The sequence below is a fragment of the Macrotis lagotis genome, chromosome X (assembly GCF_037893015.1).
Source record: "Macrotis lagotis isolate mMagLag1 chromosome X, bilby.v1.9.chrom.fasta, whole genome shotgun sequence".
Taxonomy (NCBI): domain Eukaryota; kingdom Metazoa; phylum Chordata; class Mammalia; order Peramelemorphia; family Peramelidae; genus Macrotis; species Macrotis lagotis.
Window position 1 is genome coordinate 446,732,683 of NC_133666.1, and position 72,089 is coordinate 446,804,771.

The window sequence follows — 72,089 nt, forward strand, 5'->3', positions numbered from 1 at the left end:
TCTAAGAGCTCCTGCACACCAATGCCAAAATAGCATTCCTAATACAGAAGTTCAATCTTATCCCCTCTTGTTCACTGTTCTCTCTGACTTCAAGGATTTTCTTAGACTGGCTAATGCTGATTAAGAAAATTGGCATGGTCCAAGAACTTTACTTTTTCTAGAAGTCCTAAGTGGTTTAAGAATGACTATATGAGACTCTACCCACTCCAAGTTTAGGTCCTACAACTACCCTGTAAACCATTGCTTCCTATGTCTCTTACAGATTCTGCCTTAGCTCAGAAAACTTCAGGCATTAGTTTAACAGGCTCCATAGCTGCTATCACCATTCACTATTTTCCAGAGAACTTCTCCCTACCTCCCTCCTTATTCCTGTTTTTTTTCTTTCCCAGGTTTCCTGCTTGATGCTGTTATTTCTCATTATTCCACAGTATTCTGGAAAATTTAATTACTTCCTATAATAACAATGTTTACTATGATGATAATAATGACAATATTTCTATAGCATTTTAATGTTTAAGATTTTGCCATCAGTCTAGTTACCCTATGTCCAATTTACTATTGTCTAATTGTTGACATTTTAAAAAAATTAAGAAGTTGTGAACCTCTGAATCAGCAATACCAGTAAAAGTCAGGAGGTCAATAGGAGTTGTGAAGCCAGGTTTTCCTGACAACAATTTAAGATCAACTCCATCCAGGGCTAAGTCCTGACATTACCAACAATTTTTACTGTTCTAATCACTACACTTGTAATAGGAAACACCAAGCATCACCTGCAGTTCACAATATAGTAAAACATCAATTAACTAAATCCCTCAATTAAATGCATTTCTTTTCTGAACTCTACTTTTAGTAAAAGGAGGCGAAGCAAAATCCAACAAGCCAATACCAGGGATTAAAGAGCCCCAAATAACATCCAGGCTCTGTCTTGGAGTAAATTCAATTTAATCTCCTCTGCCTTCAATGCCTGTGGTGTTGCACAATGAGAATTCATGCTGACCTAGAGGCCCTGCAAAGTCATCAATCATCAAAGGAAAACGAAATTATTTTCAATATACTGTAGTTAGTAAGACCCTGAAGTAGACTAATACATTTTACAAAGATTTTTCAACAACACAGTTTAGGAAAAAAACTAGTTGCCTGCTTAACCTCTCTGTTATCCTGAAAATTAAATTAACTGAAAGGTAACCAATGTTCTGCTGGGATAGATACAACTATCAAAATGATTCTTGATGGAATTTTAAATCAGTCAACCAGCATTCTGTATGGCATTTTAGTAAATACTGAGACATTCTCAAAGATGAACCAACATATTGAGATGCTGATGATAATAATGATGAGAAGTGTGCTGCTCTAGTGCAAAGAATAGCATATTTGGTGTCAGGGGAACTTGGGGTCAAAGCCCAGCTCTGTCATGGGTAAGGTATTGAAACTTTCTTTTTCTTCATAAAATAAAATGAATGACTTTTGAGATCTCTTCCACTTATGTTTATGAGCTTCTGCTAATGATTTACATTTACATAGCACTTCATGGTTTCAAAGAATTTTTTCTTTAACCTTCCATTTTTATTCTGTGATCCTCAGTATTACCCTAGAAGGTAGAGAGTGTAGGTCCACCATTACTCTCCATACTTCACAGGTAAGGAAATAGTAGTTCAAGCAAAATGAACTGACTTAGTCATACAGCTTATACAGTTATCCTTTCCACATGTCTGTTTTGATATATAGCATAAGAAATTAAATGGAAATTTGGGGGGGGGTTTGCAGAAGTTGCAGATGACATGCAAAGGCCAGCAAACAACACACAAAAAAGTTTAGAAACTCAGAAATGCATAAATTATATGCATAGCAATGTATAATATCAATTATATATCTGTATATATATATGTATATTTTAATATCATGCTAATTCAGACTTTTCTGATATGAAGGGAAGAGCTTATTTGGGGGATTTTCCAGATGGCAAGCTAGTATGTGGTAGGACTGGATAACTGTGGAAGTGATAACTGCACATGGTAATATTGAAGGATCTTGATTCTAAAGTCTAGGCTCTTCAAACTGTTCAATTTATCTTCACTGACAATTTAGCACCAGAGTACCAAACCACTATTGTAAGGTCCAGAAGTGGCTAAAGCAGAGAGAGGGAATAAAATTATATAGAAAGGATAATTTTGATCCTCAATAGATCCATGCTAGAAGAACATAATTAATCACTACCTAATGTCCCACCCTTGTATTTATATGCCCTGATTTAGAAACACTTGCCCTCATTTGGATCCATTTTGATCAGGAGCACAAAAAGGTCATAACTAAATTGGTTATTTACAATTTATCCTGAATATAGTTTGCTTGTATATAGATGTTTGCATGTTGTCTCCATTAGATTATGGACTTGTTGAGAGGAGACACTGTCTTTTACCTTTCTTTATATCTTTGCCAGTGCTTATCACAGAGCCTAGACCATAGTGGAAACTTAATAAAAGCTTATTGAATCAAGGAGATAACATAAACATATAATACCTTATACAAAGAATAAAAAAGTAGAATTCTATGATGAATTGCACAAGATCCTCATTCTTTCTACCATCTCTGTGTCTTCATAAAATTTGGAGACATTTTTAATCACAAATATTCAAATAGACTATTTGTACCCAATTCATGGTAGATTCTTCTGAAGACAAGTTAGACTGATTAGTCTGTTGTCAGATGCACTGTACCTTGATCCCAACATCATGATATCGTTGGTACTCTTCTAGTATGAAGGATGAACAACCACTCCTACATAATTAGTACTCCTACTCTCCTTTTTGTCTTTAAAATATCTTGTTTCCTTCAAGTCTCAGTTCAAATACTACCTAAATGAAATTTTTAAGTAGTGATTGAGTTGAGTCTTGAAGGAAACAAGCTTGATTCTCTCAGTTTTTAATGACCCTCCTCCCAAAATGATCATTATTTTTTTAGATTTTTTTCAAGGCAATGGGGTTAAGTGGCTTGCCCAAGGTCACACAGCTAGGTAATTATTAAGTGTCTAAGGTCGGATTTGAACCCAGGTACTCATGACTCCAAGGCCAGTGCTCTATTCACTGTGCCACCTAGCCGCCCCCAAAATGATAATTTTTAACATTCACATGTACATATTTAATGTAGATAAGCACATGTATCAATGAACACACATCTATATACATTTAGGTCAGCTAGATGGCATAGTGGAAAGAGCACTGGCCTTGGAGTCAAGAGGATGGGAGTTTGAATCCAGCCTCAGACTCTTGACTCTTACTACTGTGTGACCTTGGGTAAGTCACTTAGCCCTAATTGTCTTGCATCCAGGGCCATCTCCAGTCATCTTGATTCATATCTGGTTACTGGACCTAGATGACTCTGGAGGAGAAAGTAAGGTTGGTGACTAAGTATAGTATCCTGCTCACTCAAATTCAATTCATGTGCTTGTCATGGCATCACCTTCCTGATGTTATTGTTATCTTCAAAAATAAAGTACAGACATTATCATCATTATTATTATACACGTTTATGTACATGTTATGTCTCCTAACAAAATGTGAGCCCGTGGAGGACAGGGATTACTTCAGTTTTTGTCTTTGTATTCCCAGGGTCTACTGTTGTGCCTACATTACCACTTAATAAATTTTTATCAATTGATTGCTTTCCAATCTATAAAAGCATATGCCTTTTTGTTTACCTGGGTTTTTGAGAAATCCATCTGTTTGGTTTTAGCATCTACTAACTTAATTGAATACTTGGATTAATATGAAATAAGTCATAGGAAAACTAAATTATGTATTTGAAAAAATGTGATGAGAAAGATAAAGCACATTTTAAAATATGCCAAATACTTAATTTTGAATTATTTTTAAGTGCTACAAAAATAAACAACTTTTGCCTTCCCACACCAAAGGAATTATATATGTGAACAATTTTCTCCAGAAACTGGTTATCTCCTAGGAGGTGTATTTCTTTTTTTTACCAAAAAAAAATTACAAATTTACTGCAACTATTTTTGTAAAAAGAGGTGGCTGTCAATTGCATCTTACCTTACAGATTTTTTTTTAAAGCTAACATGGGGCAATTAGGTGGCACAATAGACAGAACACTGACCCTGGCATCAGGACCGAGTTCAAATTTAGACTCAGACACTTGACAGCTGTGTGATCCTGAACAAGTCACATAACCCCAATTACCTTGCAAAAAAAAACACAAAATTTTTTTTTCAAAAGGTCACACAATTTGCCTCCTCAAAAATAAAGGATATATTTTTCTTAAATATTGATATCTTTTGTTTTTTATCACCCTAATTGCCCTACATAGCACATCTGATCTCCATCAAGACATATTTGTTTTAAGAAATGGGGAAAAAAATCAAAAAGTTCAATTTTTTTGGATATGACATATCTAACACAGGAATCAAATCTATTTATGTAGCATTTCACATCCATAGTCTCCCATCACTTTAGAGAGGGGAAGGAGACATATTCACATACCTGTTCTCAATGCCAGGCTTGATCATTATATAACATTCAGCTTTTAATTTGGTAGTGACTTCTTTACATTTACATTGTTGTAGCCACTGTGTGTTCCACTTCCCTGGTTCTCCTTAGTACACTCTGCATCAGTCTATATGTCTTCCATTCTTCGTCACCATTTCTTACAATCTGGTAATATGGTATAAAACTTATATATTATCATATATTTAGCTATTGCTTGATATATAGATTTCTAAATTTTCCAGGATTTTGCTCTTACAAAAATGCTGTTATAAATATTTTGCTAAATATTTGGACTTTCTGTTCTCTCTTCTACTTCAGTATATTTGCTGAGGCATGGGATCTCTGGGTCAAAGGATATGAACATTTTAATTATATTCTTAATTGTGAATTGTTCAAAAATGGTTGTATTTAAGTATAATTGCATCAATAATATATTAGTACACCTGACTTTTGACAAACCTATTCAATATCAATTAATCCTATCTTTCATCATCTCTCCCAATTTACTGGGTATGGAATGAAACCTCACAATTATTATGATAGTATTAGTCATTTGGTTCATTCTTTCATTTGATTGTTAATAGTTTATAATTCTTATGCTGAAAATTGTTTTTGCATATCCTCTGTCTTCTTATCACAATAAATTCCTTATCACAAATAGGTATATATTTGTTTATGTAATATATACAAGTTGTATAGCATCTTTTCCTGATATGTATTTATACATATATGTGTGTGTATGTGTATATGTTCTAGTTTCCAAGGTTCCTTAGAGCCTTTATCAGAGGTACATAGGAAATTATAGACACAAACAGAGGAAAAATGAATGAAAATTAATTAAACGGCATTTATTATATATATGTGTGTGTGTGTGTGTGTGTGTATATATATATATATATATATATATATATATATGTACTGTGTGTAGTTGTTTAGTTGTCATGTCTAAGTCTTTTTGACCCTTTTCTTAAAAAGGAAAACCCTAAAAAGAGAACCCTAGTTCTCTTGTCAAAGATACTAGAGTGGCGTGCCATTTCCTTCTCTAGCTTATTTTACAGATGAGGAAACTGAGTCAGAGTTCATCTATCCACTACACCACCTAACTGCTCTACTATATCTCACTTTGAATCAAGTTTTATACTGAGTCAAGAAGAAGAAAAGAGAAAAATTTAGTCCTGCTTTCAAGGAGCTACCATTCTGATTAAAGAGAGAACTCTGAGACTTATACAAGCTTACTTGTAAAGCATATTGAAAGATGCTCAGATTCAGATGTTTTATTAGCAAATCAACTGGTAGTACCAAAGCTTCAGGAGGATATAATGGTAAAGAATATGAAAATGTCCAGAGGACTAAGAGCAAAACAGAAGGTGAAGCCCAGTTCTCTTTCACAAATTGTAGTTGGTAATTCCCAGATCACCCAATAAATGTGATCTCCCCTACTGATCATTCATCCCATTCCTCTGCCCCATAAAGTCTTAGGGTGAAGAAAGGAATGGACTAAAAAAAGCAATCAATTGGGATGGAGCACTGAACCTGGAATCAGAAATCTCTGAGTTCAAAGAAAGCCTCTGCTCCTTCTCCTATCACCCTGGACAAGTCACTTACTCTTTGCCTCAGTTTCCTCAACTGTAGAATGGAAATTGTAATGATTACCAACCTCACAGGGCTATTGTGAGAATCAAATGAATAATTTTTTGTAAAGTGCCTATTATAAAGTAGGAGTTTAACAAATACTGATTTCATACCTTCATTGTTGTCAAGTTTTTCCTACTCAGTAACCTTAGACAAGGATATAAGACAGACAATGAATGGGAAAATAACTACTTTTTGAGAAAAATTTGTACTATGAGAAAGTATTTTACAAACAGATGTTTGGAAGTGTTTCCCATCATTATGTGATTTTGCTACTGAAAATGATCTAAGTTATATCATCCATAAAAACTCTCACATCTATGCAAATTAAAAACTTTGAAATAAAATTTTCTAAACAGTTCTTAAATTTTTCCAAATAAAAATTTTCAGTGGGTTTTGAATATCTTTTAAAAAATACAGAAATCAACACTTTTAGATTCATTTGCAAGAGTAACTTAAGGACAAGAGAAAAGATTAATATTCACAAATGAATAATAACACATTTATTAAATATTTACCATGTTCCAGGCATAAGTTTTAGATATACAAATACAAGTAAACAGGACATGTCCTTCCCTCAAAGAGACTATATTTTAATGAATGAAGATAACACAAAAAGGTAATAGAGAAGTAAGGATTGGGGGTTTAGAAATGATTTTAAAATGACCAGGAAGTGACTCTGAAGCATGGTTCTCAACAAAGTAAAGTAATCCAAGGGGAAAGAGCAAGCAGTACTAATGGGAAAAGATTAATAAGAACACCTCAAATGACAGCTTCACAATCTGAAAGCAGAAAATTTTCTAGGAAAATTTCAGTGAAAACTATTACCTAATTGTTCAGTGGTATTGAAAATTGACTATCATGAATAGACAAATACAGTCAATCAAACACTTCCTCTGTTGGAGCTACATATTGTTATGAGGTATCTTGATTATTATGGCAACCACTGAAACCATGATAAACTGCACTTAGAATGCCTGCCTGAATATAATTTGTAATTAAGTATATTTAACTATATAGATATATATTTAGATGCTCAATTCTAATTTATTAAAAATATTTTTATTGAAAGGGTTAAAGATATTTAGGGGTGACCACTTTAAGTAATAGAAACTCACTGAAGATTTTTGAACATAGATATAACAGAAGATAAGTGGTATCCTCAGAATAATGACTTGGTTCTTATGTAAATAAGAACCAATAGGGAAGTCTCAAAGTGGAAGAACTCATATGCAGGTTATTAAAATAGTCCAAGTGAGAATTAATGAACTAGGAAAAATAACTAGAAGGGAACATACATGAGAAGTGTTGTGTAAGTAAAATCAATGATTTGGAAATTGCCTGGAGTGAGAGGGAAAAAAATCAAGGATAACTCCAAAGATAAACTCCAAGTTTTCAAACCTAGGTATCTGAGAGGATGGTGGTATCCTCATCAGAAATCAAGTTTGGAGAAATGGGTAATTTGTAAGTAAACTCAATGAGCAATGGTTTGACTATATTGAGGTCAAGAGACTAATGAGACATCCAACTAGAGTTAGTCAATTGTGTATATAGGACCTGATTTCAGGAAACAGCTTAATAATGGAAATATAGATTTGGAAGTCATGTAATATAAAAATGATCACTGAAGTCATTAGAGTTCATAAGCTCACAAACGAGAGTAGAAAGAAGAGAAGGGGACACAGGATGAAGGGAAGAAAGTTACCCATGTTTTCCTTCAATTGGGGAAAGCTCCTAAAGTTTCTCTCCTGCAAATAACAGTAATTTTGGTTTTAGATATTTACTTTGCATCATATTTTAAAAAAGTAGCCCTTCAAAGTTATTCTTTTGAGGAGGTTTTTTTTTTTTTAGCATAAATGAGTTTATTACTTCATCTAAGATTTTTTTTTTGGTTTAAGCAATTCTTATTAAAATATGATCATGCCCTAATGGATGACTCTATAAAATTATTATTCATGTTTTTTTTTCAAAGACCAATGGCATCATGAGGTGATGTCTTGACTTGGTCCTGAATTAAATTTAAGTGAGGCAGAGTTGTGTAAAGTCATCAACCTTATTCTCTCTTTCAGAGTCATCAAAGTCTAGTGGTAGGACAAAAGGGAAGACAACTGCCAATGGCCTGGGATGCGAAGGGTATCCTTGGCATCCCTGATATCTGACAAAGCTCTAAGCATCCCACAGCATCTGCTTCAATTGCCTTCTTATATGTTAAAACAAACTGTTTTCACCCACCCACTCTCCTGGGGAAAGTCTTCACATGTTTGGGGACACATTTTCTGAAATCATTGAAGAGTTTGAGGTTCATTAGTTACCCTCAACTTAGTTTAGTCCATTTGCCAAAACTGTTTACAGGTTAGCATACTGTGAAGGCTACAGTTTCTTGGACCCACAAGTGAGATTGGGTGAAAATAGACATCAAAGGTGAATTTTCAAATTTAAGCAAGCTCTAACATCAGATGTGTTAATTCTCCCTGAAAAATTCCATACACCCCTATAGAAAATAGAATTATCATGAAGATGATATATGTACACATAAATGATACTATGAGAATACAAAAGTTTTTGAGGACAATTTTATAGCTTATCACATATTTACAGTCATTCAATTGAGTAAAAGTAGAATATAAGATCCTGTTGAATTTGTTTATTGCTAACAAAAAAGGCATAGATGAAAAAGTAGCTTTAATGTCTTTCTTCTATAGTAATGAAAGAGAATGTCTAGCACAAAAACTATAAAATACAAATAATAGAAGGATTCCCAATAGATGACTAGTTCTCTAGAAATTTTTATTTGCAGATGACCTTCTTTTGATTACAATTCCCAAAATTCAGTGTCTCCTAAATGAGAATTACAGCCACTCACAAGATTTTATCTAACAATCCACTCACACAATAAACATATTTTAAAAAGAAATCAAATTAATAAATATGTTTATTACCATGACTACAATATGTAGTTAAGCAGTTCATCAAGTTAGTTCATCAGTACATACATTTTGGACAAGATTTGTAGATGGAAAATGAATAGGTACCAGAATTAAATAGGAGAAAGATAGTGGGCTATATTGTAGTTGGAAAATGTATGGCACATTTAATGATCCCAAGCCTTTCCTTCACACACACACACACACACACACACACACACACACACACATATAAAACCATCTAAATGCCACTATTCTGATAATGTTATCTGGATGTAAACTAGAACACCACAATCTCAGAAGAATCAAATCACAGGTGATCCAAAGTACAATGGAGAAATGTTTTGTGAAAGTAAGTTACCTGCAGCTTACTATGAATGATGATTTATATTTATGCACAAGAGTAATATTAAGGATGGAAGTTTGGGATTGCCCCTCAGATTTCCTTGATGAAGGGAATTCCCAGGTAAGGAAATGCAATACAATGCAAACTAACACTTTCTCTTCCACCTAGAAAAGTTGGAGGTTAAGTGACTCATCCATAGTCACTTATCAAAAATGAATCTTGAATTCAGGTTTTCTTGACTGGTTCTCTATCTGTTATGCCACGCTGCTTCTTGACAATAAGAATATTGTCCAAGGGAATATATAATTAGATATTAGAAATCAAATGATCATGTTAAGAAGAGCAAAAGATAACTGATGGACAGATAGAAAGTCCCTGAAGAAAGCCTCCAGTATCTCAGACTTTCTAAAGAGGCTATATAGAAAGACATAGATAACAGTTGAACAGAATTAGAAGGCATGGATAAGTCGTGATTTGAACTGATGGAGGAAGGAATCACATTTATGAAATCATGGCTTTACCAAAGGATTAATGTGTGATATTCTATATTGAGTTTAGTAAAACTGCCTGAAATACCATGTCTAGAATTTCCCAAAGGAATAAGCTCAGTATCCTATTTAACAAAGTGGATATTTCTCTGCTTGATTAAATATTTAACTCTCTCTGTAGTCCCACTTTTTAAAAAAAATAGTACTCTTTGGAAAAATCAGATTCCGGTTGAGTTTAAAGAGCATGACAGCGATGGCCATTTCTTAAATCATCAAAATACAGTGCATTGATATGTAAAATGCATAGAAGATGATAAGAATAAATTTAAAACAGTTTTTAACACAAAGAAACAGCTTAACTTTGACAAGATATTTTAATTTATTTCTCTATATAACTATTATGGTCTTTTATGTCAAAGACCATGACCTCTGAAACTGGTGCATGCTAATTGTTCTCATTTACATAGTACTTTAAGTTTTACAAAGTATATCCTAAGTATTATTTAAAGGAAAGGGGTAAGGTATGTTAGAAAACTTCAAACAAGAAACTGACAGCTGAGTCCAAGAGTATTTGTGTCATCATTATCTAACTATCCTGATCTATGCTATTTCAATCCCTCCCCTGCTTGTCCCTGTAAGCCTCATTATACAATGTAAGTATTACCCCTATGAGCATTACCCAGGAGACTTATATACAATACCAGAATTATTCCCTAGATGTCCTCTTAAGCTATAGAATGCTACTGAAAGTCAGGAAGAATATGCACAAAAGGAAGAGAATACAGACTTCCAAAGACCACTATAACCTTACCAGTTCAGTTTTGTCAGAAACCCATTCTACCTGCCAGTCACACTTACATTGATTTTTATCTGCTGCCCCATTATGATCAAAACCATAAGCTTCCCCAAAACCAGACTATCTTTAAAAAGGCCATAATTAATTAAAACATTAGCAAAGTGGCTAACCCATTGAAACTTTTCAGAATCACAGCTTATATAAATCTAACCATTAGGCACAGCCAAAATTTTTGCCACCACTTTTTACCTCTTGAAAAATACTCAATATTATCCCTTTTTTTTGTTTAAATGTCCCATAAATTGAAATAAGACTGTGATTAGATGTGGCTAAATTTGATTAGCTTATTTCAGAGTCATGTAGACAAAGAGCACCTTAGACTTTATGATTTTAGGAAAATGAAACAAAAGACTTTAATTATACATAAACTATTTTGGTTACTTCTTTGTATTCTGCTCCAAATCTTAATGATCATTTAATGGCAGTACTAAATGCTAGTTTCCTGTTTTCTGTTCTTTACTGTCTTAACATTATGTTCTGTATTTCCAAAGAGAAAGTTATGAGAAAATTATATAATCCTGTTTTTTTAAGAAACAATTTTAAATAGCATTAAGTCATTTTTTTAGCTAATGTTCATTTTTTTGTATGGACCTGTCATTACATTTTTACTAGGTGCCAGTTAAAATTAGTCTATTTCTGGAGTCTGAACTTGGGTTCAAAGAACTGAAATAATAATATGAATAATAACTCACCTCAGTATTCATAGGTCATTAAAGCTGAAACAAGACATCAAAGCTCATCATTTCAAATCCCCTTATTTTAAAAATGAGCCAAAAGCAGGGGCAGAGAAATAAACTGACTTATAGTCATGCAGTTAATAATAATTATAATAATACTACTTTATGAACTCTAGTCCCAAAGTCCATTGGTATGAAATTTCCTCTTTATTGGTGGAAAATGATGTCCTGTCCTGCAGGAGGAGCAGAGTGGAGTTATTGAGATTTGGGGAGAGGAGAGTTTTTCACTTTTTGTCAGATTTTCCAGGTGCTTAGGACTCAGCAATTGTTTCAGTTGCTTCTGACTTCCACCTTTGAGAGAGAAGATAGAAGAGGCCAACTCCACTTCAGGGTGCTGAAGGAAAAAAAACTGAAAAGATGTTAGAGATAAAGGCAGTCTTCATCATGTCCCTATCCCCAGCTTGCTATCCTAGAGACTTTCCCTTGGGTGAAATCTAGAACTGTCTTGAGTTTAATTACTCCCCCCCACCATGGGTACTTCTCTCCTAAAAGAAGTACAGATTCACCTACATATACTGTCTCTGACTTCTATTTTGCTACTGAGTTGGAGAAATGGGTTATCTTATCTAAGTGCTCCATATGTTCACTTTGAAATCGGTATTGAGAGAGAAACTAATGCAAGCTTTGGAGTCTTCAATATTGAAAAGCTATCAGAAGTTAGATTGAACCTGAAACTCACATTCCCTAGACTAATAATGTTTAAGTAGACAGATAGATTGAATTCTAGTCTCACTGAGCGTAGTCTCCAGTCCCAAATTCCTGCTTCCCCTTCTGGAAGGAATTAAAGTCCCCTTTGAAGAAAGGTGGGGGATAGAAAAGGCTAGAAATATCTGTTTTTCCTCCTTTGAACACACCACCCCCATGAGACTCCCAAAAGATGACGAGGCTAGAGAAAAAAACCTGGAGACTGTGCAATAAAAAATGTAAATTTTTATTGAGCTCAGGGTTTTGTGTCCCAGGTAAGCTTGGGACACAAATAATAGTCTGTTCTATTTTCCAAGCTAAGTATGCAGTGCAGTATGGTAGAGAAAGAGTTAGTCTTCCAGTCAGAAAGAACTGGGTTCCAGTCCTGTATTTTAGAACTAATGACGGTGTGATCTTGGGCAAATCACTTAACTAACCTCTCTCTCAGTGACCAGACAACTTTCTAAATCCATAAGATTCAAGAAATGTGCTGGCTTGCATTGGTAAACCATAGAAAGTTCTTCTTCAGGTCTCTCTGCAGAAGAAATCAAAGCTCCAACCCTATGCCAGTAGCCAAACTCTCAGATAGATGCTTTCACTTCTGATACTATGTTTTTTTGTTAAATAGTAAAGTTTACAAAGTTAAAATTAATGTTTAAAACTATAGTTAAATGGGGGTAAATGAATTACTTACCTTTAGGTGATGTGGTAGAGTGGAATGTGGTATTGGATCTGAAGTCCTTGGGATCTGTGTTCAAAGTCCTATTCGGTCACTCTCTACTCACTACCAACTCTATGAGTTTCAGCAAATCCTAGATTCTCCCTTTATATGTAAAATGAAACCAGAATTCATACTTGCACTATTAACCTCACAAGGTGGCTGTGCAGGAAATAAGATATAAAGAGTTTTGTGAATGTGCTAGATAATGTGAACTATGGTTATTTACATGTATCTCAACTGTACTTTCTAGACTTAAATTCCCACAGAAAGATTAGAAATACATTCGAATTGATTGGGTGTCAAATGACTTTGTGTTCAAAGCAGAAGAATCACTGGATAAGAGGAAATAATGATCAAAGACTATAAACCCAAGGCCACTGCTACTAAAGAAAAACATTTCCCCTTGTTATTCTAGGTGATGACAATGGAAAGTGAGCCCACACAGGCATCCTAACCAGGGAGTCCTTTTATTTTGAGGTTGCCCTTGAGATACCCTACTTTGTCACAGTCGGATGTGAGCTATTTCATCTTCAGGAGAGATTCCTGTGACTTCCCCCCACCCTTACAACTTACTTGGAAACCCCATGGGTTTCATCTTCATCAGAGATCCATTTTCATCCCTTCCATTAAGTCAAAAAAAAAAAAAAAAGAAGAGAAGGACTGAGGCATACAGCAGCTTGATGTTGTTGAGAACATAAAAACCCCATCTAATTTTTCCAGTCAGGAGGAGGTAACTTTCTACTCACTTCTTGCAAAAGAGAGAAACCTTCATCCTCCCAGCAGGTATCTCCAGCAGAAGCTGCTAGCTAGATTTTACTTGAATTTAAATACAATGCTTCCCTTTGGCAACTCCCAGCAGCCATCCACCTATATAAATTGCCTCTGACACAAATATCTTTAGCAAGAGTTCCTCAGAACTGATTTCTGAAAGAGTCTTTATCCCCTCCAACAGAGCATTCTTCAACAACCATTTAATAAGAAAACTTAATGAAGTCTCATCTGATTTTATGGCACTAACCAGAATGTTTCTTCACAGAATTGAAAGTTCAGATAAATAATCCTTACCTTGAATTTTATCCATGTTTTAAAATTTAATCCTCATAGCAGTTTTCTTCAGAATAGACTGAATATAGATAACATAAAAAGCTAAGAGTTTAAAGGAACCTTAGGTATTCTCACTAATTTCAAAGTTGGCCCTACATTGATAGAATTTTTTTAATGAGTAAAGTTATAAGAAACTAACCTATGTATGTAGCCATGAGGACTGCTTGAGCATAAATTTAAACAACAATATAGACTGTTTTATTAAACATAGCCTCCTGATCATCAGGAATTCTCAGACATTAAACCCAATTTCTACCAAAGGCCATTCCCAGGAATTAACATCTAAACCATTTGTAAAGAATTTTAATTTCTGCTACTAAACTAATTTACTGCAGCTGGCAAATATATTTTCTAAAATTGATATTTAAGCATTAAAAATCAACTTGAGAATTTATTCAGGCATTTCTAATTTATGCTTTCTTATTTTCAAAATATATCCTAGAGCTATAACTTTTTGAAAACTGATAATTGTAAGAATTAAAGTCTCATCTACTCTATATCACCATAGCATATAGGCCGTGCCCAATCAACAACAACAACAAAAATACAACCATTTTTCTTAATGCCAAGAAAGGACTTGGAGAAAGGGACTGGACCTGGATTATAGATTTCATTTACTTAGAGAATTTGAAGATGAAGAAACTCTTTATCAAAGCATTTTGGCACGTTCTCTACAATTTAGAGTTTATAGAATTGCCTAGAACACTAAGGGATGAAATAATATACTCAGGGTCACTCAATCAGTTTGTGGAAAAGGTGAGTTTTGAAACTAGGTCTTCCTGGCTCTGTTGCCAGTTATCTTTCCATCAAGCCACAATGATGCCAAGAAACAATATCTACTCTTTGGTGAGGTCTACAAGTCTACACACACACACACACACACACACACACACACACACACACACACACACACACACACACACACACTTATCTAATCTCTCATGATTGATTCTACCCCCTGCCAAGAGTACAGCATTTCTATAGTTTTTCATATTCTATATTCAATATTCCAGTGACTTTTCTCAGTCACTATAGTCTTATAATGATTCACTTCTCTAATTTGCCTTTTTTTCTGAATTGACCTGGGTTCAAATACTACCTCTAATACTCAATATAAATTTTACCTTGAACAAATTACATAATTTTTCTGGGCTTCAATTTCCTTATCTGTGAAATAAAGAGGTTGGGTCTAGATAGCCTCTAAGGTGCTTTCTAGTTCTAGATCAGTGATCTTAAACAGAAACATTTTGAAAACATCACCTTTGCTCTATTTTATTGTTGTTTTTTGATTAAGACTCCATCACTCCTTGCTATCCATCTCAAAGACAGAGCTGATGGTATCTGAATACAGACTGAAGCATTTTTTTTCCTTTATTTTTCTTGAGATTTCTCTTTGAAGGGGTTATGTTTACTTTTACAGTATGACCCTTGTAGTAATGTTTTTCATGGCTACTCATTTTTAACCTACACCAAATAACTTGCTTTCTCAATGATGGGGAGCGGAGTGGGAGGAAGGGAAAGAATTTGGAACTCAAGGTTTTGGAAGTAAATGTTGAAACCTGCTTTTGCATGTAGTTTGTAGGAAAAATATTTTAAATAAAATAAATAAATATAAAAGGTACAGAGAAAAATAATAAAATAAAAGGAACTGCTGACCAATATTAAAAATAAAAGCCTCCATCATTTTTTTTTTTGTTTTTGCAAGGCAATGGGGTTAAGTAGCTTGCCCAAGGCCACACAGCTAGGTAATTATTAAGTGCCTGAGGCTGGATTTGAACTCAGGTACTGCTGACTCCCAAGGCCAGTGTACGATCCACTGCACCACCTAGCCGCACCACTGTGCCACCTAGCCACTCAGCCTCCATCATTCTTAACAGTGTTTTCTAAGTTATGTCTGGTGGTACTACTTATCAACCTATGAATCACCAAAAGTGAGTGGTAGTGCTTTTTAGGTTTAAGAAGTTAAGACTTCTTTTGGATCATTTGGGCTGACATAAGGTATTCTTCAATGCCAGTCTGATATAGAGTGGCACCAATGCATATCTCATATTTCAGTTCCTATGCATCAGTAACATGATCATTACATTTGTATTGAAGTACATATAATTGCTGTCCATGCCAGGGACCTCCCAGATGATATCTAGTTCTACTAGATATCTTAAATGATGGAATGTAACAAAAAATTTCTGATTTGTGACAATTCTATGTTCTCATCATTAAATATGATATGAAATTCTAGCATTTTGTCCTCTGTATTATGTTTATCTAAATTTGGAGTTGAATAAAGGTTTTTTTTTAGTGGTGCTATGGTTTTTAGTGTAGTAGAATGGGAATTTAGTATTTCTATATTATACATTTTTGATGAATTAGAAACATAAAATAAATTTGCAGTTGAACTAAGGTAAAAAGGAGTCTTTCTAAGTTCCCTCTTAAGTAGCAAATACAAAGAAATGGAAAGAAATTGTGAATGTCAGAATTGAAGATATCTGGGCATCCTCTCAGCAGGGAGATACTAACTACTGCTATTTACTTCTTTACCATACCTTTATTTTAGAGATTCTCTCACCCATTAATAGTGTGGGTTCATATCATTATTATTTTATTCCCTTCTCTATAGGAAATGCTTTATACCTGTAACTTAGCTCCAGATATTCAATCTTTTCCCACCATGTGTTTTGTCTTGGACACTCCAATTTCCTAACATTGGTCAGGTCTCTTTTCTACCATTCCATATTATTTTTCTTCTTTGATTTTTGTTTTAAATGCCCTCTTTCCCTATACCTTCAAACTATCTGCTAAGTAGAGCTGTTGTGGCAAACAAAACGTTGGGATGAAAGAAGTTCCTCTAATCCCTTGTAGGCAAAAAATATTTTCCTATTATTTAATGAAAGTGGCCCTGGAAGATAGCCCAGACTACTATCTTTCTTTCATTTACTCCTATTGGTTGATGGTGAGCACAGTTTTGATCACCTGATCACTACTCAAAGGTAGGCATCTTAAACCATTTTGAAGATTACCAGACAAACTAAGTTTTAGCTTCTGGTGCATTTGCAAACTTGGGGTGGGTCCCACAAGCAATATATCTGGTTTATAAAGTAATAAATACTGATGAAAATATGATCAAATATGTTATAACATATTTAAAAAAATGACCAAATAGATCATCTATGACAAGAGTGGATTTATATCAAGGATTCAGGGTTGTTTCTGTGTAAGAAAAACTGAATAAGCTAGAAAGGCTTTTGATGAAATAAAATATGTTTCTCTAAAAAGGGAGGGGGAAAAAAGAACACTAGAAAGCACAGGAAAAAAAAATGGACTTTTCCTTAATGTGATAAATAACATCTATCTAAAACTTACAGTAAATATTGTACTAATGGAAAAAAGCTAGGGGCATTTCCAGTGAGATTAAGGGTAAAGAAAAGATGTCCATTATCACCATCATTATTTAATATAATTCTATTAATGCTAGTATTGCTGTTTTTGTTAAAGATACTAGAGTAATTTTACATTTTCTTCTCAACCATAAAGGCAAAGAGAAGTTAAGCAACTTGCCTAAGGTTACACAGCTAGGATCTGCCTGAGTTGGATTAAAATTCATGTTTTCTTGACTCTAGGCCCAGTGCTCTATCCACCAATCTACCTAGCTGCCACCTATGCTAACTATAACAATAAGATGAGAAAAAGAAATTGAGCCAATAAATATAGGAAAAGACGAAACAAAATTATTTCTTTTTGCAGATTATATTTTGGTTATTTTGCTGTTCAATCATTTTTCAATCATGTCCAACTTTTTGTGACCTCTTTTGGGATATTCTCAGCAAAGAAACTAGAATATTTTTCCATTTTCTTCAGCTCATTTTACATATGAGAAAACTGAGGCTTAGTTGCTAGTAAATTGCAATATGAATTCCAGTTGGTGCACCTTTGATAAAGCCATCCTTCCAGAATCAGAGTCACAATCTAATCTATTCTTTCTTGAATATTCCTTTACCAAAGAGCAGAGAATAATAAACACAATAGAAACAGAAATAATATCAGGACCACCCATTCCTGAGGCATAGCCTAGGTAGAAAGATAAGAACTGAGACCTCTCTTTCCATTTAGAGACTGAAAATACATATTCTTTAATCTTTACCAATAAACAGAGAGATATTTGTCCTGTTACTCTGACCTTTTTGAATGTACTTTCAGTTCTGATTCCACAGTCAATGGAAAAGTCCTTTATTCAAAACTTGCAAAGCGGACAAGAAAGGGGACAGGATGCATGCTTCAAGTGGAGATACAAGTGGAACTCTTCCATTCTGATTTGTCAGGTGTTTCTAAAAGCATGTATGTTTTTAGATGCATGCATTCATGACCAAACTCTCATTCATCAGTCTCCTACTATAAAAAATTAACAATGATTTCCCAGCAGATTATTGATCAAATAATATGAACAGGTATAATATCTCATGGAAAAAATTAAAGTTATCAATCGCCATATAAAAAATTCTCCAGATCACAAATAATTAAATGATGCAAATTAATATATACCACTTTCAGTTTTATTGCAGAATTACTGCTTATGTGTGATGTCCTAATAGAGAGGAAGTAGAGAACCACAAACATGATTTCTTCTTTTAGAAATAAGCAATATAAAATTTGGGGGTAGAAATTAGTGTAGAGATTATTATCATTCTTAGAGAAAAAATTATTGCAGTGAACTTAAGCTACAATCTTTCCTTAGTCAACAATGTGTTTACTTATGAATTAGATACTACCAAGCTGCTAGGAAAGTGAATGAATGAAAGAAAATGAAGATACATCTAGAAAAGCAATATAGGACCTGACTTTTAAAAAGTCCATATTCTAGTGTAGGAGATAAATCATATAAGAGGTTCCAATTGTAAGTCAGATGAAAAAGTTTTGGGGTCCTAAGGGTACAGCAGAAAAGTTGATGGTGATGGATATTCTTTAATATAATTTCTACTTAACAAATTTCTAATGTTGAATTATTTGACAGTGTCAAGTTCTTTGTGAGAACTTTTCAGATGAAGAAACTGAGGCAAACAGGATCAAGTGACTTGCCCAGGCTCACAAAGCTAAGGGAAGCTGATCAGTCACCAAAGGTGGTTCTTTTGGTGCTATCCTTGGTTTGACTCATCTGACAAATACTTCTTTTTTCCTTCAGTGTAATTCAGGCAAACAAGCCATTAAGAAAGTAAAAAAAAAAATTCTCAGTTAGTTATTTTCTTCTAATCTTAGCATTATTGGATTTGTGTGTGTAAAAAATTTTTTACTTTTGTGTGACAAAATAAAGGTTATTCATGACTACTGATGATCATTTGGGACTTAGGTCTTGTACACCAGAGGATAGGATCTCTTATTGTCCTGATCAGAGTATACTAAAAGATTGATTAGGGCCAAGTGGATTATCAGCCTAGTCAACATCAACAAAAATAGAAGTCGGAGAGTATAACATATTTCACAGTGAATAATAGGGATTTTTTTTCACAGCAGGGTTAGGTGCCAAAAGAAAAAAGATATACATATATATGTATATATATATATATATATATATATATATATATATATATATATACATACATACAAAGACACACAAAACACATGCATGTATTGGGATATTTCATTTTATTCAAAGAAAGGAAATTTTTTGTTATTTGTTCATTTTTCAGTCACATTCAACTCTTCATGATCCCATTTGGGCAAAGATATTGGCAAAAATAATGGAGTGATTTGCCATTTTCTTCTTTAGTTCATTTTATATATGATGAACAGAGGTAAACAGGATTAAGTGACTTGCGCAGAGTCACTAGTTAATACTAGAGATCAAATTTGAATTCAGAAAGATGACTTTTCCTGACACCAGGCCAAGCACTATTCACTGCACCCCCAGTTCTATATTAAAATATGTTGCACTTCTGAAAGAATTAATATATAAATATATTTGGAAGGGACTTCTCAGAAACAGTCATTTTGAATGATCAGGAAACTGAGTCTCTGGGAAGTGGAGTAAACTAATTAGTCCTAGGTCATAGAGACATGTAAGCAACAGAGGCAGAATATCAACTCAGGTCTTATGACTAGAAACAATGATGTTTCCCTTGTAAGAAATAGTTAGCATGACTTTAAATTAAATTCATGAACAAAAATCTATTTTCTGATCATAGTAGGCTCAGAAGTTTAAACAACTGGGGAGTTTCCCTGAAGAAAATAGTGTTTGAATTGGAATTCAACAGATGAAGTTTAAACAGTTTTAAGTGCTTCAACTTACTCCCAGAGCAGAGTGGGTCAAATTCTGTTTGGAAAATGGTAATTCAGTCTAGAGTGTACAACTAAGAAAAGAAAAATCATCTCTAACTTAGATTATTAGGGAGAACTCTTCCTTCTCAGAATAATATTGGTTTATTTCCTATAAGACAAAGCTAAGGTCTAATAAATGTCTGAATAAAACATTCATTTTTTCATAAATATTAGCATATACTATATTGGAGTCAACTCAGTGAGAATGCGGTACAGATGGATATTAATATTGAACAAAATAATGGAAAATAACTCATAAAGTAGATGATAGACTTGTAAATATTTATTCACTACCTATAAAAACAAAAGTAGTGTATAAAACATTATAATTGATTTAGTTATTTCAAGACTCTGTGAGAGTGCTTTATGTTATCACATTTAGATGGGAAATGGTATATCAGTGACCATTACTGTAATAGACTAGTTTTTCTAGGACTTTTAACTCTGAAAATATCAATGCAGATGTATGGGCAAGGTTAGGGATATTGATGGGGTTTTATTTTAGTTCAAATCTTTGTTGTTGATGATAAACTTTAAAAATAGGATTTTTTTTCCTGTAAGGATACAACGAATTACATTTTATCTCTGACTAATTGTACTAATTAATTCCATTTATATTTCATTTTAACATGGATAATTATTGGGCTCAATTCTATAATTCAGAAGTGCTTAGGAAGACTTGCAAAAACCTCTCTCATTCTCAATATCTTAGGTTTTTAATGGTGTTTCCCTAGATTCTGATTGTCAATATGAAGAAACAAGGGGAACTTTGAAAATACAATTGAAAAAAATTCTGAATTTTCCCTTAAAATATTTTGAAACATATCAAAGCAATCAATCAATTAATCAACATTTATTAAGAACTTATTCTATTCCAGACAATCTGCTAAATCCCTAGGGATGCAAAAAAAAGCGATAAAAAGACAATATTTATATTTAGGGAGTTTATAATATAATGGAAGAGACAATGTACAAAAATATATGCAAAACAAACTATGTATAGAAAATAATTATAAGAGGGGAAAGTACAGGAATTAAGAGAGAGATAAGGGAAGGCTTCTTGTAGAAGGCGGCTTACTAGAATTGGATTCAGAAACACCTGCTAGAATACTAATTCACTGTATAACAATGGAAAAGTCACAACCTCTCTGAGACTTATTTTTATCTATAAAATATGGGTAGTAATAACACCTACCTCATAGAATTGTCACAAGAATCAAATGAGATGAGGTATAGAAAGTTAAAATACTAAATAAAATTAGTTGATAAAATTAGCTAGCATTAAATATAATTATCTAATAGTTTTCTAGATAATACCCAAGGACACAAAATTTGTATAATTGGGTAATGTTATCCTATTTTACAGTTTAGGAAACATACTAAGAGAATTTATGTGACTTGTTCAGAGTCATAGAGATAATAAATGTTTCTGACAGGATTAGAACTTGAGGTTCAATACTCTATCCACTTACTAAACTACCTGGCAGGTATCATCACTGTGATCACCAAGATCACCACCATGATCACCATCATCATCAACCCTAACATCAGTAACAAGTCATTTTTTGAAAAGCACAACATTTTTAAAAATTGTGTCAGATAATTAAGAATGAATTTTTTAATGATACTACTAACTCAACATTACCAGGTTACCAAGGAAATACCTAGTTGGCAATAAAGGTATACTTTGAAAAGATATTGTCATAGTTGAATGGATGTGTAAGCTTTTAACCCACACTTTTAAAGTTCAGATGATACTAGGGAACTTTATTTCTCTTAACTTTCTGAGAAAACTATGATGAATAATGAATAATTGTTGGTTTAAATTAAACTGATTAAATAGGGAAAGGGAAAATCCCCTAAAAAATTAGTTTCTTAAATTTACTAGTCAATTCATTCAACACCAACTGACTGATACTGTGCATATATAACCACAATTTTGACGACATTCTAGATTTATATAATGAGATTGACAATGGGCAAGCGATGAAATAAGTGATGGAACATTTTTTAAAACAATCACTGAAGCAATGAATTTGGTCCAGATAAAAATTGATTTTTAAATCATGTTCAAAGTTAAATGACTAACAAAGATGCTAGAATAGAAATTATACAAAAACCTCTTCAACCCTAAACCAAAAGAAAATAAAAAACAAAACATTTATATATAGCACAGAGAATAATAATTGATTCCATAAGATAAGGACCCCCCCTACTACTCATGATGACTATCCATCTTTTTTTATTGATTATTAAGTTTAGACTTGCAGTAGGAAAAACCCTTATGAATTGTTTCAAGAACTTTAATTCTGCTTGTCTTTCCAAGGAGAGGAGAGAGGAGGGAGACAGGGAGATAATTTGGAACTAAAATTTTTTTTTAAGTTTAAAAATTTTGTTTACATATAATTGAGAAAAAATTAAATTAAATTAAATGCTAAAAATACCCCAAACTTTAATACTTAGAGTTTTTACTCGATGCCCCTCCCCTACTAACAGCATACTAGTCTCAGGAAGCACAAACTCCCAGGTATGGTTACAGGTGTTCTTCCTAAACTCCACAACAAATGACAAGTACCTTTCCTAGTGCATAGGAGAGGGGCAAGTCTGAAAAATAAAGTATATGTGTCTTTCTTCAGAGGCAGAACCTGAGGAAGAGGGGGACTGGAAACCAGCTAAGTAGGTAGGACCCATTAGGTGCTCTAAAAGAATTCTCAGAGCATGGATTCCTCAGAGATCATAGATAAATAAAATGGACCTAAAACAAATCAAAAGAGAAATGAAATTCAGATAATAAGAAATTAGGAATTAATTAGGTTCAAAATTTGTGCTTACCATGCAAAATTAATAAATGCAATTAGCTGAGTAGGAAAATGTGAATACATGATACAAAATCTCTCCAAAGGATTTAAAACTATATTAGAAAAAACAACAGATCTGGAACACAAATCAATGAGGTAGAGGAAATTTTGGCAGAAGATAAGCAAATGATGTCAACATTAAAAGAACTAGTGAATTAGATAAAAGCTAAAGTGAATGACCTTGAGGACAAGCAATGCAAAGATCACTTAAGGCTCATGAGTCATAATATGTCAAAATCTGTATACAAAAAATAACAACATTGGAAATAATATAGAACTTTAGAATACCAATAACCAAGCATTAATTCAGAAAATTCACACAACACTGCTAGTAGGAATAAGGGGGTGAAGGAGATGAAGACTGAAGGGGAGAATGGTATCTGCTCTAAAAACAAAGATAACTAAAGCTAAGCTAAAAACTAAACTAAACTAAAACTAAAATCTAAACTAAAGCTAAAAACAAAGCTAAACTTTACAGTTTCAGTGAAAACCAATAAATTTTGCAAGTGGCCAGGAGAATAATATTTTGTGGTTTTGAAAAATCAAAAAGAAAATTAAATGAATTCCATAAAGTAATACTACAAACCAAAATGATATCTACTGCAAATCTAAACTTAATAATCAATAACAAAAAGATGGATAGTCATCCTGAGGCATTTGAAACATCACTGTTAAAAAGGAAAAATGAGATAAATGGATTATTTAATGTGCAAACACCCCAAACAAAAGAAACACTTGACAGCTAATGAGCTTAAGCTTATAGATTATTGTTTCTAATAAGAAAAAAGGAAAGCTTGATATTTGAGGTTAGAAAAAAAGTCCATCAAGGAATAAAAAGGCTTAAGGATTTAAAGATTTTAAGAAAACTTAAAAACAGGAGAAGCAAAAAAAAAAAATAAGAAAACCTTTATCTCTAAATCAGTCAATGTATTTAAAGGGATCAAATAGTAAAGTATAATATTTTTATAAATGAGGAGAGGGAAGATGAGAGAAATAGGAAAATGGGGTTAATATTGCCCCTATTAAGTCCTTGGGTGAATTTAGAATAATTAGATAGTGATACTTATATTCTTTTCAAAAAAGTAGAAGAATGATATGAGTGAGAGTGAGGGAGTAGAACTAGAGATCCTATGGTGGGAGACAAAACCTCATTGTAGATTTCATCTAGGAATCTTTGCATGAGGAAGAGGAAATTACCTTTTCTGCCACAAGAGAAGAGATGATTTAAATTGCTGGGGGCAGCTAGCTTCTGGAGTGGTAGGGGTGACCTTTGGTAGAAACTACATATTGATTATATTGAAGAACTAAGCCTCACAAAGTGAAACACTTCCATCTTACATTACTTTTCTCTTAATTTGCTGTATTTTTTTGAGGCAATATAGAAAAAAAAGAAATTATGGAGTAAGTTCTAGAAGGTCAAAAGGACAAAGATTGTTTAGAAGAGTTATAACCTAGTAATTTAGAAGTTTTAATCTCATAAAGGATAAGAGAATAAAGGTGGTAAGGATATATAGTTCATGAATTAGGAAAAAATTCAGAAGAGTATAGAAAAAAGAAATAATAGGGAAGACAGTGTAAAGGATTTTTGGGGGGAAAGGAGTTGTAAAAGAGTTAGCAAAAACAAGAAATTGGAGAAGATGATGGGGAAGATTTTAAACTGTTCTCTTGATGGAGAAGGATCAAATTAAGAGAAAAATAGATAACTAACTAAATAAGAGAAAGAAATTAATTTAAGTCAATTCGAAGAATTTGTAATAAGGAAAGCATTTAAATAGGAATGAGGAAGTCTGGGACCAGACTAAACTCATGGTGGTGTAACTATAGCTAACTAACATAGAAAAATGTTGGTTCAAAAGGGAGTTTTTTAATGTCTTTTTTTTAAAGCAATGCAAAAAGAAATGGGAAAAAAGTAGTAATTTTAAATATAATGTATTAAACCACACAATAAAATGAAAGAGAATGGCAAAATAGATAAGAAAACAATCTGTTCTATTCAAGAAACAAAGCTAAAAAATAAAGACATGTAGAGGATGAAAATGAGAGGCTGTAATGAAATTTACTATGCATCATGTGAATACTTCCCTTCACTCCCAAAAAAAGTATAGTGGTTTGAAATATATTAGCAAACAAAACAAAAACAAAAATTCATATTAAGAGAAATAAACTAGCCAAGTATATTATCTGTAAAGGAAAAAGAGACAATAATCTATTTCAGTACTAAACATATGTGCACCAAATGGCCTATCAGCTAATTTATAAAGGAAAAGTTAACTGAGCTGCAAAATGACAAAAAGTAACAAAAAAAATGTAGAAGACTTTCATGTTCTTTTCAGAGCTGGAAAAACCTAACAGAAAGACACAAATAAGAAAAAAAATCAAAGTGTTGGAGAATTTAGAATTTAAAAACTTGTGATCTTTTGGATGAAATATTGATAATATACATATATCTCAGACCTTTCCTTACAAAAAATAAATCATGGGCTATGGTAAAGAAAAATTTTAATTTTTTAAACATATATTATATATTAACTATGTAGACCATAATGTTATAAAATGGTAATTAATAGAGGAAACACTAGTGAAAGATAAAGTTTTTAAAAAGATATTAAAAGAACATCATAATTACTAATCTATTTAGAGAGTAATATAGAAACAATATCTATATAAAAGAGAATGATAATGATGAGGCAACATAATTAAATTTCTGGGGCACAGATAAAAATAATAACTTACATTTCCATAGTACTTTAAGATTTGCAAAATGTTTTACATATAGTATTTACATTCACAGCATCCCTGAGATTTAAGATACTACTATACTTTTCCCCATTTTTCAAATGAAGGAACTGGAACCAAGGAATGTTAAATATCTTGACTAAGATAAGTTAGCCAGTAAGTGAATAAAGCAATATTAAGATTCTGGTCTTCCTGATTCTAAGTTCAGAATTCTATTCACTATCCCAAATTGACCCTTGTCAAAATAATCTTCAGAGAAAAAATTATTTTTACTTTTGCTATTGCTATTATTTCATTGTTGTTATTATTAATGGCATTTAAACAGTTTTAAGTTTTCTTATTATCATTTAAAGTGTTTTAAATTTTTTATTATTATTTGCATTTAAACAGTGTTTTAAGTTTTCAAAGTACTTTAAGAGCATTATCTTATTTCCTTACAATAACCATGGGAAATACTATTATCATCCTCATTTTACAAATGAGAGAGTGAAGCAGAGGAAGTTTTGGAGAAACAAATTTAGAAAAGATGTCAGGGAAAACTTCCTAATGATTAGAGTTGTACAAAACTAGAATGGAATGCCTAGAAAGGTGGTGGATTCTGGTCCATTTGAAGTTTTCAAGCAGATCCTTGTATATGTTTTAATGGGTATTCCTTTTATACTAGATTAGAATGCTCCCGAGCTTTCATGTTAAAAATTCTGAGATTCTGTGATCATTTGAAGGAACAAAAATTCTAGACTCTCAAGGGAGCTGATGAAAAAAAGTAGAAATGAAGGGATTGTTTGGTGTTGGCTAAATCTACAAAACTAGATAAGTAGAATTGTTGGGACAAAGAAGAAAAAGGAAATTGTTGGACTGAATGAAATTTTTTTCTTTGAATAAGAAATAATAAGAAAAACATACTTGAGATTGAGGACTCTTGAACAGTCAAAAGAATTATAGAGTTGAAAGAGACTTAGGCAGTCATTCATTTTATTTCATACCTGAAAAATATTTTTTACTAAAATACACCCAACAAGTGATCATCTAAGTTTTGCATGAAGTTCTGAAATGAGGGGGATCTGATGACCTCTAGAGGTAGTCCAAAACACTCATGTAGTTCTTTGAAATTTAGATTTTTGATTATTGATTGATTGTGACAGAAAAATTGTTAATATGACAGAAAATTGTTAATATAAATGTAATGTTACTTGCCCCTTAATGATCCTAGTAATGTCAGAATTTTAGTAATGTCTTCATATTTCTACTCAAGATATTTACTCTTGATTAGCTTAAGCTGATCCACACCCTAAGACTCCTCCAGTCCCATTACTTGTAAAGGAATGGAATTTAAGCTAGATCTGAGCTCCTAAAGTCCTTGCCCTCTTCCATTGGATCCATAGTATGAAGGGCAAAATAGCCAGAATGAAGTGGTTCTCCTTGCTTAGATTGCTAAGGACAATAGATATCATGACCAGATTTTGCTACCTCATACTATTTCCTCCCCCTTTTCTCCTAAAAGTATAAAAACATTTTTCCTGGGTGTTGGGGCTGGAAAATGTATTGTGTCCTGTACCTATAAGACATCAGAGAGAGAGAGAGAGAGAGAGAGAGAGAGAGAGAGAGAGAGAGAGAGGTTTGCTACCCTTTATATCAATTAAAACACTTTATTTCTTAGCTCATAACTTTATTTCAAAACTTGACAAATGGTTAAAGGTTTTAGTTAAGGGGTGGCTAGATGGTGCAGTGGATAGAGCACCAACCCTGGAGTCAGTAGTATCTAAGTTCAAATCCTGCCTCAGACATTTAATAATTACCTAGCTGTGTGGCCTTGGGCAAGCCATTTAACCCTGTTGACGTGCAAAAAAAAAAGTTTTAGTTAATCATTGTAATTAATACCTCTAGGTCAGATTTCAGTTTGATTCCATAGACCACAGTAGTAGAAATTGTAAGAGTTTAAGTTCCCTAATTTTAAGAGTTACCTATCTCATTTGAGAGTTCCTGACTCATGAGGAAGATGAGTGGAAAATGAGTCAACTGGTCAGGAGATATTTTACCTATCACTGAGTCTCTCCGGTGTTAAGTGATATCTTGTACAGGACTTTCCAGAGGATGGTGTTTTGCCTATTGCTTTTGGAGATCCTCTTGCAAGTCAGCATGAATTAGTAAGATCTAAGCCCACTCTTCCCCCCAGGTTGTAAGTCAATCACAGTCTTAGTTTAGTTTGCAACACTGACCTTATAAATCTGCTCTGTCAGATGTAATTCTGGTTAGTGAAGTTCCATTGAACTCTTCTATTGGCAATTATTAACCTTGCTAATAAACTGATCATGCTCATATCTTGTGTTTCAGTTTCTCTTTATTGCAGACTTTTATCACAACAGTTCTAATTGTTACAAAGCTTTTCCTTAAGCAATCACATTAAAGTATTCAAGGTAGTAGTGAAATCAATTTGGAACTATGCCATAAAAGTCACTAAACTTTCACTGAGTGATACCTGCTAGAGCTATACTCCAAAGTGAGCAGAGAAAGAGGAAAAAGACCCATTTGTACAAAAATATTTACAATAGTTCATTTTATAGTGCCAACTGTTGGGGAATATCTAAACAAATTATAGTATACAAATGTAATGCAATATTATTGCATCACAAGAAAGATGAAAAGGACAATTTCTGAAAGACCTTAATAACTAACAAGAATTCAATTTTTACAAAAGAAAGATTTTTTTTTTCTTATATCAATCCCTAATTTGCCTCTTTTTGACTTCTGCCCATTGCTCTGTCCTTTAAGGCTTAACTTTAAAAGACAAAATCTCAGAATTATAGAATTTAAGAGCTGGAGTAGAGTGACCATCTGGCCCAATCCATATACAAAGGAATCGCTACTATAACTAACTGGACAAATTAGTATCTAATTTCTGCTTAAAAACCAACTAGGAGAGGGAAATTATGCCCTTTTAAGACTAGCAATTCCATTTTTGGAGATCTTTGTTGGGTTATTTTTTCTACCATTAAATTCAAATGCCTGTGTGTCTTATGCCATTTAATTTTCTGTAATTCAAGCTTCATATAAAACAAACAAGTATCAGAACATGGCAATGTCTGTACCATTCACACTTTTTTTTCCCCAAAAACAATGCCCTTCAGGGGCAGCTAGGTGGTGCAGTGGGTAGAGCACTGGCCCTGGAGTCAGGAGTACCTGAGTTCAAATCCGGTCTCAGGCACTTAATAATTACCTAGCTGTGTGGCCTTGGGCAAGCCACTTAACCCCATTTGCCTTGCAAAAACCTAAAAATAAAAGCGCTCTCTCTCTCTCTCTCTCTCTCTCTCTCTCTCTCTCTCTCTCTCTCTCTCTCTCTCTATATATATATATATATATATATATATATATATATAATATATATTTTATATATATATATCATTAATTTCTCCTTATAAACAATAGCAACCAAAAATAAACAAATAAAACATATATATTATAAATTCTTACAAAGAATAACTTTAAAATAAATAGGTGGGGACTAGACATGATTTCATTGGTATAGAAATTCCTATAGTACCCTTTTTGGTCTTAAAGTACTGTGAGGTTAAATGCTACCCAAGGTTACTCACTCAAAAAAGGAATATTTATTAAGCATCTATTGTATGACAGACACTGTCAAACACAGAGATTAAATAGAAGTAAAAGAGACAGTCGATGTCCTCAAAGAGTTTTCTATCTGATGAGGAAGACTACATAGAAACAAATGACAAAGCAAGTTATATACAAGATAAGTAGGAAATTATTAGCAGAGAAAAATGCTACTTAAGGATTAAGGGATATTGGGGAGGGCTTCCTGTAAAAAGTAGGATTTTAGTTGGGACTTCATGGAAGCCAGGGAAGTCAGAGCTCAGAACCTAACCAGTACATGTTAAAGTAGTATTTGAATCCAGCTCTTTCTGGATTCATAATTTCTCTTTATAAAAATATAGCTTTGACTTTATGTTTCTTCCTTAAGGATATGATTTCTCTCTCATTACACTCAGTTTGGATGAATGTATACCATGGAAACAATGTAGACTGATAAATTGCCTTCTGTGGGGGGTAGGGGGAGGGAAGTAAGATTGGGGAAAAATTATAAAATTCAAAATAAATAAAATCTTTAAAAATATAGCTTTGACAACTATAAAACAGTCTAGTTGAAATTAAGCTTGGATCAACACATTTCATCCTATTTAGCAAGACTTCTAAATGATTAATATTAAATTAATATTTAATCCCCAATATTAAAGACCATACTATTAAAAAAATTGTAAGAGAAACAGACCATATACCTTCTTGCAACTCTAGATAGAAGAGATAACCTAACAAGTCTCAGAGGGAATTACAAAAGAGATAATTTTGGGGCGGCTAGGTGGCACAGTGGGTAGAGCACTGGCCTTGGAGTCAGGGGTACCTGGATTCAAATCCAGTCTCAGACACTTAATAATTACCTAGCTGTGTGGCCTTGGACAAGCCACTTAACCCCATTTGCCTTGCAAAAACCTAAAAAAAAAGATAATTTTGATTACATGAAACTGAAAAGTTGCTGCACAAACAAAAGTAATGCACCTTGGAGAAGAAAGGGAGTCATCAGAAGGAAGAGAAATCCTTGCATCAAATTTTTCTGATAAGATATAAAAATAATTAACAGATATAAATGACTAAAATCTATTCCCCAAAAGATAAGTGGTAATAGGATATGAATAAGCAGTTTTCAAAAGAATAGCAAACCATGAATAATCATATAAAAGAATGCTCCAAATTAGGAATAATAAGAAAAAAGCAAATCAAAATAATCCTGAGGTTTCATCTCATACCCTACAAATTGGCAAGGATGCGAAAAGATGAGAATAGTCTAAGTTGAAGTGGTTATGGAAAGATAGACACAGGAGGAAATTATAAGTGAAATTGTGAATTAATATAATCAATCTAAAAAAACAGTTTTGAATTATTCACATAAAGTGATTAAAATCTTCATACCTTTTGATCCAGATATTCCACAACAAAGTTTTTACTCCAAGAATATCATTCATAAGAAAAAAAAATCCCCACAAATACCAAAATATCTATAGGAGCACTTTTGAAATTACAAAGCATTAGAAACAAATTAGATGCCCACTGATTGGAAAATGGCCAAACAAACTGTGGTACGAAGAATATTTTGAAATATTGTTCATCATTAAGAAATTCCAAATGTGATGTCTACAGTGAAGCATGGAAATATCTATATCTATATCATCTATCTATCTATCTATCTATCTATCTATCTATCTATCTATCTATCTATCTGTTGTACACATTGTTTGTTTTACCTTCACTCTGTGAAGATAAAACAATGTGTACAACAAAATAAACAGAAAAAACTCAACCACAAATAAATCAAACTTAAATGTTGCAAAAATTTTGTAAAACAGATATGTTTCCAAAGAAAAGACACAGGAACATACCACAACCCCTTTGTAGAGATGAGAAGTCCACAGTTATTCTACAAGGAACATATTTTGAGGCTTTTGCCATCTATTGATATGTTTTGTGGATTTGTTTTGTCTTTAAACAAATACTTTAAAAATATCATTTATTCCTCTCAGAGGAAAATAGGGAGGGATACTAGGGAAAATTTCTATGATTTTAAAAAAGATATCTGATAAAACTTATCTTAAATATACTTTTGCACAATATAAAAATGATGCATTAATATTAATACCAATTGGTTACTAAAAAGTTACATAAACTAAAAGTCATTGAACAACCCTTAGCCTCTGTTACCTCATTTCTTAACTTGGAGAATTATACTAGATAATCCCCAAGATTATTTCTCACTTATCGGTATATCAAATGTAACATATACCTTTAAGCATTACTTTTCTTTCATCTCATTACTATGATTCTACATTGGATTTCCTCTAAAGAATTCAAAGTACATTTCATATTTTCTCATAAAGGTCTAATAGTTAAAACTATATATTATCTTATTAGAGACATGAAGAAACTGAGTTTGCTTTGACAAATTCACAGTGAATCACCAACAGACTAAGAACAGATATCCCTTTCTATTTTAGAGATAATCCATGTCAATTTCTTTTTCATAAAATCTTTCTAAAGGTATGTTTCATGGTTTCAGAAGCTTTAAAATTATAAGAATGTTCTTTGTAGGGGCAGCTAGGTGGTAAGGTGAATAGAGCACCAGTCCTGAAGTCAGGAGGACTTGAGTTCAAATACAACCTCAGACATTTAATACTTATTTAGCTGTGTGACTTTGGGCAAGGCACTTAACCCCATTGCCTTGTAGAAATCAAAAAAGAAAAAAACAGTCTGAATAAGATTAAATAATGTTTAAAAAAAAGAATGTTCTTTATGGTAATAGAGGACAAATATAGGTCATCTGAAAACTATCTGGGGGATTTTTTTAGTCAATTGTAAGATAATGAATGATTTAGCAGGGTATGAAGGAAATAAAAAAATTAACATAATATTAAAATGCATTTAAGAAGGGACGGCTAGGTGAGGCATTGGATAGAGCACTGGCTTTGGAGTCAGGAGTACCTGAGTTCAAATCCAGCCTCAGACACTTAATATTTACATAGCCATATGGCCTTGGGCAAGCCACTTAACCCCATTGCCTTGCAAAAACTAAAAAAATATTAAAAAATAAAATAAAAATGCATTAAGAACAGCATAGCATGTAGGACCAGTCTTTTTGTGTTCTGACCTTGTCAGATTCCATGTGTTCACTTTGAGTTACCTCATTTTAGAAGAATCACAGAATTATAGAAGTAGGGCTGCAAGAAAACTTCGATGTCATTTTAATCCACTTTCCTCTTATAAATGGAGAAACTAAGGACATAGATCTGGTCATGTTGGAAAATGACCAGAAGAAAGTGACCAAGATGGTGAAGGACCTTGATATCATTCTAGTGATAATCATCTATAAGGTACTTTAAAGTTCATAAAGTACCTACAAATGTCTTATTTAATATCTACAATAGCTGTTTGTGCTAGAATAGATATTATCACCCCTATTTTGCAAGTGAAGGAGCATGGCTTAAGTAATTTTTGAGTCAGAGGAGAGATTTGGATTTAGTCTCTCCTAAGTTTGAGTTCAGTAGTTTGGTTTTTTTTTTTAACATTTGCCTCAAGTAACCAGATGATCAATTGAAACAATAAGAGATATTTAGCCTTGAAGAAGGAAAAGATTTAAATAAGAAATTTGGGAGTCTAGTATTTGAAGAGTTGTGACATGAAAGAATAATTAGATTATTTTTACTTAACTTTGTGATACATAATGAGGAACAAAGGATGGAAGATGCAGAGAGTTTGATTCAGGTTTGATACCTGATAGAATTTCTCCAAAAGCAGCCAGAAGAAGAATGGACTTTCTCAGGGGTAAGGCTGGAGGATTTTTATACTTTTGACTTTTGTTTTTTGCAAAGCAATGGGGTTAAGTGATTTGACCAAGGTCACACACATAAGTAATTATTAAATGACTGATACTGGATTTGAACTCAGGTCCTCCTGACTCCAGGGCTAGTGCTCTATCTACTGTGCCTACCTCACTGCCCCTGGAAGACTTGATGGAATTGCTGTGGAAGAGATTTTTGGTCAAGTAAAGGTTTTTCCAATTATGAAATTCTGAGATTCTATTTTTTGTGGTTTCATATACACATGTGAAATGTGCAATCATAATAATGATTTTGTTAAATTATTTTAGTATTATGTTATTATTTTTTATTACTTAGTATTATATTAAATTATTTACATGAGTAATCAAAAGATTTCCTATTGAGCTCTTCCAAGGCAGGAAGAAAGAGATTAATTCAAGCAAGCAATGCTCATTGGTTAATTTTAAGATCTTCAGAAAATAATATTTTATTTGTCATATTATGAATAAAGGAAACACTTTATTTCAGGTGTTAGGTTTTTCTCTATTTGCAAATTCCTTTTTATTTCTCCCTATTTCTTTTAAAGAGGTTATTCTGGTCTTTCTTTGGTTATTATTTTGTTTTGTTTTAAATGACAGAACTTACTCCTACCATTTCCCAATTTTTTTAAGCATTTCTTAGCAGATTCTATTATGAGATGCTTATACATCCACCATAATAGCATGTTTCCATTTTGGGGTACTTGCTCCATACTCTTAAAACATTTAACCCACTGAAATAAACAAAAATAAATAATTGCATATTGGTATGGTTTTTAAAAGACATATTCATATTAATTTTTATTATATCTTAGATTGAATTTGTTTATTTTGATCATTGTAGCTAAGTTAATAAGTCAAACCAAAGACTAGCATTTCCTGAGTGCCAGCTGAAATAAAGAATTAGACAGGCAAGAATGAAATAAACCAAAAAATTAAATCACCACCAGACAGAAGAGAAAAATGTTCAGAATATCACATTTTATATTTCTGACTTGCCTTCATAAAGTTATTTTGTTAAAACAAGGCAGAAGAAACAACAGTAAGAAAAGTGAGATACCTATAAAAGGGACTGATTTTTTTTTTTAAATCAGGAACCTGAACTTCCTATGGTTAACATATCTCTCATTTATAAAGGAGGACAGGGAACTAAACCAGAGGAGCATGAATGAAATACATAGATCACCAGCTCCATCATATGCTTCTAGGGTTGTTCATTTCTTCCTTGAAATGCATGTTTCAGCTAAGGGATGCACTAGATAAGAGTACTGGGTCTGAAATCAGGAAGATACTTACCAGCTGGGTGACCGTGGGCAAGTCACTTAACCCTGATTGTTTGGTATCCAGAACTATCTCCGGTCATTCTAATTCATATCTGACCACTGGACCCAGAAAGCTCTGGAGGAGAAAGTGAGATTGGTGACCTAGTATAGCACTCCCCTCACTTGACTCCAATTCACATGCATGTCATGATGTCATAGTCATCTTCAAAACCAAAAGAGAAACATTGCTATTATGACCTCACTGATATTTGTCTGTGAAACTTAGATATCATACCTGTGCCATGCCAGGGAAATGAACTACTTCAAAAGCTTATGAAGTTTCTAATGATTATTTGGCAAGTAAGTTTTCAGACAATGAAGTTCTATCTCAAGCTGAACTCCCAAGCATTTAAATTCTACTGGTGATGTTTATGCTTGGTCAGGTTGTTCAAAAGTCAAATATATTTGCCTAAAAGACTATTTTACAGAGAACTCATGCAAGGCAAACACTCACATGAAGGTCAGAAGAAGTGGTACAAGGACCTTTTTATGGTCTCTGGAAAGAACTTTAATATCAGTTTCAGACATGGAAGATACTGGTACAGGACCATCCAACATGAACAAAACAGAATTGCAGTAGTACAAAGGAAATGTGAGATGTGAGAATCTAGAAATATCTCCAACTTTTCAAATGGACTATTTTGTCTAACCTCTGGTAAAGTCTTCTAATCTCAAATTAGATTGATGGGTTATGGTTGAACATATTGTACTTTGACCCCAACATCATGATATCTCTGGTCCTCTTTCAGTATAAAGAACAAACAAAAGGGGGCTAATGAAGTTATAGGACTTGAGGACCCAGGAAAAGTTTTGGAATAGCCACTATTTGGTAGGAGATAGATAAAAGAAGAATAAAAGAATTGATAAGCAATGCTGAGGACCCAATTTAGAGATTATCTAAAATCAGATTTATAGTGGATGAAGCCATGACCAAGAGTCTGAAAAAGTATGGATGGAACAGGAAGTAGGGAGTAGGTTTCAAAATAAACTGGTGAAAGACTTAGGTACTATGATCAATACAATTATCCAAGACTCATGATGAAAAAAATGCTTGACATCTCCAGAGAGAAAACTGATGAACTCAAAGTTCATATTGAAGTATAATTTTCTTTTTTACTTTATTTTTCATCTTTTAAAAATATGGCTAATATAGAAATATGCTTTGCATGATTTCATGTGTATAACTGATTTCATATTGATTGTATTCTCAGTGAATGGGAAGAGGGTGGAAAGCTGAGAGAGAATATAAAGCTCAAAATTTTAAAAGAAATTAAGGTTAAAATAAATAATTGAATTTTTTTAAAAATAGGATAACAGAACTGTGACACAGTATATATAATTTGGGGAAACAAAGGAATATATATATTATAGTTTCTTCTTTATTTTAGATTATAAAACCTGATATGAAATTCAGTTGATATGACCAAGTTTAGTTTCTGGTCCTGATCAATCATTTCATTGGTATAAAGATCTCCCAATGAGAAAACTTTCTCTACAGATGCAGATTTGTAACTGATTTATAATTTTTTTCATCTTAGAGATTGCCTAGGGCATTCAAAGGTTAAGTGACTTGCCAAATATCAAACATCTAGAATGTGACAGATTGAAGCCAACTTTCCATCTGAGCTGTCATGCCCCTTCCATCTACTTTAGCTGAAGAATAAGGTCCTAAGTGAGACAGAATGTTCCTATTTTTCATCTCCCATCCCTGAAGCTGAGGGTGTGTCTACACATAACAGCCACCACATCAAATATTGACCAAAACCATTTTTTTGGTATGTATATATAGCATTTTAAAAATACTTTAGAGGATAAATGGTTTTGTGGTTTGATTCTTCACAAAGAAAAAGGGGTTGATTTTTGGTCACAGATTTCTGAGCTCTGAGAAACTTGCAGAACATTGAGAAGTAACTAGTGATATTTATTTAAATATATAATAATAGCTAGCATTAGATATAATAATAATAATACCCTTTACATGTATTAATTTATTTCATCCTCACAACAAACTTGTGAGGTAAGTACTGTTATTAACTCCATGTCACCTATTAGAGAAAGCGATTAAGTGATTACCTGAGGTCACAGAGCTTACAGAAAGTGTCTAAGGTAGGATCTGAACTCATCTTGCTGTCTCCAAGTTCTATACTTTAACCACTGCTCCTTCTAGGAGCATACATACATACAAAATGCTGTTAGTATGAATCTTTTGGGGACTTTCTTTGCAAAGATACTGGAGTGGTTTGCCATTTTCTTCTCAAATTCATTTTTTTTAGGTTGTTTTTTTTTTTGCAAGGCAGTGGGGTTAAGTGGCTTGCCCAAGGCCAAACAGCTAGGTAATTATAAAGTGTCTGAGGCCAGATTTGAACTCAGGTACTCTTGACTCCAGGGCCAGTGCTCTATCCACTGCACCACCTAGTCACCCCTGCAAATACATTTTATAGATGAAGAAACTCATCTAGCTGCCCCAATGTATACACTATGTGTTCATATGCATATTTCATATTTAAACATTTAATTATTAATCATTATATTTAACATAATTAACATTAATCATATTTAATCATAGTTACCATTTAAGTAGTACTATGCTGACTAACCCATACATGATTTAAGGTATTGTATTCTACAAGGAGCTCCAAATTCATAATCATGATTGTAATATTGAGAACAGAAGTGATAAAAGAATTTTGAAATTTCAGTTTTGGAAGGGACCTGAGGGGATCTCTAGTACAACCTTTAATTGAAAAAATAATACAATATAGCTCTCTACAATATAACTGGCCTGTGGTTCCCCTTTCTTCATTTGTATACACCAGCAGTGAGAAAGATTCACTAGCTTACTTCTGCATTTGATACATTAGACAGCTCTAATGATAAAGTGGTATGGTTTTATTTGGGTGGGGGAAGGGAGTTGGTTTTTTAATTGCTATTTTTTCCTTATAAAAAGGTTGAATTTGTCTCTTTGGAATTTCTACTTATTCCTTCTTGTTCTGATTCCTGGGGTCAAGCACAAAAATATGACAGCCTTTGATGTAATTGAGGACAGCTACAATATCATGTCCCCTAAGAGTTCTTTTCTTCAGCAAAAAAAAAACATCCCCAGCTCCTTCACATAATCATTAAATAGCACAAACTTTCTCCAGGGTAACTGGAAAGAGACAAAAAAGACAGCATCTGCCAAATGGGTCAAACCACTACTAATAACTTGACCACCAGTTTTCTCTTTTTTTAATTTTATTTAAGACAATGGGATTAAGTGACTTGCCCAATGTCACACAACTAGGCAATTATTAAGTGTGTGAGACTGGATTTGAACTCAGGTCCTCTTGACTCCAGGGATAGTGCTCTATCCACTGTGCCACCTTGCTGCCCCCAATTACCAGTTTTCAAAGCCACTGTTGGACAGTCATTGTGGAGAAGGGTCCTACCTTCTTCTTCACTGACAATGAGTAATGACCAATAGCCAACCACAGGTAGATAAGCACAAAACCACTAGGAGTAGTAACACTTCCATCACCACTACCACACCATTCTGAGACCACCAGACTTATTCCTAGCCCAAGGACCATCATGGGAGGGGGATTCTATGGAGTTGGGGGGCTAGACTTCAACTGCCAGCTGACTGTCACTTACAGGAAGGATGGGCCATCTGGACTGAAACATTAAAGTATCTTGAGGAAAAGACCAGGGATGTTGAACTACCATCACCTCCTTGACCAACTTCTCTGGTCAGACACTGATGGAGACAGCCCAAGACTGAGTCCAAGAGGCTTTGAAATGCTGATGATTCCAGTCCAGTGCTGGAAGTCGACAGCTTATAGAGGTGAAGCTTGACAACTGTTCCTACAGAGGTTGCAAGCACAACCACTGAAAACCTGTATTTTAAAGCCACTGTATTTTAAAGACTATGGGACTTTCTGTCTGACTTGTAACTGAAATCTTCCATATGTGTGTGTGTTTTCATCATTAGAATGTGAGGTCCTTGAGAGTACGGACTTTCTATTCTGTGTGTAGTCCCAACACTTATCACAGTGCTTTGTTTATAGTGAGAGTTTAATAAATGCTTCATTCATTTATTCATTCATTCATCTTATCAATGTCCTTCCTCAGATGTGGTTCCCAGAACTAGACCCATTGCAACAAATTGTAGTTGAACTAGAGCAGAATTCAGTTATATTATTCCTTCTTTATTCCTAGAAGCTATGTTTTTATAATGCATCCTGAAATTACCTTAAATTTCATACCATACACTATATTTTTGCAGTTGAGATCTTTTTTTTTCAGATAAACTGCTATCTCACTATATTTCCTCATTCCATATTTGTAAATTTGATTACTTGAATCCAAGGGTGACTACATTTATTATTATTAAATTTCATCATATTCAATTTAACTCTGTACTGTTAACTATTTGGATTCTGATGCTGTCCCAGTGTTTGACTATTTCTCCCATTTTAGGATCATCTGAAATTTGATGAGCATTCCTTCTATTACTCCTTTATCCAAGCCACTGATAAAAATGTTAAACAGCAAAGGGTTAAGTATATATCCCTGGAACACTCCATTGAAGATCCCTTTCCAAGTTAACACTGGACCATTAATGATTGCTCTTTTAATCCTGTCATTCAACCAGATCCCCAACCATCTAATTGTACTATCATCTAGATCACATGTCTCCATTTTTCTTTTTAAAAAAATTCTCCATTTACCCAGTGGTTTTACTAGTATAACAAGAGATATTTTAAAGGAATTATGGGCAACATGTAAAGCTTCACTACAAATGCACATTACACAGAATATGTACTTCAGATATGCCTTCTATACTTGCAGAAGTTACATACTGAAAATTAGTTACTCAGCTTGAGGTAATTAGACAATTATTTCAAGTAGCTGTGTATGCAAAGAGAAAATGTTTAAAAGGGGGGGAGTGAGCAAGAGACTGACACTGGAGATAGTGCCAGCTGTTCCCTTGTCCTTTCTCTGTAATTGCACCCAAAGAACCACAGTACTGAAAAGTAGTGTGCAATAAGAAAAAAGCCGACTCTCCTCCAGATTATGTATTTTTAAGTGTAAGCATCCTTGTTATTTGTCTTAGACATGTGTCTGAAATCCACAATGCAATTTAATTTAACTAACGTTTAAGAAATCATGACCATGGGGCAGCTAGTTGGCACAGTGGATAAAGCAACGGCCCTGCAGTCAGGAATACCTGGGTTCAAATGCTGTCTCAGACACTTAATAATTACCTAGCTGTGTGGCCTTGGGCAAGCCACTTAACCCCATTTGCCTTGCAAAAACCTAAAAAATAAAAATAAAAAAAAAATCATGACCATGAAGGAAGACATTTCCTTTAGTGGTTTTACTGGAGATTTGTTAGATGGGATAATAGTGCTATCTTCTCATACAGGTACCTAATTTTTCTCCTTCACAGGAACTTTGTTTGAGCCTGAATATTTTTCTTTAACCTAACCTTCCATATATTCATTAATTTCTGAATTGAAGGAGGCAGCTAAAGGATTACTAAATATGTGTATCACATCTACTTGAACAAGCTATAATCTGCAATTTCTTTTTAATTCTTGCCCTTCCTGTTCTCTACATTTTTGCCTCTATCTTCTGGTGCTCCTCCTACCAGTGTGACTGCTCCATTTCAATCTCTTGATTGATCATTGTTCATGGCCTACTCCCTTATGGTGTCTGTTCCCCCAGGACCTTTTTGTTTCTTTCCCCTCCAAGCCCTAACTCTTAGGGATTTCATCAATTACCAAGAGTTTTTCTTTAAAATTTGCATGGGAAAGGGAAAAACATTTTGCTTGAGAAGCTAGCTTGCCCCAGATACAGTTTCCACTAACTTCATAATTCAAATTAATGTCCAGGTCCAAATTCACTTGTTTTTCTCTTCTTTTGGAGAATCTGTAATAATATGTATCAACAGGTCATAGTTATAGCAAAAAGGAGAGAGATTTCTCTCTCTCTCTCTCTCTCTCTCTCTCTCTCACTCTCTCTCTCTCTCTCTCTCTCTCTCTCTCTGGCTCTCTCGTTCTTTTCTGTGTCTCTTCTTATTCTGTGTCTTTCTCTGTCTCGATCACTTCTGTCTCTGCCTCTCTCTCTTTCTTTCTGTGTGTCTCTGTCTCTCTCCTTCCCTAGAAAATTATACTCCCCTATAGTGGATTTATTAATCACTATTTTTTTTCTTCAGTATCTTTTAGAGGTTATGTGATCCAAAAATTCTAAATAAATTTAAAGATGCAGAGATAAAATGTAGAACTGATACATTCTATCCAGTAGGAAAGTGTGCGTGAAGGGGTGTGTGTGTGTGTGTGTGTGTGTGTGTGTGTGTAATGAATGTCTTGAATTGGCTTCCTCTGTCAAGTTCAAAAAGGATCTGCCCAAATTCCCCTCTCGGCCCCAGAGTCCAGAGCCGGTCTCATTGCTACAGCTCTGCTCTTGATTCCATGGCAACTATTTTTTGTGCTCTTACTGGCCCAGTCTCTCATTCTCCTGCCCAACCTAGGAAGGTTATTAGCTAGGATAGGCCCCCTTTGTGTTTCTACCTTCACTCCTGGTGGCAGCAGCTTGGGGTTGAATTGGTGGCAGCAGTTAGGACAAGTACATAGTTGCTCACTAAAGCAGTAGCAAAACAGTGGTCCTAGAGTCTGGTCCTTTCCCTCCTTCTTGGTGTCTCTCTTATGGTCCTCCTTGATGAAATTTTCTCTTGCAAGAAATCTGCTGCTCTCCTTCTCCTTCCTAAGGAAAAAGGAGAATCTGAGCTTTAGTCACAATCTCTTAGGTGCCCAAAAAGGCAAAGCCCTGCTTAGAGAGTCCCTCCTAACCTCCACCTCTTTAAACCTTAGCTTGCTTCATGATTTCCTACCTCCTACCAGAAGCATTTATTGATTCACCTAGTCATTAAAAATTTGTCTCCATTTCTGTCTCTCTCTCTCTCTCTCTCTCTCTCTCTCTCTCTCTCTCTTTCCTTCCCTTTTTCCCTTCCTCTTCTCTTTCCTATTTCCATCTCTCCCCATGTCTTTCCCCCTTTCTCTCCCCCTCTCATTTCTCTTTCCTCTCTTTCACTCTTCCTCTGTTTCTCTTTCTCCTTTCCCACTTCTTTCCCTCTCTTCTCTCCAAACTTTCTTCCTGTTTTTCTGTCTCTGTCTCTGCTCTACCTCTTTCTGACTGTCTCTTTGTAGTCACCCCAAGAGAATCTAAGTTCTTTGAGAACAAGAGTTTTGTTTTATATTGTTTTTCTCAATTTTGTCTTTTTACCTTCCACACCTGGTAAGTTCCTTGCATATAATAGGAAATTAATAAATGCTCATTGGCATTGAAGTTAAAAAACACTTCTCTATTCCCTCTCCTATTTTTACTCTAAAATTAGTAACCACCTTTTCAGATTCAAATATCTAGATCCTGATGCTTTCAGCAACCTCCATCACTTATTACCTTTTGGGAGTCATTGGGACTCTTACTGCCTTTCTAGTCCTCCTTACTCACCCCCATCTGACTCACTAATCAGCTAAAAAGAGCTGATTGGGTGGTCTTTGCTGATCCTTCAGTCTGCCTGGACACAGCTTCCTATTTCAAGTGAACTTGTTGATTAGAACATCGCTAAGATCCCTGAATGTTTAGAAAGATTTTATAATTCCATAAATGATATTATACATGAAAATATTTTCAAACATCCAATGTGCTATTCAAATGCAAGGTACTAAACTTTCTAAACATGCTTGCTATTTTAGGGCAATCCCTTACTGCTGAGGACAATAGGTGACTAACTGCAAGGATCTATGATCTAGAGGTGGTTACGTGGTGTATTGGTTAGCACTCTGGACAAGGAGTCAGGAAGATTCTACTTGAGACCTTCCTGGTTGAGTGATCCTGGGCAAGTGACTTAACTGCTCTGCCTCACTTTCCTCCATTGTAAAATGGGAATAATAATAGCACTTACCTATCAGTGTTGTTGTGAAGATCAAATGAGATTATATTTGTAAAGCATTTTGTATGATTGTATTTGCAAAACATAAGTAGGCACTTTACAATAATCAGTGCTTATTCCCTTCCCTTTTCTCCTCCTCCACACCAATGTGGATTAAAACTCCTATATAATTTACTAGACAGTTTTTCAGAGAAGCCAATCTGTATGATGAGCCTCTTTGGACTTATTTGGGATAATAAATATACAGTAAGTTCTCCCAGTCCTACCCAAGTCCTCTCCAATCTTAGTCTATTTGCCAAAGCTTGCCGTCTATTGGCAGAGTTTTTGAGAACCCAGCCTCTTGATGGAGAATCCAAGGAGGCCTGAGTATAATATGTGATAGCTTTAATCAAGGCTATTTATATTTGGTGCGAGACCCAGAAAAAAAATAGTTCACAATTATTAGAGACTAAAAAACATGGTGCCATTCCTTTCAAGTATTAGAGTTGAGGGGTTTAAGTGCCTTTGGATAAGAGGAAAGAAAAATAGGTAGCCTTATAGTTTCAATTCAAGGAGGGCAGGAGAAAAGCAGATTTGGAGGCTTGAGAGGGGAAAAGTCAGTGAAAAAGGAATGCCTGACTTGTTTTTATAAACAAAGAAAGATGTATTACATACCATCCCCTTTCCTCTACATGCTCTCTCCTTACCTCCATCCACAAGCTAATTGCTTCTTTAATCTTCTTTCTTTAAAAAAAAGGATACAAATTGTACTTCTCTAATTTATGAGTTCTAGTTTTCATCTTATCTTACCCAGAATAAGTATACCCTGTGACTCCTAAGCCATGTTGTCTATTCTCTGGTCTTCCTCCTCCTCTCATCAGAACTCCAGCTCAGTCCTTGGGAAGTTATCAGTCCTTCTGACCCATCTCCAGCCCACATTGCCACCACACATACTCTCCTTCCCTCCACTCCTCTCTTTGCTTGTTTGTATTTGTGTCTCTAGTACTCAGCATAGTGACTCGCATGAGATTATTGCTTAAAAAATACTTTCTTGATCATTCATGTATTAATAAACCATTACTAACTGATAGAATTGTCATTTTAAAGCAGCAAGAAAAATGTAACTGAAATATATGTCTTCTCAAAATGTAGAAGGGGTAATATGCAAGGAAGCAGAATGTGATTAAGTATTTTCTACCTAGCTTGAGAAAAGGCTTTGGAGTATGGGAAATTTCAAAATTTGGATTTGGATGAATTATGAGGGGCTCAAAAATAATATATTTCTGTTTCACTTTCTTTTCATGAAAAGTGAATAGAAAATATTTCATTGGTCTTGTGTTCAATCCATTGGGTCTTTCATGTTCAACATAACTATTAAAGTCTTTTCACTGACATTTGCAGAATCAACCTTTTTTTTTTATTTTAGGGTTTTCTACCAATCTTCTTAATATGCACTGACACAGTGTTCCATTTGTCAGGATTTCATCCAACATGAAGACTGTGCATTGCTTAGTACGAGATTCTGACACAATTTCATTTGCTAGGATCCTGGAGCACAAGAATAGAATGTCTTCCCTAGGCTTACAATGAATTTACACAAGGTTCTCAAAATAAGGCTGTCACGCATAATAGATGTAATGCAATCTTTGGCTAAAAGCTTTGGCTAAGGATGGCATGTAAAGGTCAGGCTGGTGATTTTCATTCTGAGCTTATACTTTCCTATGTGTTTATCTCATTTCCATTTTATGCAAAGATTCTTTAAACAATAAGAGGAGAACTTGAAATACTCATTTAAAAAAATCCCCTTCATCAGATGCATAGCCTACTTTTCTGTAGTTCTCTGATTTTTCTGCTTGATGACAAATAATCTTCAAGAGGTGGTCCAGGAACTATGTAATGTTTGCTCTGACACAGCATGTCATAACTGTTCTATATTAGCACCTATCAATGTACTTACTTCTGTAACGGAATTATTACAAAGCAGTGTTCCTTCATGATCATTTTGTGATTCTCTATGACTCCTTTTGAGACTCTCTCTCTTTTCTTCCCTCTCCATCTTGGCAGCTTTTCAGGTTGGAGAAAGATCCACTTGTTCAACATTACCCATATGGGGCATGCGTTGAATTAATTATAGAGAAAGAATCTCTGTTAAAATCCAATGACTCCATGATAGCCACATTCTGGTTTCCCAAAGAGCTCCATGTACCACTAAATACAAGGATTAAGTAGCACTGCCTTCTATAATAGAACTTGTGAAATACACGTTAAAATGGGCATCCAGGAGGGCAGGAAGAAATAGTCAAATTTTTAAAAATAAAAACTCCCCAAAGCAGCCTCACATTTCATATCAAAAAAGAGTTATTTTGAAACTGTATGTTTTTAAAAGCATCTATGTTCAGTAGGCTTTTAAAAAATACATGTTTCTTAAAATATGTAAAGCATCATACCCATGGAGAGGCTAATGTGTGTCAAGTTTTAACCTACAGTGATTTTTACAGTGAAATAATAGGCCTTTGAGTAACAAAACTACTATAATTAACTCAGTTGTCAATAAAGGCTATTTCTTCGGTCCAATCCATTCATAGCTTGAAATATTTCTAAGCATATTGAACTAACACAACTGAAATATTAAGGAAAAGCAAGTCTTAGCTACACCTGATTTTTTTTAATTTGCTGTTTTGATCTTTCTCTCTCTGAGATACACAAAGAAATTGCATCATGTAAATAATATTGTGACAAGAATGTTAAGTTGGTGCTTTTTATTTGAATATTTTCTCAGTCTAAAACTAAGTATTGCCATTCTATACCAACAAAAAGCATTTCATTGTCTAAGTAATCTATTGGCTATATCAATGGTGTCCTTCTGACCTTAAGGACTTTACATATTTTTAGTCTTTAGGGTCTTAGGAAAAATATTAAGGCAATAAAGGCTTATATTGCTTAAATACATTCAGTAGCAAAACTGCTGAAGGAAATCTCTTACACAATGGTGTTAATTATAAATGACACTTTATTTATTGGTTTGCTTAACATAATCATGGCCTAATAGAGCATTTAAATTATTTTCTTTCATTTATTTTTAACAGGAAATAAGCATCTCCTGTTTTCTCAGTTTTAGATATTTGTTTTCCTTACTGAGACCTCTTATCAAAAAATTAAGTTCAGGGAGTCACAACAATAAACCAAATTAGAAAAATAACACATTATTGTGGGGGGGGTGACAGTGCCTATGTTATATTAAAGTCAGGTCTAGAATTATGAAATCAAGCACTCCTTATTTAGAACATATTATCATTACAGTGGTCTTAGGTGACCTTTCCATCTCTGGATAAGAAACTTCCATCATCCAACTGCTTATCTACTTTAAGTCTAGCCTAGCTAGAGCTTTATCCTGGTTCTGTTGATGAAAAAGTTTCTATTGTCCTAAGGATCCCAGGATTGGAACTGCATCAGTTAAAAGTAGGGAAAGTAATGCTTGACAGTGGTGGTGAGAGAAGAAGAAACTCTATCGATTTATATAACACATCAGTGCCTTAATTATTTATTTGAAATTATTTTCTCATTATTTAGGATAAGAGGACATGGATGGGTTATAATCTCTGGAGGAAGTACACATCATTGAGAAGACAGTCATCAATGTAACTAAGTAATATCCATCTATATCTGTAAGTAGACTGGCTGCAAGCCCAGGTGATTGGTCTGTAAAAAGAGAACCCAGGAAAGTGGACCATAAAGTGAGCTATGGAGAGAGGGCTCATACAAAAAGATGGTGAGAAAGCTAGAGGGACATTCATCAGAAAAATGAAAGTCTTGACTTCAGACAAAAAAGACAACTGCCAACAAATTAAAAGAGCACTTCTGTTATCTGAAAGCATGAAACTCAGTTTAAATCAACTAAATAAATATATATAATATGTATATACATATGTTTATATATTTTATATGTGTATATACATACATATTTATAACATTTTAGTTGAAATCATATTATTTCATAACTAAATTTAAGAATTATATGTTCCTATCAGTTTATATAGGACTGGTGACTTCCTTTATTTGAAAAAAGTTTTAAATACCAATTCTTGGTGGGATTGAAGGAGGTATAGGGGAGGAGGGAGGAAAGGGAGGGATGGAAAAAAATGTGAAACTCGAAATCTTGAAAAAAAGATTGTTGAAAATTTGCATCTATTTAAAAAATCTTTTTTTAAAAAAAGACTTATCCTTTGAGCAAATTTGTTTATTTGTCCAAGAAGTTTGTCTGGAAGATATGTTTCTGGAAAGTGAATCATAATTACTGTTGACTTTAATTATGAAAATAGACATACATTTAAATAGTAGGGAAAATGGTACATTATGTCAAAACCTTGACAAGGAAAGGGTTATGATGGTAGCTGCTCCCATGGCATTCTGGAACTACTACTTCAACCTTGTGTCCTGGAATTCTATACTTTGTAAACAGAGATCTTAACCTACTCCTGAGTTGTAATCCCATATTTCCAAGTTGATGGTTTTGGATTTAATGCATTATCTCATTTGATATCACAATGGTCCTTTCATCTGGGTATTATAGCTATTATGAACATTTTAGGGATGAGGAAACTGTTCCTTAATGGTGAGCTGATTTGACCATAGTCATCTAGCTAATAAACTTCAATAGTGAGATTTTTACAATTATCTTCTAACTCCAAGATGAGAACTTTTCCTCCAAGATGAGAACTTTTCCTACTAAACACATTGTTTAGTAATCCTTGTCAGGGCTATAATAACTGATAACAAGTTGTTTTCCAGATGTTTAGAATTGGAAGGCTGAGGAGAAGAGGGAAGAAGGAAAGAGTAGACAGAGCCATCCTAGATGGAAAGGAATTGAGCAGAAATGGGAATTCTAGCACATGATCTGTCTAAAAGTGTGGAGCAAAATTATAGGTGGGGCCTAGAAGACAAAAGTATTCTAAAGACATTTCTTCCCATACTTGCTTTCTTTTTTTTTAGATTAAAGAAAATAAACAAAGTATTTTGCAAACCCTAAAGCATTATATAAATATTAGCTATTTCAATTATTTCCTGTAAAACAAAGAAGTGGTATTCTTTTCTTTCTTGACCTTGCAATAGAGGTCCCATTAGGACTAGGGCAAGGTAATTTAAGGTAATTTTTTTCATCCTTTTTTTTTTGCAAGGAAACTATCTTGTTTTTTTAATGTTTAATTACTTTAATGTTACTATTAAATTAATCAGTGTATAGTGAGTTGATATGTTTGTTTCTTAACCACACGAATATACAAAAGTTTTAGTGTTTTTTTTTCACTGCAGGAGAATCTAATTGTTGGAATATCCTCCACCAGGCTGTTCACCACTTGTCTTGAACTCAATAGATTAGTTCTAAGTAAGGAGATAAGTTCCAGACCTTAATCAAAGTCATTGAATTGTAATAGGCCCTTAATAAATACTAGTTGACCTGACTTAATAGCCTAAAGCACCTAAGGGGTAAATAGTTAGCTCAATATTCCTAAGATGAAATAGGATTTAAAGCTAGTTCTTCCAGACTCTACCACTGTATATCCATATATCCATAAACAAACAAACAAATGAAGGAGCAAACAGAAGGAATGAATGAATTAATGAATATTACATTTGCAACCACAAGACAAAGAAAAATTTTCCAATATTGGAGATGAATAATTTAATGATAACCACAGAAATGCTCCTATCTTTTCAATCTGGTAGGGTGTTCTTCACCTTCATAGAGTATGCTTAACCCTGATTGCCTCGCTTCCAGGGTCAATTCCAGTCATCCTGATTCATATCTGGCCATTGGACCCAGATGACTCTGGAGAAGAAAGTGAAGCTGGTGACTTAGCAGGGCCCACTCACTCAAAACCAATTCATAATATTTGTCTCTATATCACCTCCCTGATGTCATGGTCTTCTTCTAGAACAAAGGACAAATGACAGCAACAAACACGACTAAAATAGAATTGAAATCCAAAATAAGTAGAGGGTGTAAGAGAAGACTTAAAAATTTTAAATGAGTTCAAGTGTCTTGGGTTAGAGTAATGAAAGCACAACATACATAGGGAACTTATGTTTTTGATTATTGAATCATCTTAACCATTGAGTAGATTTGCATAATAGAAAGTATTGGATTTGGAGGCCAAGGGCCTAGATTCAAAACACAGTTCTACCTCTAGCCATCTGTATGATACTGGACAAAAATATTTCTCTGGGCTTTGAGATGAGGTACTCATCTCCCTTAAAAATGTGGCAGTTGATATGGTAGCTATGAGGACTGTTGGGTGATACAATGGATAGAGTGCTGGGCTTGAAATCAGAAAGACCCGAGTTCAAATCCAGCCTCAGAAACTTATTAGCTGTGTGACCTTGGACAAGTCACCTAACCTGTTTATCTCAGTTTCTTCAACTATAAAATGAGAATAATAGCTTCTAACTGTTGATGTGAGAATTAATGAGAAAATACTTGTAAAACTCTTCAAGTGGAAAGCACTGGCAACAGTAAACCCTATATAAATGATAGCTATTATCATCTAAGGTCCCTTTCAGTTCTGACAATCTAGAATTCTTTTGGTTATATACATTCTACAAATTTAAAAGTAGAAAGAGGGGTGGCTAGGTTTCGCAGTGGATAGAGCACCAGCCCTGGAGTCAGGAGGACCTGAGTTCAAATACGACCTCAGACACTTAATAATTGCCTAGCTATGTGGCCTTGGGCAAGCCACTTAACCCCACTGCCTTGCAAAAAAAAAACACTAAAAAAAAAAAAAACCCCTAAAAGTAGAAAGAAGCAAATTATTGAATTTGTAGAATGGTGAGTTGAAGGTCAACACTGAGCAAAATACTAGAATTTTTTTATTGAACTAATGGCGTGTAGGCCCTCAGAAACAGAAATATTAATACTTGGAAGCCAGCGTCAATTTGTTAAAAAATGAAAGAATTGGCCACAAGATTTCAAAAGAAACTTAGAGATACCAAAATTATTATTGTCATTCATTCCTTTTCTTTTTAAAACTCACAATAATTATTAGGAAATTACTGTGAAAGTAATTGTGTTTTTTTTTCACCAGCATCTATTGTGACACTTGAAAAAATTGATAAATTATATCAAGAACTTGATGATATTCTACAAAATAAATCAATGTTCTATATTAATTCAGTGGTTAAATTGTCACAGAGTGAACAAGAGAACAGTACTGTAAGAGTTGTGAACAAGATGGAGGGTTGTATACTGGATAGCAGTACAATTATGTAGATTGATCTTACTTAAATGAGCTAAACAGTAGAGCAGCTGATACAAACCTGTAGGGAATGTCCAAGATATCTGTCTTTGATCCTATTTTGTTCAGTACTTTTTTCAGTGATTTGGTTAAAAGACTAATTGACATGCTTATAACATTTGTGTATAAGGTGAGGCTGAGAAGCATAACTAACAGATTAAATGACAGAAATAGTATCCAAAAAGATCTTAACAAGCTATAATGACAAGTCAAATTAAACAAGAAGAAGAATTACATAGGATGTGAAAGCATAGAGGGATTATAATAAGAGTTATCAGAGGGAAAGCCAACACTATTAAATTTTATCTTATTTAATTTGACTTATCACTATAATTTGCAAAGTTAAGGCCCAGGCAGTACAAGACAATGTGAACCCTTCCTGAACCATACAAAAAACAACAGAAGATATTTCAAAAGAAAATATAAGGTATATACTATTGAAAATAATTGATCTGAAAAATGGCTAAAAGAGAGATAATCTAAAAATTATCACACTACTTGAAAAGCATGACAAAAAATATCAGATAACTTATTTCCAGACATTTTCAATAAAAATTTCCTAGCTCTTTTAGAACTAGAGAGTAAAGTGAAACTATAGAGTCTGCCAGTCTCCTCCTGAAAGAAACAACAAAATGAAATTTTCCAGGAACATGACAGTCAAAATCTAGAGCTTTCAGGTCAAAGAAAAATTACTATGGACAACCATAAAGAAAGCATTCAAGTATCAAAGATGCACATGAGGATCAAACAAAACTTGATAGCTCCTATTATAATGGAGAATAGAAGAGAATTGGAAATAAAGTATTCCATACTGCAAAATATAAAAGCTTATAATAAAGAATATGACAAAACTGAGTATAATTCTATAGAGAGGAAAGAATTTTTAATGAATAAATAACTTTCAAGCATTATTGATGAAAAGACTAGTACTGGGAATAAACCTTGAAATGCATGCACAGGAATAAAGAAAAAACATAATAAGGTAAATATATTCTATCATTTTAAAGGTGAACATTATTAATGATATGATAATGAATTGTCTATATTCTAATAGGAGAGAAAATACATGCCCTCTCCAAAAGCTATTGTCTTCAAAGGACAATGAAAAAAGTAAATGACAGGTAAGAATCTGTGTTAGTGGTGTTTCTGTTTTTCTGCTCTAATGGTATTAACAGAGAAAGGAAATGAGAGACAAGGGAAAATAAATTGGGGAGGAAATGAGAGGAAGAGGATGGAATTCACCATCTTATGGAATAGTGGTATATAGGTTGAAGAGTATATGAAAATAGATAAAGGGATGGCAAGAGGGAAGATGGTAGAGTAGGTCTGAGAATTCTATACAAATAAGTAAAAAGAACACCCCAGGATGAAAATAGGGTGACAAAAATAAACAAGTTGGGGGCTGAACAGTAGTCTGCCTGGAATAACCAGAAAAGACTGGTGACCAGGATTAGGTTTGGCCCCAGTAAACACCTCCAGGCTAATCAATTGAAACAGCAAGAGGCATGCCCTGGATGGATTGGGAGGTAGCCTCTGCCTCAACCACAGGAATTCTCACCTCCCAGACAATGTAGGGAGTCCTACATCTGAGCCAGAGAAGGAAGAGAACCTCTGTTGATAAGGGACACCAGGTTCAGCTCTGCTGCTAAAACATGGTCCTGGGCAAGAAGAAACCAACTTGGGTTTGGTGAGTGCAGAAGCAATGGCACAGGCCACTGCAGCAATGTGGATGCTTATAGAACTGGGTTCTTGGTCATTGTTTCAAGCCAGGGGGGACAACTGAAGGCCATAGTAACTGGACAAATCTCAGGCAATAAGATCATTTCCAGCAGTGTGTGGAGGGTTCTGGTTGTGGCTTGAAGGAGGAAAGGAGGGCAGAGGTTGGGCCCAGGACAAAGTTCATGAGGCCAGAGTTGTAATTCCCCAAATCCCAGAACTAAGGTGAATGTAACAAACTGCTAATTTATATATATATATATATATACATATATATATGTATATATATATATATATATATATATTTAAATAGACAGTTACCATGGGAATAGGGAAAACTGGATTTTGTCTTCACAGGAAAATTCTGAAACAAAAAAAGCTTCTCTTATCAAACAGTAACATCAAATGGCTACCTACACAAAAAGAATTCATAGAATCAAAAAAGAGATTTTAAAAATCAGAGAGACTGAGGAAAAACTTAAAAAAATGACAATAAAAAACCAAGATTAAGAAAATAAAGTCAAATAACTAGAAAAAGGATCTTAAAGAAGAAAATGACTCCTTGAAAATTAGAATTAGGAAAGGGGAAGTCAGCAAAATTATGAGACCAAGAAATAATAAACAAAATGAAAAAATAAAAGAGAATGTAAAACATAAGGAAAAAAAACCAATCTGGAGAATAGATCAAGAAGAGAAAACATGAGAATAACCAAATTATCTGAAAGCCACAATCAAAAACAGATTCTTGATACAATAATACAAGAAATTAATTACAATTACAAGAGGGGAAAGAACTAGAAAAATTCACTGACCACCACCTGAAAGGAATCTTAGGAGGAAAACTGATGGGAATATCACAGTCAGATTCCAAAAATCCCAGGTTAAGGAGAAAATAAGAGCAACAAGAAAAAAGTCAATTAGAATTGCATAAGACCTAGAAGCATCTACATTAAAAGACTGCAGATCTTGGAATACTACATGTCAAAGAGCAAAAGAAATGGAATTGCAGCTGAAAATATAATACCCAAAAAGTTGAGCACAATCCTGAGGGAAAAAATGGATGTTCAATGAACTATCAGGCTTTTTTTGCAAAATGCCTGATTTTAAATAGAAAAATTGAATACAATATCCAAGAGAAATATAAGGTAAACATTAACTACAAATTAAAAGGAACTCAATAAGGACAAATTTACTATTTATCTGTGGAAATGTAAATCATATGTACAAGATTGTTGTTAGTAATTGCATAATTTGAAGAAAAGATTGAGGCATAGCTGGGCAGTTCAAAAAAGTAAAAAAGAAAAATAAGAGTTATGATCTTATACAAATGAGGTATAAGAGGAAGAATTGATACAGAGGAATTAGATGAGGAAGGGGAGTTGGTAGTTTTAGAAACCCACTCTCATTGGAAATGCATTAAAGAGGGAACAATACCTACATACATACATATATATTTAAAGAAGGGTATAAAAATCTTTTAAATTCATAAAGAAATAGGGGGTGATTGGGAGGGTACTGAGAGGGTAAGGGAACAGGATAAGGGGAATATAAAGATGAGTGTGTAGATCAGTGGGGAGGGACATATAGAAGGGTATATAAGGGAAGGATGGTTTGGAAGGGTGGGAGGGTAAGAAATGGAGGGCAAGATAATGAGAAATATAGCAGAAGAGTGAAGAGAGGATGTTGCTTTCAGGAAATGTTATAAAAATGAAAGATATACACAACCAAATATATAGATTATATACATATGTATATGTATGTGGATATATATATATATATAAATGATTATATATGTGGGTATATATGTGTTTGAGTACATATATACATATATATATATATATATATATATAAAATAAATATTCATGTGTATGTATTATAGCCTTGGAGGGGAGGGAGGAATAAATAAATAAGAAAGAGATAGAAAGAATCAGCATGCTATAAACTTTCATTTGAATCATTCAATAGAAAGTTGAGTGCAAGACAGAGGGTATTACTAAATTATAATCATTAAGTATGAACATAAAAGGAATAAACATATAAAATGGAAAAGGTTAGTAGAATGACAGAATCTCAACTCAGAAATTCAAGAGCAGCTTCACAAAGAGAAGGTATTTGTAAAAACAGAATAAAAAAAGGTAATTTAAAAAATATGTTATGTTAAAAGACAACATAGACAAATCAATATTTGACAACATATAAATAAATAAATGGATAGTAAAACTATTAAGAGTGGGGGACTCGGGGTGGCTAGGTGGTGCAGTGGATAGAGCACTGGCCCTGGAGTCAGGAGTACCTGAGTTCAAATCCGGTCTCAGACACTTAATAATTACCTAGCTGAGCCCCGTTGCCTTGCAAAAACAAAAACAAAAACCTAAAAAGAGTGGGGGACTCCAATGTACCACTTTGAGGGCTAAATCTAACAAAAAAAGATTACTAAGAAATAAGTTAAAGTCTGGATAAAAACTGTTAAAAATGAGAGATGACAGATCTTTAAATTATTAAATGGGAACATTTACATAGTATTTCTACCAAAAATGAATTAGGGCATAGAAATCTATGAACAAATGCAAGAAAGCAAAAATATTAAATACACCCTTTAGTGAGTACAATGTTATAAAAATTATATTGTGTAAAAGATCAAGGAAGAAGTGAATAAAATTAATTGACTAATTTAATCCTAAACTTGGTGGATCAAAAAATAAATATCAGAAACAATAGAAAATTTCATCAGAGGAAAAGACAATGATACTACATACCAAAAACTGATATGTTATAGCTAACAACATCTCAAGAAGAAATTTATATCACTAAATGCTTTCATCAAAGATGATAGAAAGAAGAGGTTAATAAATACTCATATAATTTTAAGAAAAAAAAGCAACAAATCAAAATTGCAATTGAACACAAAATAGAAATTCTGAATATCAAAGAAGATACTAAAAAAGTGAACATAAAAAAATAAAACTAGGATCAGTATTTTAAAAATGAGTAGAAAATATAAACAACTAAAATATTATTTAAAATTGAATCAAAGGGGCAGCTAGGTGGCATAGTGGATAAAGCACCGGCCTTGGAGTCAGGAGTGCTTGGGTTCAAATCCAGTCTCAGACACTTAATAATTACCTAGCTGTGTGGCCTTGGGCAAGCCACTTAACCCCCATTTGCCTTGTAAAAACCTTAAAAAAAATTGAATCAAAAAGTGAAAAGAGATGATACATAAGAATTAAATAAAATAAATTTAACATTCTTTCTAATTCTATGCCAACAAAACTAACAACTTAGACAAAATGTATGATTCTTTGCAGGAACATAAGATAGCCAGATTAACAAAGAGAATGTATTATTTGAATAACCCAATATAAGGAAAGACTCTAAATAAGTCATAATTAAATACTGATTTAAAAAAAATAGCCAAAACCAAAAGGATTCATAAATGAATTCCACCATCAAATACTCAAAAAATACTTCTTTTCAAGATTACAGAAACTACAAAAATAGAGAAAGAAGGTCCTCTTCCAAATTTTTCCCAAGATATAGATTTGATCTCCATGCCTAATACAGGAAGATAAAAGAGACAAAGTATTTTTATGATATGTTCATTAAATATAATGGTCTAAGAAAATTATATTTAATGAATGTCATTACAAAAAATCTTAAATATGAACAAAGAGTTTTCAACTATATATATATATATATATCTATATCTATATCTATATCTATATATATCTATATATCTATATGTATATGTTTATCCAGTCTGGCCTCATTGAATTCTGGTCTCCAGCAATGCAGGCTTGGTGCAACATAAAGAAAACCATAATAAGAAAAATCAATCATTGTAATAGCCTCATTATTATATCAAAGGATGCTAAAGAAAGATTTTGATAAAAATCAATATTCATTTCTCATTAGAATGCCCTGAATTCAGAGGTGTCATACACACCCTGAGGGTCACATGTATCACATAATACTCCCAAGCAGAACTGGATGGAACCAGATTAAAATGTATTGGGCCTAAAAAAAATGTATTGGGGAACTATTTAACAAAAAACAAAATAAGAAAACAAAAATAATATTAATTTGTAGTTTTCTAAATCAATTGGAAGTTAGTGACCCTAGTTTGTTTCTCTCTCTCTCTCTGTCCCTCCCTCCCTCCCTCCCTCCCCCTCCCCCTCCCTCCCCCTCTCTCTCTCTTTCTTTCTTTCTTGGCAATGGGTTTAAGTGGCTTGCCCAAGATCACACAGCTAAGCAATTATTAAGCATCTGAGGCTGGATTTGAACTTGGGTCTTCCTGACTCAGGGCCAGTGCTCTATTCACTGTACCCTCTAGCTGCCTGGTGACCCTAAATCTCTATTTCAGCTTGACATTACTATTTTAAAACAGAAGAAAAATGGAACTGTTGTCATTATGCTAAGTAGTTTTCATCTAAAATCTAGAACCAACCTTATTTATAACACAGAACGTTCATACTAATAATTTCCAGAGAGAAAGAAGTGATGTGTACTATTGTCAAATTAATTAATTTCATGCTAGAAATACTAATTATTAACAATAAGACAAGAAAAAGGAAATTGAGAGAATAAGCAGAGGTATAGAAGAAACAAAAACTCACTTCTTCAAATTTGATATAATTATCAATTACAATTATTAACAAAATCAGTAGAAAAAATTCCAAAACATCAGCAAATATGCAGGTTATAAATAAATTCACACACACATCACCATCAATTCTTTATATTATTTACAGAGTCTAGAAGGAATTGATAGCAGCAGAAATTTCATTCAAAATAACTATAACATATAAAAAATATTTGAGAGTCTATCTACCAAGACACATATGGGAACTTTAGGAATACAACTAGAAAATATACTTTATAGAAAGAGATAGACCTAATCAATTGGAGAAATATTAAGACTATGCAATATGATAAAAATAACAATACTAAATTAATGTAGTCAGTATCATTTCAATCAAACTAATAAAGTATCATTTTAGAGAACCAGAAAAATAATAATTGAACTGAAGAAACAAAAGGTCAAGAATCACAAGAGAAGTAATGAGGGAAAAAAAACAGTGAATAGCAAGAGTGACTAGTATACCAGATCTCAAACTACAAGGCAATAATCAAAACTACTTGGTGTTTATTTTAAAAAAAAATGCTGTAGGTCAATTACAGTATACAAAATAAATGAGGATAGTAGCATAGTGTTCAATAAACCCAAAGAATCCTGCTTTGGGGATAAGAATATCCAAATCAACAAACGTTTCTGAGAAAACTAGATAGTAAATCTTGCAGAAATTAGGCAAAAATCAATATTTTGTACCACATGCCAAAATAAGCTCCAAATGGTTTTATAATTTAGATATAAAAGATTACATAAAAAAATAAACAAATGAGCAAAGAAGAAAATATTTTTCACACCCATGGAAATTGCAAGCATTACAGCAGGTAAACAATTTTGAATACATAAAATTTTAAAGCTTGTTTGCATAAAAATTTATTTAACATTCAAAGGTAAATGGAATACGAAAGAATGGAATACGAACTTTCTCTAATAAAGATCTGATTACATATTCATTATATATAGAATTTATCTAAGTGATATATAAAAAAGAACAGAGGTATTCAGAACATAGAGGAGACAATGATTGAGAAGAAGAGGAAAAAGTACTACTCGTAGACTCAAGTGTCTGCCAATATATGAAGAATGAATAATAAACAGGGTGTATTAGAAATTTTAAACTGAGTGTGATCTTATAAGTATTAATAAAATTTGTTCATAACTGGAATGTGGAAATAAAATATTTTAGCATGATCTAAAGGAATAGCTTATGTAGAAACTGAAGGGGGAGTTTGTGATAAGCCTATTCAGTCACATTACTAACAAAATTTCTCATCCAGAAATTGTCCTGAGGCACTACACCACTACTGAATGAGATGTTTGGGAGTCCCACTTGTAAGAGATTTGAATGGAAGATACAGGCTTCTATTTTTTCAAGTTCACAGATGATAGAATTCTGGGAGGGGATATCTAAAATATAGGATAATAGAATTTGGATACAAAAATGTCACAATAAGTTATATTGTTGAACTAAAGATTTAATGTGAAGTCATGCAAGATGAGAGTCAAAAATCATAGTAATTAAAGATCCATAAGAGTATGGTCAACTGACTTGGGAGATAATGGAGTCCTCTGAGTCTAATCAAAGGTTGAATGACTATCATTTGGGGCATCACTTATCTTGTCAGACTCAGTTCCCTTATCTATAAAATGGAGATAATAATAGCAGCTCCCTCAATGTTGTGAGGATCAAAGGAGATAAAGGGGCTTACTAGAGCTTTAGGGACTATATAAATCATGATTATTATTGTTATTCTTATTTCATGTACAAGATGAACTAGATGAGTTAAAATGCTACATATAATGAGAATTTTTTTTGACAGAGACAACATTCTATTTGATATTTAGAGAGGAAATGTTGCTAGAAACAACTTTTAAAGAGAATTCCTATATATTCACCTGTGTCATAGCAGAATGCTGTGGCATGAAGTTTGGGAAGTGCCAACTTATACTGGTGCTTTGTAGGGAGTGGCAGAAACTGGAGAAGAGATGATAGTTTGTCATATTATGACTATTTCTCATAAAAGCTTAGCCAGTGTAAAACATTCAACACAACATGGAAGTGAATGGATCTCAGAAACTGTTTCAGCTAGCAAATATTTGATCTTTTTAATTAAGCAAAGAGAAAAGGAGGTCATAGTCAATACCAGCTTAAAAGTACAAATGCATTTACAAAACATTGCAAAGGAGAATGACAAAAGAGTATAACAGTGTTGCTGCACAAGACAAAAAAAAAAGAAAGAAGGGGAAAACAGATCTGCAGAAAACTTCCCATGTTTCATGTAAACAAAATCTCTCCAAAGGTATTTTTCTAAGGTGACTTGGAAAAATCAACTCTTCATAAAAGATGTACTTTACATGCAATGAAGCAAAATCGTCATATCCATGAAGAATTAAAGATTGTGTCAAAATGTTATCAGCTCAAAGCTGTAGTGTGTATAACAAGTGATTACAACAAAAAAGATATAATTGTATGGTAAAACTTTTAAGATGAAAAAGTTTTGAAGTTTCATACAGGTCAGTCCCAGTTCATTGGTACACCTCTCTATGCTCCCTAAAGGAATTCATTGCTATTATTTAGGATTTTCTGTTTAGAGTTCATACAAAAAAAATTTCCACAAATGGTATATATGGTCCTAGAGATGTTTCTATTTTTGGATGAAGTGTGCTGGCTACATTAAGTCCTTAAATTCTACTATATCTCCTTAATAGTATGTGTAGGTATCAAAGAAAATTCACCATAATAATTCCCTCAGGAATAACCAAATGAATATAAAATGTTGATTATTCAGACTATGGCATAGTGGTTTGTTCATTGATTTGGATTATTAGTAACTATATCTTAGACAGAAACTGAAAGTGATAAACTGACACAAATTTGAAAAGGGCAAAAAGAGTGCACTATTAATCATGCAAATATTCTAAATTGTTACTTAGTGAAAACGGGTTTTTTTTTGTTGATCATTCATACTTTCTGATAATGTACAAATTTTAAATCATTCTCTCTAAAAACAAAAATTAGGGATATTATAAAAGACTATGAAACTATACAGTAGTGTAAACAGACTGCAAGATATTGCCATTAATGATTTGTGCACAAGAAATGGTAAAAAAAAATACTGTCAAAGAGATGTTTAATTGGAAAAGGAATTGGAATGATCATGCAATAAGAATAATATATACACCATAAAGATGACCCATGTGCTGCAATGGTAGGTAGCTCTGCAATGTTAAAAAGTCTCTGAATAAGAGAAGAAAAGGAAATTGAAGTAATCAGAATTAGCAGTGAGGAAGCAAAACTTTCACTCTTTGCAGATGATTTGATGGTATACCTAGAGAACCTGAAAAAAACATCTTAAAAACTTGAAACAATTAACAAATTCAGCAAAATAGCAGGCTATAAAATCAACCCACATAAATTGTCAGCATTTCTATATATGAACAACAAAGCCCAAGAACAAGAGATAGAAAGAGAAATTCCATTTAAAATAACTGTAGACACATTAAATAAATGGAAATCTACCTCCCAAGACAAACCCAGAAACTGTATGAACACAATTATAAAGCTCTCCTCACCCAAATAAAGTCAGCTCTAAATAATTGGAAAAATGACAAGTGCTCATGTTTAGGTCGAGCTAATATAATAAAAATGACAATTCTACCCAAATTAAATTACTTATTAAGTGCCATAGCAATCAAACTACCAAATAACTACTTTATCGAGCTAGGGAAAAAATAGTAACTCATCTGGAGTTTGCTCATTTGCTCATCTGGAGCAAAAAAAGGGCAAGAATTGCAAGGGAACTGATGAAAAAAAAAGGTAAAGGAAGGTGGCCTAGCTCTACCAGATCTCAAACTATACTATAAAGCAGCAGTCATCAAAACTGCCTGGTACTGGTTAAGAAATAAAGTAATGGATCAGTGGATTAGGATGGGTTCAAAAGATAATGCAGTAAACAATTAGAGCAATCTACTACTTGACAAACCCAACAACATCAGCCTCTGAGATAAGAACTCACTATTTGACACAAATTGTTGGGAAAACAGGAAAATAGTGTGGCAAAAATTAAGTATAGATTTATATCTCACACCCTATACCAAAATAAGGTCAAAATGGGTACAGGATTTAGACATAAAGAGTGATACCTTAGATAAATTAATAGACCAAAAATATTCTATCTATCTGATCAATGGAAAAGAGATAAATTTATGACCAAACAAGAATTAGAGTCTATTATAAACTGCAAAATGAAGATTTTTACTATATTAAATTAAAAGGGTTTGCACTAATAAAATCAATGCTGCCAAAATCAGAAGAAAAGCAGAAAGCTGGGAAACAATCTTCACAACCATGCGTTCTGATAAAGATCTCATTTCTAAAATATATATAGAGAGAATTGCATCAAATTTATAGGGTCACAAGTCATTCCCAATTGATAAATGGACAAAGGATGTAAACAGACAGTTTTCAAATGAAGAAATTAAAGCTATATATAATCATATAAAAATGCTCCAAATCACTATAGATTAGAGAAATGCAAATTAAAACAACAATGAGGTATCATCTCACACCTATCAGATTAGCCCAGAAGAGAAAAAGGGAAGATGATCAATGTTGAAGAGGTTGTAGGAGGAATGGGACATTGATACATTGCTGGTGGAGGTGTAAATGGATTCAACCTTTCTGGAGAGCAATATGGACCTCTGTCCAAAGAGTAATAAAACTGTTCTTACCCTTTGACCCAGCCATTTCAAATCTAGAACTATATCCAGAAGAAATTGTAAAAAATGGGAGAAGTCCTACATGTTCCAAAATATTTATAGCAGCTCTTTTTGTAGTGGCAAAGAATTGGAAATTGAGGGGATGACCATCATTTGGGGAATGGCTAAACAAGTTGTGGTACATGAATACTATAGAATATTATTGTTCTGTAAGAAACCATGAATGGTCAGACTCTAGAGAAGCATGGAATGACTTGCTGGATCTGATGTTGAGTAAAGGGAGTAGAATAAAAAGAATAACGTATACATCAACAGCATTATGAGATGAAAAACCTTGATAGACACAACTCCTCTCAACAATCCAGAGAGCTAAGACAACTGAATTAGACTGGTTAAGGACTATATTATCCCCAACAGGAGGAAGAAAAACCAAACAAAACAATACATACAGAAACCCGCCCTCTCTACCAAATCTGTTGAACACTTTAGTATCTCTTATATATATCTTTTTCCCTTAATCCTAATTCCTCAGGCCCAAAATTACTAATTTGTAAGTATATTTAACAAAATATGTATGTAAAATGCTAACCTGACTGTTCCGTACTGAGGGGAAGAGGGTGGGAAGGAAGGGTGGAGGGAAATTTTATAACTTGGAAATATGCATGTACAAATGGATGTAAATAAAAAAAATTAAGTCTTTGGTGAGTTAGGTATATCCTTCAGGGAGGATTTTTGGGAAGAAATAGACAAAAATCCCACAAGATTAAAAAAAACATGGACATTGGAGATAATCCATACACCGAGAAATCATGTATTAAAGAATGTATGTATAATTCATAAGGAATAGGCAATAATCTCACAGAATAAAAAGCATAGATGGATTGAGACCTGCACCATTGGATATAATACATACACCAAAAAATCAAAGGTTAAAGAATGTATATAAAAAGTAATATGAAAGAAGAATTAGATTATGTCTGACTGACTCCAAAGGAAAAAAATATGAACCAGTGGGGACAGACATATTTCAGCTTAAATTAAAGGAGAAAAATATTTATAGTTGGAGTTGCCTGAAGTAGAACAAGAGACCTTAGGCAGAGTGGGAAATATCTCATCACTGGAAGTCTCCATGGAGAGACTGGATGACCACTTGTTAGAGATCTAATTAGGACTTGAACTAAATGGTCTCTTTAGTCTCTGCAATTCTATGATCCTATGAGGATATGGTCTGTGCCTTACTTAACTTTCTATCTTTATTAGTGTCTTTGCATACATTATGGACTAATGTTTGTTAAGCTCAATTGTTGAATTAGGAATTCTTAATGAGAATCCCAGGAAATGTAGTAATTTCTAGGGAGCAAAGAGATTTAAGAAGAAAGAAAATCTCTTTGATTAATTCCCAGATGTTTCCCAACCTGATTCACCTTTACAAGTTGTCAACATGCAAAACCATTGCTCATACAATGTGTTAAAGCTGAATTCTTTTTCTCTCCTAATAATTTATAAGAATGACCACTGGTGAATATGACTCTCTTTTTGAACTAGCTTTTCCCTGCTGAATTCTTTCTCCCAAGTCTATGAGCAAACAAGAAGTAAGAATAAGATTTTTAACTACTCTATTACCTTATTTAAAGTCTCTATCCTGGGTAGAGCACTGTGTCTGAAGTCAGTAAGGGCAGAATTCAAATCTAGCCTCAGACACTTAGTAGTTTTTTTTATCCTGGACAAGTCATTCTTTGTCTCAATTTTCTCAACTATAAGATGAGAATAATAATAGAACCTATCTTTCAGGCTTGTTATGAGTATCAAAATGAGATAATATTTGTAAAAATATTTAGTACAGTGCCTATGCTATGTAGGGACTATATATAGATGCTTATTTCCTTTTCACTACTTATTTTACTGTAAAATGGAATTGTTGGCATTTTTTTTTAGATTTTTCAAGGCAATGGGGTTAAGTGGCTTGCTCAAGGCCACATGGCTAGGTAATTATTAAGTGTCTGGGGTTGGATTTGAACCCAGGTACTCCTGACTCCAAGGCCGGTGCTCTGTCCACTGTGCCACCTAGCTGCCCCATTGTTGGCATTTCTAAACCTGATAGTTTATATTGTATAGTTGTTATTTTTTTATTTTAGTGGTGATATTTTTTAAAAATGGCTTAGATCTTACATAATATGATTTTAAATTGCTTAACTGATAGTTAAAGGATGGAATCTACTATATTCCTCATATTTATCACACTCTTCCATCTCATCTAGAAACAGGAAACCTAGATGAAAATCCCCTGTATTTTAAGTTATATGGTTCTAATAACCTTTATCCAGGCATAGTTTAGAAAACAGGAGGTCTAGATTGCCAACTCCATTTTTTCCCACCTTTAGGATTACTAACTCTAGAATACTGTCCTTTCCTCATTATTAGTCCCAGATTATCCAGAATTGGTGAGATATCTGTTTCTCTGATATATTGCAATCCCCTATAATTCATTTTGTCTGGTAACTACAAAAAATAAAGGTTGTGGGTTATGGTATTACCCCTTCCAACATACAACAGCCAGTCAAGAGATATTTATTAAGTGCTGCTTATATGCTTATTACTCGAGGGATAAAAATGAAAAATTTTTAACTTTGACACTCAGTTTGCATAAAACAAGTCAGCTGCCTACTTTCTCAGTTCCATAAGTTAAAATTCTTATATTGATTTTCTTCAATAAATATTTGAGAAAACCATAAAAATTTGTTTTCCTATGTAATATTGTTTTCTATTAGATAGTAAACTTGGTTAAGAAAAACATAGTAATGTTAACTCAAGGTCATCCTTCAGGTAAACTGTTAATTATTGTATAACAACCGTGGTGAGTACAGTGAAATAATGTGAGGTATTCCCTTTAGATAAGGTTAGAGATTGCAACTGTGATTCACTGACATAGAGAACTCCCAGATGAAGCAACTCCCTCTACCAATGTAGATTATCTCCTCTAAATTGTACCCAGGAGTTAAATGATTTGTCTAGGATAATACAATCTACTCTCAAAGTGTGACCTAAACCAGGTTTTCTCATCTCTCAGACCAGTTTTCTATTAGCTACATTGACTCAAATCAGTTCTATCACCAAGTTTGAGGTGCAAAAGTCTGTTTACAATGCCATTTTATAAAAACTATAGGTAACCTACTAAGGATGCCTATTGGCACATTCACTTCCTACCTTGTCCTACTTTCATTTTCTTTCTTGTTCTATATATCTATACTTTTTCCATACCTTTGCCCAGATTATCCTCTATATTTGGAATGAACTCTCATATTACTTCTGCCTCTTGGAAACCTTAATGTTTATCTACTCCTGTGCCATCTGCTAGGGACCATTCCTGATTCTCAAGCTCTTTCTCTCCTTTCTCTCCTAAACAGATAGATATGTATCTGAGTGTATGTGTATAAATATGTCTATGTGTGTATTTACATATATTGTAAGAATACATATATACTTATTTATTTATATATCACATCCCAATGTAGAATATATGTTTCTTAAGGACAGGGTTAGCATTAAATCTTGTTTCAGTATGTCCCATATCTCTCACAGTTCCTTAAACAACCTGGGCATATTTAATAATGATGGCTGGATTGGACTGGATTATATAACCTTGTGTGATCTGGATCAACTGGACTAGGCAAGAGAGAATAATAAGGAAAAATCCATAGATAATAGAAAATAACTTAAAAAAACTTTAAAGTTAATCTTAAGTAAAATTTCTGTGTGACTTTATGTAAATAATAATAATAATAACCTGAATTCAAATATGCTCACACTTCCTACTATTTCACAAACTTGGATAATGCCTTCGAGATAACTATACTGAAGATCATAGCTCTAAGTCAATTACCATCAAACATAACTCTAAAGGCAGAACAGACCAGGAAAAGTTTTGCCTCTGAAATACATGTTTTTGTTTGAACCTAATGTGTTTTTCTGAGGGCCTCTTTATGCACTGTGGTGATAGGTGCCAGGGTAACATTTGTTCTAAGCACTAATTGGATGATTTCAGTTCCCAGAGCTGTCAGTTTGACAGTTTTAACAAGTGGTTAAGTTCAAGCAAAATAAAAATTTCCAAAATTAAAGAACGAAACTACAAACACATCAAAACCAAAATACAAGTAGTCTTCAGGGTTTAAAGAGTGTTTATACTATGAGCACCTCATAACGGTCAGTTCAAGGAGTGTGCAATTCTGTGGCAGTCTTTAAGGATACATAGGCATGTAAAAATGCATAAGAGAAAGTCAATTAGTTTGGGTAACTTCTTTTTACTTGTAAGATATATTGTTAGCAAACCCTAGCAGGAAGAGAGTTGCAGTTACACAATTTCATAATAAAAGGATCACTATAAATTGATATTAATCCCAGATATCAAACAAATTATTCTAACTAAGCTTTTCAAACAATCAAACAAAAAAGAAGCCCAGATGACAAGAGAGATATAAGGAAATAAAATTCAGAGTCAAAGGGAAAGTTAAGATTGTGAAATGAAACAGAGAGCAAGGTAAGCAAGAAAGCTGATAATGTTAAAAACTACTATCCAGACTTATAACCCAAATCAGACTTGTTGAGAAAAGGACTTGATATCTAACAGAAATTAATGTATTCTGATGTTTGTTGTTTGTAAAAACAAAAACAGAGGTAATGACTTTATTATAGCTAATTTTTGAAGCCTGAGACAAGGAAGAGTTTTAGAAGTGGAACAAAGCTGTGTAAAACATTAGAAGTTGATTAAATGATACCAGTAAAAGGGATGGAATTATTTTAATCTCTGATTTTAATATTATGCATAATAACAATTTCAGAAGGTATGGTCAAATTAAGCTTTCAAGGTCCACAACAAAAATTCACAACATGCCAGCAACAAGACTGAATTTATGATTCTGAAACGTAGGAGGAAGAAACAGAGGAACACACATCTGTGAAATCTTAGTTCTAGTTTTGAGATTAACTTGACTAGGCTACATGACTATACTATAATTTCTTTCTATTCAATGATAAGATATTTTTTTCCTTTCATTTATTTAAGGTAATGAAGTTAAGTGACTTGCCCAAAGTCACACATATTTGATCATCTTGGGGCACAAAAGGCCCACCCAGGGGGAACTGGGACCCTTCGGACTTGGCAGATGCTCCAATATCAGATGAGTCAATGCATCCTGAGCTACTGACAGGAGGAGCTCCAGAATCCAAGTTAAATGTTAAAGTACCTTTGTTGAATATTCTTCCTACTGAAATGAGGAGGAGCTCATTAAATGTTAAATGTCTGAGGTTAGATTTGAACTCAAGTCCTCCTAACTCCAAGGGCCAGTGCTCTATCTGCTGCACCACCTAGCTACCTCCTAAGTTGATTTTTCTTGAGCATGAAGGATATTAATTTATCTCCTCCATTCACAGACTACCACTTGGAATTCACATCAAACTAAGAAATCCCATAATCAGAAAGACTCCATAATTTTGTACTTCTGTACCATTTAAAAAAACAAAACCCCAAAATTAAAAAAAAAAAACTTTCTCTACATGGTTCCTTTCATTTTATGTTTTGATATCATTTTGTAAGCATTCTTATGCTTCTGATAGTAGACAAAGTCCCTGCAGAATACAACAGTCCCTGTCCTTCAGGGAAGATTTTTCCTTTCTGTATATCTAATGATGGAGAATTAAAAAGAGATTTCACATGCATTATCATCTCCATGATAAGTCATGGAGGAGAGACAGAGAGAGACAGAAAAAGAGACAGGGAGAGAGAGAGAGAGAGACAGAGAGAGAGACAGAGAGACAGAGAGAGAGAGAGAGAGAGAGAGAGAGAGAGAGAGAGAGAGAGAGAGAGAGAGAGAGAAAGAGAGAGAGACTCCCAAATAGGAATTTTTTTAGGGTGTAATCTTTTCTTTGGCCACCCTCCTCTCCAAACAATACTCCTCTACTCTAGTTTTAATTACTTATAGCCTGTTATAGAAAATGTTATAATCATTTGCTATTATTTTTGTTTAGGGATACTATCATGGCCTTTAGTGTAGTTTCCTCCTCTGCTATTTTATGGAGTTTTTAATCAAATACAAAGTTAGGAGTATAATCACAGTAGTTCAGAGTTCCTACTTAAGAAAATCTCTAACATTCAAACAGAGATTTGGTTATCTACCCTAATTAAATTTTTGTATAACTCCAGATGTTAAGGTTGGTCTAATTGAGGCCAGGACCATATTAATTCAAGGCAAATCTCTATGACCCTTGGCAAGTATCTAAGACTTGAAGTTGCAGAACATTTTCTGATATGCATTGATTGGAATGAAATGAGGTACTGGTAAAGTCATTCAGTAGCTCAAAAAATGATGATTACTTAGCTTTAGCATAGGAAGAATATTCAACAAAGATACTTTAACATTTAACTTGGATTCTGGAGCTCTTCCTCATGTCAGTAGCTCAGGATGCATTGACTCACCTGATATTGGAGCATCTGACAAGTCCGAAGGGTTCCAGTTCCCCCTGGGTGGGCCTTTTGTGACACAAGATTACCAAAAAGCCACAATATTATAACCAGAGTCTAACAAGATATTGCAATCAAGGGAAGAACAGTTAAGTCTTAGTCCTCTGAGCCAATCATGACCCGGGGACAGCTTTATCGGCTTCCAGGGAAAAGTCAACCTAAACCATATTGGGGAGGGAGGTGGAGGAAAAAACTGGTAGATAATGGTACCAATGCACCAAGCTAACCCTGACCTCTTCACAGTCGAATCAAAGTTAGGATACAGAAGTTAGGTAAAAGAAAGGGGCAGAAAGTATGACTATATCATTACTGGGGAGGGAATTGATTTTTTAAAAAAAGGGGAAAAAAGCAGCCCTTTTGGGGAACTTTTTCCAGTCCTTGAAAAGGTCAGTACAACTGGTAACTTCAGCCCTAGTCTATGTTTTGAAGATGTCTACCAGTACCACCTTGAGGTCTCCCTTTGAGGCTTCAGTTCCACTCCCTTTTTAGCTTCTCCTTTTGTTGGCTGGTTCCCCTGGGCAACTGATTCATTCCATTTTGACTCATTAAGACTCCCCTCCTCCTTCTCAGTATGTTCTCTCACTATGTGTATGAAGATCTCTTTCAAAATTCCTGGGTATGACTCAAGTTTCCTTTCTGGCTCAAAGATTTTCACAGTCCAAATTACTCTTGGGGTTACAAACAGAGGGAATACTTATCACAACCCAGAATGCCAGAAAGTTCTCAAAGCCTTATTAGACTAGTAAAATGGTCAAACTTTCTGCTTTAAACTGAAATTTTAATTGGAGAAGAAAACAAAAGAAAACATATTATTTAGAAGATCATAATGTTGGGAAAGAAAACCCCTGGTGAAAAGACCGGATGAATTTCCTAGGCATCTGTTAAACAGATCCTATACTCACTATCACTTTGAACTCCAGACCTGAATCATCAGGCAGATAGGAGAGGTGAATTGATGACACATTGCTGAATAATGGGTGAAGAAATTCTACTTCCCTGGATTTCAGATGAATGATGGAAGATTTTTATTAAGCAGACAGTGATGATCAATTAATTATTAATACTGAAGTCAAGTTTTTTTTTCCTTATCCCCACAAAATTTCTAATATTAAGTGATCGTCGTTATCAATTAGTATGTATTGAGTGCTCAGGGTATCCAAACCTGTTGCTGATATACGAGATTCAATCCTAGAAATTAGAGCTGGAAGGGAGACTTTAAAGAAAACCTAGCCCAATCTGCTCATTTACTGATGAGGATACTGAAGCACATGGAAGTTGAATAGCTTGTCTAAAGGCACAAATAATAATTACATAAGCTGAGATTTGAACCCAGGTCTTCAGACTGATAATTCACAACTCTTTTCATTGCATTGCATTGCTATGCCTTAATCCTTTATTCATGCTCATCACATTTTTGATTCCTTTAATCACTAAATATATGAATGAATGAATACTTTAAAATAAAGTCAAATTGACCTGTTGCTTACATAAGCTACATAATAGAAAATGTATTGAATTTCAACTCAGGAAACCTGGATCCAGACTTGTGATTAAGGCTGCTTGGCTTTAGTTAACAGACAGTTAGATTTTCTTTTTTTAAAAAAACCCCCAACATATCTTTATTTCATTAAATATATCCCAATTACATTAAAATTTTTTAAAATTCATTTTTTTAACATTTTGAGTTTCAAATTCTATCTCTCCCTTCCCCATCCCTTGTGAAGGCAAATAATATATTGATTATACAAGTGAAGTCATGTAAAATATAATTCCATTTTAGCTGTTTTGCAAAAGAACACATGCATTATACAAATAAGGCAAATAAAGTTGTAAAAGATATGCTTTAATCTGCACTCAGAATTCCTCAGTTCTCTCTTTGGAAGTAGATAGCATTTTTCATCCTGAATTTTTTGGAATTGTCTTGCATCATTATCTTTATCAGAGATGCTAAGTCTTTCTCAGCTGATCATCAATACAAACTGATGTTATTGTGTAGTGTTCTGGTTCTGCTCACTTCACTTTGCACCATTCCAAGTAAGTCTTCCTAGGTTTTGATGAAACCATTCTGTTCATCATTTCATAGAGAACAATAATATTCCATTGAAATTATATACCACAACTAGTTTAGTCATTCCCCCAATTGATGAGAATCCTCTTAATTTCCAATTTTTTGCCATCACAAAAAGACCTGTATTAAATATTTTTGTACAAATCAGTCCCTTTCCTCTGTCTTTGATATCTTTGGGATTTTTTAAGGGAGAATAGCTTCTAGAGTCAATGATGTATTTCTTTTTTTTTAAATTTTTTTAAAAAATTAAGACAGTGGGGTTAAGTGACTTGCCAAAGGTCACATACCTTGGCAATTAAGTATCTGAGGTCAAATTTGAACTCAGGTCCTCCTGACTCCAGGGCTAGTGCTCTATCTACTGTGCCACCAAGCTGCCCCCCCCCATGATGGATTTCTAAGAGAACTTGGGCTCCTTTCAGGTACAAGTTGAGACAGCTCTATCTTGCTAAGGAGGCACTGAGATGACAGTGTCTCAGATTAAATTATAGGTTGACATGACATTTAGAGATTATGTAGTACAGTGCTGTTAAAATCAAATAGAAACAGGACCATCCCTGCAAGTTTGATATTAAATTAGGAAAAAACATATGTTAACATTATCTATGTTCTATTGACTTTTTAGTTGTTTTGTTAAATATTTCCCAATTACATTTTAATCTGGTTTGGGTCTCTACATGGTAATGTTGCAGGCTTCTCAACTGTGCAATTAATAACTGGCTAGATTCTAGTCCAACCCCTCAAATTGTAAAACTGAAGAAAAAAATGATTTGCTTAAACTCACATATGTAGATGCCAACAGAACATTAAAAAATAAGATCTTCTGACTCCAGACCTATTGTTTTTGTTTTGTTTTTACCCAGAGATTATTATATTCCTTTTACATTGAGATGATGCCACATATTTGAAGTATCAATTCAAAGGATCATAAATTTAAAACTGGAAGGGAACTTCATCTGGTCAAAGCCCTTTATTTTATAAACATTAGGAAACTCAGAGAAATTAAGTGATTTGTCCAAAATCACACAGGGTGTGTTGTGTGTCTCTCTGATCTCTCTGTTCCTAATAACAATTCTCTTCTCACCATATCATCATGCTTCTCCCCCAGATGAGTTAATTGCTAGGCTGTTGGATATGTGACATAAGTTTATATTTATCAATTGGGGAAATCAACCAGAAAATAAAAATAAAAAGTTTTCTTCTCTAAAAATAAGAAATTAAAGAAAATATGGAATATGAATGCCATTTTGGAAAATGTCATTTTGGGAAATCAGATATCTGAATATTCTTAGAATTATGAGAGTTCCCCCAAAGATGGATCCCTAATACAAACCTCTGTTCCTACATGGCCTCACTGTCATGCTCTAGGTTCCAGAAAGGTAAGGTAGAACATGCCAAGGAAAAGTGACTAATAGCTGAAGAGAAGATTAACAAAATTGAGGAAAGAAAATGTATTCTAGGCATACTTCACTGTGGGAGGAAAACAAAGAGAGAACAGCTAGTACACATCACAGAAGATAAAGATACATAAGGTATCTGACTTAAAAGGTCCCTTCCAGCTCTGAATTTATGACCCTTTGCAAGATAATAAGGTTAATAATTTATCTGAGTTTAAGAATATTATGTAAAAGCTGTAGACAGTAGTGGATCTGAATCTGGCAAACAATATACAAAGGGAACTGTAGATCTATATTGACAATTTGTTTCATTCAAAGAAAAAAATCAGTCTAAGCATAATTCTTACATTAACCATGTGTTCTTCTTCCTCTGTTTTAGTCCAACCCCTGACACAATGTCAGTAAAAGACAATGCGTTTGTGGCTTTGTAGATTTTCTTTTCACCTAGAGTACCTCTTTGGAGTTCAAGATTGCAGCTTGATAGGATATTGTAGACTGGTTGTTTGCCCCAGCTCATGTTCTTTCCTTGGGGTCTGTAGTCTTCCAAGTTTGCTAGGTGCCAAGGTGGCTCTGATGACTCCATGCTAAGGATGTTTTAGATTGCATATTTATTTTTGCTTACTTTTAATTAATGAAGGAAAGTAAGAGTTTGATGGACTAATTTTAGTTTTGTAGGGAGACAATAGAAGAAAAGTGAGGCAGATAAGTTTATTTAATAGCCTATGAGTCTTAAGATAGGGTTGGGACTGTTTCTTTCCTTGAGGGTATGTTTTTGCATAGATTTTGAGTATGAAGTCAGACCTGGTTTCTAATATATAAGGGTCATCAGGAGTGCAATATATGTAGGTGATTTACCATTTATATGTGGTTGTGACTGCCTATATATTGCAAGTCAGTTTGGGTAGCTGTAAACTTTTCCAAGTAGCCTTAAGTTCTTGGAGGAAAAAAATATGTTGAAAGGGCTGTGCTTTTGATCAATGAGTGAACTAGGTTATGATAGAATTTTACCAAAGGCTGGAGGGTAAGTAAGCAAATTTAGAATTATGGTTGTATAAATTTTTACTATGGACTATATATGGGAGACCAGATGGAATAAGATGATGTCAAAGTAAAGCCATCTGATTCTGGTGTCCTCTGGAAAGTATTTGGTGTTTCATTTGATCATTGAATAGAGTGATCAGATCTGAAAAAAAACTTGAAGTAATCCTGAAAACCTTGGG

General features: G+C 33.7%; 2 long non-coding RNA genes across 2 annotated transcripts; one reads left to right on the top strand and one right to left on the bottom strand.

The window, feature by feature from the left end:
- Positions 1–11,143: 11,143 nt before the first annotated feature.
- Positions 11,144–34,677, bottom strand: LOC141501654 (uncharacterized). Its single transcript, XR_012472286.1, has 3 exons — positions 34,605–34,677; positions 12,861–12,989; positions 11,144–11,816 (listed from the first exon to the last, which is right to left on the bottom strand). It is a non-coding gene; the product is annotated as an uncharacterized LOC141501654 (long non-coding RNA).
- A 197-nt stretch (positions 34,678–34,874) lies between these two features.
- On the top strand, positions 34,875–52,791 carry LOC141501187 (uncharacterized). The gene is made up of 4 exons (XR_012472167.1): positions 34,875–34,930; positions 46,116–46,210; positions 50,886–50,952; positions 51,905–52,791. It is a non-coding gene; the product is annotated as an uncharacterized LOC141501187 (long non-coding RNA).
- Positions 52,792–72,089: the final 19,298 nt, after the last annotated feature.